Raw genomic sequence first — 72,089 nt, forward strand, 5'->3', positions numbered from 1 at the left:
TGCTTTCGTTAGGTGAGGAGACTAGGACCCGTGGACACAGCCTTAAAATTAGAGGGGATCAATTCAGAACAGAAATGCGGAGACATTTCTTCAGCCAGAGAGTAGTGAGCCTGTGGAATTCATTGCCGCAGAGTGCAGTGGAGGCCGGGACGCTAAATGTCTTCAAGGCAGAGATTGATAGATTCTTATTGTCTCGAGGAATTAAGGGCTATGGGGAGAATGCGGGTAAATGGAGTTGAAATGCCCATCAGCCATGATTGAATGGCAGAGTGGACTTGATGGGCCGAATGGCCTTACTTCCACTCCTATGTCTTACGGTCTTATGGTCTTATGGTCTATACAGATGCAACATGACCTCCCAACTCCTGTACTCAATACTCTGACCAATAAAGGAAAGCATACCAAAGCCTTCTTCACTATCCTATCTACCTGCGACTCCACTTTCAAGGAGCTTTGAACCTGCACTCCAAGGTCTCTTTGTTCAGCAACACTCCCTAGGACGTTACGATTAAGTCCTGCTAAGATTTGCTTTCCCAAAATGCAGCACCTCACATTTATCTAAATTATACTCCATTTGCCACTTCTCAGCCCATTAGCCCATCTGATCAAGATCCCATTGTAATCTAAGGTTACCTTCTTCGCTGTCCACTATACCTCCAATTTTGGTGTCACCTGCAAACTTACTAACAATAAGTCTTATGCTCACATCCAAATCATTTATATAATTGATGAAAAGTAGTGGACTCAGCACTGATCCTTGTGGCACTCCACTATTCTCTGCAGATATTTCCTTTTGAGATAATGATCCACTTAGCTTTTGACTGTCTCAATTAGCACTGCCTCAAATAGACTAGCAATTTACTCTCACGTGTATTTTTACAATAAGTGAAACGTTTCATAAGTAACCATACTAAGGTGCCTAAATTAATGAAATCATAAAGAAGAGAAAAATGTTAAAGTTCATCACAGTTCAATTAACAATTCATGAGTTTGGAGCTACGCTGGTAAAACTGGGCTAAAAGCACCACGCCAGGCTGAGACTGCCATGCCAAGACAAGACAAGACCTCCACGCTAGGTCAAGACCAGAAGCTGCCTCCAAAGCAAGGACGAGATTTCCATGCCATGATGAAACCTCCCTGCTGGGACTAGACCTTCACACTGGGCTGCTGGAGTATCTGGAAGCCACCACAGAAGACCTCCATAACTCGATAAGACCTCCACACCAGGACAAGAATGCCAATACAGGCTAAGAATGCCACTCCAAGAGAAGACCCTCCCACCAGGAGACCACCACACCGGGACACTGGCACGCCAGGCATCAGGCCTGTACCACAATTCCAGGCTGTTGGAACCACCTTGCCTGGTCTGGGCTGGGAGAAAACTCCTTCCAAAGCCATTAAAAGACAATAATGTACACACTACCATACTTAGGAGCAGTGCTTTCCAATTCATAACTACTCTAAGCATGAAAAAGGTTTCCCTTGTATTACTGTTTTCTTTTTGTCAATTATATCTGTCCCCTCTGATACACAATCTTTTCATTAAGGAGACCAGTTTCTCCCTCTGTTCTGGAGCCACAGCCAAGAACCCTCCTGAATTTGAATACTTCAATCAGCCAACTTCTCCAATCTGTCATCCTAACTGATGTTCCTCATATCCTGGAACCATTCACCTAATCTTTACTACATCACCTTTAATGAATAACCACATATTATGTGGATGGGTGAAATAGGTGCTTATAATTCACCCATGACATCCCCAATGATTTTATAGGTATTACGAAAATCAAACAGCAAGACATGTAAAAATGTGATTCTGATGTACAGTAGGTGGGACTTGAACCTGGCACTCCTAGCTCAGAGGTAGAGACATTACAACTTTTGGTAATGTTCTCGCTCAGAACTGTGCACACGAGCACTTTACGCACACTTTTTATCCAACCTGTCCAATGCCCAGTAGGACAAACCAAATAATACTTGGAAGTGAATGTGCTGGTCATATTGGTTATCCATTATAAAGTAGTCAAAAGTCTAGTGCTGGAAAAACAAGCAGATCAGGCAGCATCCGAGGAGGTGAATCAACGTTTTGGGCATAAGCCCTTCATCAGGAATGGGATTTGAACCTGGAATTCCTGGCTCAGATGTAGTGGCATTACCACTTCTGGCAGTGTTCTGGCTCACAGCTATTCCTGATTCCCATTCCTGACGAAGGGCTTATGCCTGAAACGTCAATTCTCCTGCTCCTCAGATGCTGCCTGAACTGCTGTGCTTTTCCAGCACTGCACTCTTGACTCTGATCTCTAGCATCTGCAGACCCTTTCTCCTAACCTATTATAAAGTACTCAAGGTGTGTGGGACCAGTATGTCTCAATAGCTGATTTTTTCCCCTTTTTTTGGAAAATATTAACAGAGGAGGGTAGTGAATCCTGGCCTCCCAGTTCTGCCATGCTATCACAATATTCTCATCTCAGCACCTTTAAAATGTAATTATGAACAGCATTTACGTCCACTTTGAATGCTCCAGCAAAGTGCTCTAGGCTTGTGTTCACTGGACATTGGTTTGGCCAGTTTTGGAATATTGCATGCAATTCTAGTCTCCTTCCTATTGGAAGGATTTTGTGAAACTTGAAAAGGTTCAGAGAAGGTTTACAAAGATGTTGCCAGTGTTGGAGGATTTGAACTATCGGGAGAGGCTGAATAGGCTGGGATTGTTTTCCCTGGAGCATCAAAGGCTGAGGGGTGACCCTATATAGGTTTACAAAATTATGAGAAGCATGGATGGAAAAAACAATGTCTTTTCCCTGGGGTGGGGAGTCCAGAACTAGAGGGCATAGGTTTATTTAAGGTGAAAGGGAAAAGATAAAATAAATTGTCCCTTAGGTCACATATCAAGCAGCGGGTGGTATGTGTATGCAATGAACTGCCAGAGGAAGTGGTGGATACTGGTACAATTGGTACATTTAAAAGGCATCTGGATGGATATATGAATAGGAAGAGTTTAGAGAGATATGAGCCAGGTGCTGGCAAATGGGACTAGATTAGGTTAAGATACTTGACGGTCATAAGACTCGTTAGACCAAACAGTCTGTTTCCGTGCTTTGGTTTTGTTGGCGGGAGTGCGCGTGCGCCGTTGGTGGATGGCCTGTCGGGAGCTGTAGTTTCAAGGTTAGCCGCTGACGTCGCGAGGTGTCCATTGTAGAACTACAATTCCCAGCCTGCTCCATCTCACTGAATATTGTTGGTGGGAGTGCGCGTGTGTCATTAGTGGATGGCCTGCCGGGAGCTGTAGTTTCTCAGGCCAGGCGCTGACGCTGTGAGGTGCCTGTTGTGGAACTACAATTCCCAGCCTGCCTCAGACAATAGGCCACTGTTATTTGACAGTGATGTGGTTTTGAAAAGGGGATGCTGCTCTCCCGGAGCCGCTCTGAAGTGAACAACTCACCGAGGCAGCAGCAGCAATGTACGCACTGGGTGCCGCGGCGAGGCCGGCGGTGGTGTCGGGCCGGAGCGCTCGGCGCCTGGCCGGGATGCGGCTGAGCTGGCGATTCGAGGACCGCGGAGCGGGTCTAGCCGGCGCCTGGGGCTCCGCCGCCGGCCTGATCACCGAAGGGGCGGCCTCGCTTCTCCGGGACAACTGCAGGAATGGCGACAGGGTCCTCACCATCGCGAACATGAACCCGCAGGTCCGGGCTACTGAGTACGCGGTGCGGGGACCCATCGTCATTAAAGCGGGAGAGATCGAGAAGGAGCTGCAACAGGTTGGTTGGTGGGCGGGCTGGCGGAGCAGTACTGAACCATGTACTGGACTTGACAGATTAACGCCGTTTAGGGCGAGGCCATTCGGCCCATTGGGCATTTGCTGGCTCTACCCAGTTAACTCCGACTTTGTTTTCACTGTCCCGCACAAGTGTGCCTCTTCAAATACAGTTCCCTTTTTAGAAGCATCTTCTCTCCCTGCCTGTTTATTTTCTCAGGCCTCAGTTTGTTTTTCATTCAGTGCCTCAGACTGAATACCTGCTAGTACCTCTTTAACTTTAGCTAACCAAGACTGACCAACTAATTGCACCCCCTTTTAGACCAAAGAAACAGAAGTTGCTCTAAAAGCTCAGGTCTGGCAACATCTCTGGAGATACATCAGACGTGTTGGGTTGAGTGACCCTCCATCAGAACATCGTCACTACTCCGTCTCTTCTAGACCAACATTGGCGCCAAGCATGTACATCCAAAGTTGCTCAGAAACTGAGTTGCACTCAGTCTTCAACAGACATCTTCTATAAACCCACCGACTCCTACAACTACCTGGACTATACCACCTTCCAACCTGCCTCCTGTAAAAATGCTATCCCTTATTCCCAATTCCTTTGCCTCTGCTGCACCTCCTCCAGGAGGACCAGTTCAACCACAGAACACACCAGATGGCCTCCTCCTTCAAAGACTGCAGATTTTCCTCAAATGTGGTCGATGATGCCCTCCAGCGCATCTCATCCACTTCCCACGCCTCTGCCCTCGAATCCCACCCTTCCAACCCCATCAAGAAGAGAACCCCTGCCCTCACCTTCCACCCCACCAACCTCTGTATACATCACATCATCCTCCGCCATTTCCGCCTCCTAAAACGGACCCCAACACCAGAGATTTATTTCCATCCCCACCCCTATCTGCTTTCCATAAAGACCATTCCCTCCACGATTCACTTGTCAGGTCTACGCCCCCTCCACCAACCCACTATTGCCTCCGGCCACCTTCCCCTGTCACCACAGAAATTGCAAAACCTGTACCCACACCTCTCCACTCACCTCCGTCCTATGCCCCAAAGGAGCCTTCCACATCCATCAGAGTTTTATCTGCACTTCCACACATGTCATTTACTGTATTCGTTGCTCCTGATGCTGTCTCCTGTACACTGGGGAGATAGGATGCCTACTTGCAGAGTGCTTCAGAGAACATCTCTGGGACATCTGCATCAACCAGCCCTACCGCCCTGTGGCCAAAAACATCAACTCCTCCCACTTTGCCAAGGACATGTGGGTCCTGGGCCTCCTCCATTGCCAAAACCCAACCACCCAATGCTTGGAGGAAGAACACCTCGTCTTTCACCTTGTGACCCTCCAACAACACAGTATCAATGTAGACTTCACCAGTTTCCTCACTTCCTTCCCCCTACCTTATCCCAGTTCCAACCTTCCAACTCGACACTGCCCTCATGACTTGACCATCTTCCTTCCATCCTATCTGCTCCATCCTCCTCTCTGACCTATCACCATTACCTTCACCTCCATCTATCTACCTATAGCATGTTCAACTACCTTACCCCACCCCCTCAGCTCAAAGGCCTCGTTCTTGATGAAGGGCCCTTGCCCGAAGCGTCGATTCTTCTCCTTGGATGCTGCCTGAGCTGCTGTGCTTTTCCACTCGACCCACGTTTGCTCCCTCAGCCTGCTCCACTAGGTTGTGATTGATTGGATTTGACTTTAACTCCATTGTTGCTGTGAGTCCTCCTCAGTCCTCGAGGTCCTTGACAATAAAACAAAACTAGGCAAAAGTGAGAACTGCAGATGCTGGAGATCAGAGTCCAGATTAGAGTGGTGCTGGAAAAGCACAGCAGGTCAGGCAGCATCCGAGGAGCAGGAAAATCAGCATTTCGGGCAAAAGCCCTTCATCAATAAAACAAAACTGTCTAATCCAATGTTGAATGAATTCAAAGACTCTGTTTCTGCTGTTTTGGGGAAAATGTCTATAAACCAATGATCCTTGAAAGGAATTTTTCCTCCTCTTCACCTTCACCGAGAGTCTCCTTTTGAAACTGACTTCTGCTTCTAGATCGCTCAATGCAGGCCCTGTGTTGGGGTAAATATCACACACTTTAAAATATTCTTTGTAAGTTCTTAAAATGATTACACACACATTAAATCTAGGAGAAAATGAGGACTGCAGTTGCAGGAGATCAGAGTCAAGAGTGTGGTGCTGGAAAAGCACAGTAGGTCAGGCAGCATCCGAGGAGCAGGAGAAGTGACATTTCGGACATAAGCCCTTCATCAGGTCAATTTTCCTGCTCCTCAGCTGCTGCCTGACCTGCTGTGCTTTTCCAGCACCACACTCGCGATGCAAATTAAACCTAGCATTGAATAGAACAGTCAAAGTTTAAACGTTAGAACCAGCTGTGACTTAGTGGTTAGTAATCTTACCTCAGAATCATAATATAAAATTCTACATTTACCATTTATCAGATCACAGACTGGAGGTTTATGTTGAATTTGTGAGCCTTGCTTTGTGGAATGTTATGTTCGATGAGAATTTTAACTCTGAAACTTTGTTCCTGTGGAATGATAGCAGATATTATGGTTTATTTAAACATTAAGACAACAGGTGTACTGAGTTTACCTAATCCTGTCATAAAATGTCTACATCTGTATTTTATGAATTCAGTTGTGAAATATCCACAGATATTTCTATTTTAGCTGTGATAAACAGAAATATTTTACTTCTGTTAAGTTGACCTTAACAATGATAAATAAGACCTTGAAGTGGGAGAGTGAGAGAGACCGTGGAGGAAAAATGCTGATGATCTTTTACCATGCATTGTAGACATTGAAATACATTAGCTGTTTACAAAATCTTCGACTTCAGCAAACTGATTTTCTTGTTCTGTGTTTATGGTTGTGACTAGATTGTAGAAGTTGTATTGGTGTACTAGGAAGTCTTAATCACAAGTTTCAGATGAATGAGCCCCTTAGCGAATCGTGAAACCAATGTTTCTTCATACCTCCCCAAATAGACCCTATCTAGGGGCAGGTCTTTAGGAGCTCCTGCCATTGTCCTTATTCTACAAGTACAATGTTTGTTCTACCTTTCTAATAAAAAATCTGCAAATTGGAGAGCAAATTGCCCATGCTACAAGACACCATTCACGTCAAAGCAAAAGAAAAATGTAATAGTGAAAAGGAATATGTTAGCAGAGGGATAGATATAGCTATGGAGTCATGACTGAGTATTCTGATGTTGTGTTGCCTCCCTATGACTTAAAGGGATCGTTCCTTCCCCTGCTCCCCCACAGTTGAATAAAGGTGGAATTGAAGAAGGCGGATTCATCTGTTGTCGTTATATGAACAACATGAGTAGGAATGAAGTTACCTTGCAAGATCTTGAGCTAAAATTGAAATTAAATAGCAAACCGTTATGGTAATAATCTCTGGATGCTTACCTGAGCCACAACTAAATTGATGACAGGTCAATTCGATAAAGTTAGATAAATGACGGTTCCATTGGATACAAGGGTTTAGATTACAGTACTTAGTGTGGAAACAGGCCCTTTGGCCCCCAACAAGTCCACACCGACCCGCCACCCACCCATACATTTACCCCTTCACCTAACACTACAGGCAATTTAGCATGGCCAATTCACCTGACCTGCACATCTTTGGACTGTGGGAGAAAACCGGAGGAAACTCACGCAGACACGGGGAGAATGTGCAAACTCCACACAGAGTCGCCTGAGGCAGGAATTGAACCCGGGTCTCTGACGCTGTGAGGCAGCAGTGCTAACCACTGTGTCACCGTACCGCTCACTCGGGTATTGATTCTTAGGGTACCTCTACTAGTAGGGGGTAAGGAACCAGCTTTTCCATTGTGACAAGCTTCATTTAACATGAACTGAGATCATTGGTCTGGTGCAATGAATAACCAGGGCATCAGGAGCTGAACTGATTTGGAGTGAGTAACAAGCTGTAGAACAGAATAGCAATTATGGATCAAAATTAGACTAACAAAAGTATACAGAGCTCAGTAAAGGAAATAGCTAGGGTGAAATCAGGAATTTTTTTAAAAACTTGGTGTTTCAAGGGATGCCATAATCATGGAAAACATGGTCTGCAAATAAACTGGGAAATCCGAATTTGCAGCAATAGTGTAAGATGACGAGTTTATGAAAAACATTCAAGTTGTTTTGAAAGAACCAACCAAGCAACAGGCTGTTTTGGATCTGGTGCTGTAGCATGTTAACCTTGATAACCAATTCATAATGGGAAGTCCAGGGAAGGAAGTTCATAATATGTTAGAATGAATAACTTTAGTTATGCCCAAAATTAATTTTTTTTTTAATGTGCAGTTAAACTATGTGCGGGGAGAGTTGCCAAAAAATAGGCTAGGAAATTTAAATAATATTGTTGTAGTTAGGCGATGATGGGCCCTTTAAGAATTCATAATTCAGAATAAGGATATGTTGCCGTAAGCAATAAAAATCACAGGAAACACGACCCGATAATGGTTTGCAAGAGAAACTAAAGTATTAGGTTAAAAGAAGAGGCTTAGCATGTCACTGGAAAACAGTGTTAGGTCATAGAATCTCAAATATAGGAACAAGTCCTTCAGCCCACCATATCCGTGTCGACGAACAAACATAATCTCATTTACCTGCACTCAGTCCATTGCCTATTATGCCCTGGCATTTTAAGTGTTGGTCCAGAAGCTTCTTAAATGTTGAAAATACCTGCCTGCACTGCCCTCTCAAGTTCCATATTTCTACAACCCTCTCGGTGAAAAATGTTTTCTTCAGTTCCCCCCCTAAACTGCCTAGTCCTCATCTTAAACTTTTGCTCTTAGACATATCTGCCATGGGGAAGAGACTTCCATGATCTACCCTATCTATGCCTTTCATAATTTTATATAGCTCAATCAGACTCCACCCCCCTCCCCAAAAAGCCTGTTCTGCAAATCCAATTTCTCCTCATAACTGAGATTTTATTGAAAATTGGGAGAGTTTTATAAAGTTTAGTAGAGGAGAAATTAGAATTTGATGTAGAAAGGGAAAATAGCAACAAGATTGGCTGTTAGGGGTGTAAATAGATTGTAAGAGTTTCCATAAGTAAAAAGAGATTAACTTGAGTAATTGTGGGTTATCTGGAAGCAGACATGGGAGACATTATGATGGGGAGTAAGGACTGAAAGATGCAGTAAGTATTTTGTATCCATCTACACCTTCAGAAGAGAAAAAAATTGCAGATGTGTGGAACTGTAGACCTTGTGGGAATTAAGAACTTAAAAGAATACGTACTGGTGAAGAAATAGTACTGGAGAAATTAATTGGAGTAAAAGCCAACAAATCTCTGATTCAATGGTCAAAACCCTAGGATTTTGTTTATTTCTTTGGCAGTTGGCTGCAAGAAGATTTGAGAACATCCCCTGTTGATTGGAAGATAGTATTTGGAACCCCAGTTTTAAAGGGAGGAGGGGGAAAGAGAAAACTGAGCACTATAGGCTAATTGTGCCTTGTGATATGAGTAATAGTGGAAATGCTCAAATCTATCATTTGGGATGTAATTTCAGGATATTTATGAAATATTAGAATAGAATCCCTACAGAGTAGAAACAGGTCCTTCAACCCACCAAGTCCATGCCAACCCTCTGAGGAGTAACCCTTCCAGACCCATTTCCCTACCTTTTTATCCTATATTTACCCATGACAAATGCACCCAACCTACACGTTCTTGAACACTATGGGCAATTTAGCATGGGCAATTCACCCAACCTGCATATCTTTGGATTGTGGGAGGAAACCGGAGCGCCTGGAGGAAATCCACGCAGACACTGGGAGAATGTGCACACTCCACACAGATGGTCACCCGAGGCTGAACTCGAACCTGGGTCCCTAGCGCTGTGAGGCAGCAGTTCTAACCGCTGAACCATGTTGTTAAGCCGAATCAAATGAATTAATGAAAGGCAGATTGTCTGATACATTTATTGCAGTTTTTGAGATTGTAACTATTGGGTGAATATGGGGGACGCACCTAGATTTTCAAACATCATTGATTAAATGACACAAGGTTTTTTATGCAGTATTCATGCCCATTGAATTGGAGAAATTTATTAACATAGATTGAGTAACATATAAAAGAAATTTGAAATAAATATGCCATTTCCAGGCCAGCAGAGAGTAGCTAGTGGAGTACCACAAGTGTCATTTTTTGGTCTTCTCAAATACAATTTGTTAGTCATTTAGATGTGGGCACAAAATGCAGTGGATCCAAGTTTATTGACATTGTACAGTTAGGTGGAAAAGTAAGCTATGAGCATAGTCTGCAAAAGGAGGTACACACATTAAGTGACTGAGCAAGAACATAGCATGGAATATAATGTGGAGAAATTTTGAAGCTTTTCAATTTGTTAGGAAAAAAATGTGAATCTGGGAAATTTTGATATTCTGAGAGATCTTGGAAATGCTTACTTGAAAATTCTGTTCTGCACATTGTGATTTTTAAAATTGTGCTGTTGTTTTCAATTTTCTGCCGAGCCACAAACAAATTATTTATTACCAAACTTGTACCGTTCTGACAACCATGGGCCATAATTGTGTAGCTTCATGAGCATCTTGGATCTGGGTGTCTTTGGTTCAAAGATAACATGCAGATACAGTAATCAGAATTAGAAAATTAGTATAGCAAGTATTGGTGGAAGAATGAGGTGATGGTAACCAGGTGGAGGAGGGATGGGTGTCTCGAGGCCAGAGTTGAGTTAGTGGAGGAAGGCTGGCCAGGGAGGAGTTGGTAGTGGAAGGAGGGGGATAGGTAGTCAAAGGGAGGGGAACCCTCCAGAATCTCTGATTTACACAGAGACTCTAGGATGCTTCCAAGCATACAGGAATTGTCCAACAGAATCCTACATTTCCTTCAGAATATGCTACAATGGAGATTCCACATGTGCAACTCCTACCCGCATTACAATAATGTTTGTCTGGCCAGCAGAAAATCCAGGCCCAGGAGTTCCGTCTTTTCTACAGCTATCTGAATGGGTCCAAATGAAAACATCTTGACTGGAAGAGAGTACTTACACTGGACAATGTATTGTGCTTTTTACAGTCATTTGTTTTTCTATTGCAGAGATAAAATCATTCTGGATTTTTTAGATCCAGCATGTGTTCGATTTATAAATATTTAACTTGATAACCACAGCCCTCTCCAAATAGCGCTGTGAAGACCTTTCATTTTTTCCAACATTCACAGGATGTGGGCTAGGCTAGCATCCATTGCCCATCCCTAATTATCCAATTGTGTTAACATAGTTTATATTGTAATATTGTGTTGTGAGAACAAATGTTTTTCATTTTAAGGTGCTTTCCTTCAAAAATCAGTTCATTTGAAATAAGATATCATCAATTAATGAAGCTTTTTAAAAAATCATCTAGTGTAGCGTGTGAATAATAAATGTGCATAATTGAGAAATGGTATTCTGAAAGATTGAGCCAGTTTAGTGATATTTAAATGCATGCCAAATTCAAGTCTTCCAAGGACAAGACCATCCCCAGAGCCACACCACAAGAAGGCAAATGATCTTGGAGCTGCAATTTCTTTAATTTCCAGCTTCATGATATCATCCCATGTCCAGCACTTCTCAGCTGTTGTTACTCCAGTTTCCCTTTCGTATTCTTCCAAAGGTGACTCTGCCAAAATAACATCAAACTTGCATTTTAGGTCTGCAATATCAAATGTTTCTAGCTCGGGTAGTAAATAGATGGGGGGAGTATTGGGATCTTTCAGGAATTGCTAGAATCAGGGAGGGTCCCAGAGGACTGCAAAATCACTCACATGACTCCCCTCTTTAGGTAAGGCAAAAGACGGATAATTGCAGACTGATTAGCCTAACCTTGGCCTTGGGTAAGATCTTGGAATCCATTGTGAAGGATGAGATTTCTGAATATTTGAAAGTGTATGGTAAAATGAGGCAAAATCAGCATGGTTTCATCAAAGGGAGATAAAGCCTTACAAATCTGCGAGAATTATTGGAGGAAGTAATGAGCAGGTTAGACCAAGGAGAGCTAATGGATATTAGCTACCTGAACTTCAAGAAGGCCTTTGACAAAGTGCTGCACAAGAGGCTACTGAGTAAGATAAGGGGCCATTGTGTCAGAGGCAAGATGCTAGCATTGATTGAAGCTTGGCTGTCTGACAGAGACTGGGGATGAAAGGGTCCTTGTCAGAATGGCAGCTGGTAACCAGTGGTGTTCTGCAAGGCTCCGTGTTGGGACCACAACTTTTCACTTTATACATTAACGATCTAGATGAAGGAACTGAGAGTTTTCTGGCTAAGTTTGCAGACAAATACAAAGATAGGTAAAGGGACAAATAGCATTGAGGAGGTGGGAAAGCTGTAGAAGGACAGGTTAGGAGAGTGGGCAAAGAAGTGACAGATGGAGTACAACATTGGGAAAGTGTCAGGTCATGCACTTTGGTAGGAAGAATTGAGGCATGCACTATTTTCTAAATAGGGAGAAAATGCAGAAGTCTGAAGTGCAAATGTACTTGGGATTTCTAGTCCAGGATTCTGTTAAGGTAAACTTGCAGGTTGAGTCATTTGTTAGGAAGGCAAATGCAATGATGGCATTTATTTTGAGAGGGCTTGAATATAAAAGCAGGGATGTATTTCTGAGGCTGTATAAGGCTCTGGACAGACACACAAATATCATGTGCAGTTTTGGACCCCATATCTTAAGAAGGATGTACTGGCCCTGGAGCGTGTTCAGAGAAGATGCACGAGAATCGTCCCAGAAATGAAAAGCTTAACATGCAGGGAACATTTTGAGGACTCTGGGTTTATACTCGATGGCATTTAGAAGGATGAGGGGGGATCTAATTGAAATGTACAGAATATTGAATCGCCTGGACAGAGTGAATGTTGGGAAGATGTTTCCATTGGTATGAGAGACTAGGACTTGAGGGCACAGTCTTGGAGTAAAGGGAAGACCTTTTTGAAACGAAGGTCAGGAGAAACGTCTTCAGCCAGAGACTGGTGAATCTGTGGAATTTATTGTCCTAGAAGGCTATGAAGGCCGGGTCACTGAATATATTTAGGCTGAATGGCCTAATTTCTGCTCCTATGTCTTATGGTCTTAGTCATATTTTGATGAGGCCCACTTTGCAATGTAGATTTGTTTTTGTTGTTAACAAGGCTTTTGAAGTTTCAATAAGGGTTTCCATTGTAAGATTGTCATACTGTGTATATATCGTTTCAAACCCTTGAAGGGAGGGGTGGGGGGGGGGGGGGGAGGTGCAGGGTGGGTTGGTAGAGATCATGTATCTTCAGAAGTGTTTGGATCATATTGAATAGAATGCGATTGAGTAATTTTTTCATTGGATTTCCAATCAGTCGAAAATTCTTGAATCAGCCAGTCTCAGTTGTGTAGTGAACACTTAAAAGGTTCAGTAATACTATGTTTTAGCATATCCTATATCTATATTTTTTTTCCACCATTCCCAGAGTGTCAGTTTGTATCACACAATGATTAAGTTTTCTGAATCCCCTGGCAGTTGTTTTGAAAGTCTCATTTTACAGTTAATTCTAACCATGATTGCTTAGAATGTCTAAAATGGATTCAAAGACAGTTTATGATCTGGTTTAAAAGACTGAAACACTTGACCTATGCTAGCTAAAAACAAATTGGTAGCTCCCTGAGAAAGCGCTGTCTTTAGAGACATGTTGAAAATCTGTTTAGGTACACTGCTTCTTGTTCACATTGTATGACAGTGCATTCAAGAGTAAATTTCCTGGAGAAATTTGCCAAATAAATCAATTTTGGTTTTTTATTTAAAGATACTTGTCATAGATACTAATTGATGCTCGATGCTGCCTTAATTCTTTAGGTTTTCTGTTCACTCCTCATCAGAGTTCAGTTTCCTTTCTACTGTTTTCCTCAGTCAAGCTGCTTATTGCTCTGCCATTGCCTAATATTGGTTGCTGTTCCTGATGCCCATCAGCTGCCAGTTTCTTAGTCTGGTAACAGCCCATCCTGAACTAACCAAGCTCCTCTTTAGGAATTATGGGATGGCCGTATTGGTCTTCAGCTTTGCTCTATCAAATGCATGTGTTTGAACTCTGATTTTGGCTAGAGAAGCCCAAATAACTTCTGGCCAGTCTGTACATTTTGACACTTGCCCATTTCTTTCCAATCCCTTCCTCCCATCACCAAACAGTACTGGACCACTGAATTATTGCATTAGGCATCAAGCCTCTGCAGTTAGTAACTCTCAGTCTTTCACAGTGCTGCAGATGTCAATTTTTCTGATCAGAAAATGGTTTCTGTCTCCCGTCCTGGACACCTTCCCCTAAATTCTGCTATTTTGCTGTTTCTGCTCTAATGCAGTCTTTCATTTACATGGTCTTACTCTTCTGTTTCCTTCCATTATCTAATTTAGTTTTCTTCTTTTTCACTGCTTTGTCCCTATGTATTTTGTCATGCCATTTCAGCTACAAATCCCTCATGGACTTTTCCACCATTTTCCTCTGATGTAGTTACGACTTGCTGCTCTCTCTGCAGATCAAAGCACACCCTGGCTTTCCGAGCAACTATCTCCTTTTGTTGGATAAAGGTATCATTAATCTCCTTTCCATTCCTTGTTTCATGCTTTCCTTCCTTACCTAAAACATGGGAGCTTGAGCATGTAGGTGTGGGAGTTGGAAATAATCAACATCCTCTTGTTCACTTGTCTAAGTTTAACTCTGTGGCATATTTCTAATATTAGTTTCCCTGGATCTTGCATTGTAGCCTCCAGGGTACTGCAAGTTTTTATCCCTGGTACCTTTTTTTTTGTAGCATTTTGTACTGCATTTCACAACTGCTTTATACATTCAATCCCTACTTCACCACCTGAAACGTATCAATGCCATACTCTGTGAAGTTTTGATTCAGTCAGCTTTCTTTTTTATCCCCCACCATCCCAGACTTTCCTCACTCATTGGTGGAATTTGCAGTTGGCCTTGTCTCGTGCTGTGCAATTCCTTGTATAAACATCCCCCTCTCTCTTCACTCCGCCCGCCCCCCCCTGCCCAGCCTTGCTGATTGCCTGTGCAAATGTTTTTAAAAATCTTTCTCCTTAGTAACCTCAGCCAACTCTCTTTATGTTCTCTATTGCTTGGCTCGGTCACTCTTTCTTGAAGCATGAGAGACATTATATTATGTTAAAGACACTATACTAATACAAATTCATGTAAAAAGAATGCCTCTATCTTTCAAAACGATCTGAAATCGCTTGCTTTTCAGAATATAGAATTCACATTTAAACCCAGTTTTATACTTTTGCCTTCAAAGTCATTGACAATGAAGATTTTTGATTCTTTTCCTGGTTGGTTATGACCTGCCATAAGTGACACAAATTAGTAGCTCGTTTCAAGTAAGATAATTGTGATTTTTGAAAAGAATGTCAATTTGAAAACATTGTCAAATGAAAACCTATAATTAAATCTTTGGTTTTGTATAGCCCTTTCACTTACTTCCAAATCATTGATATTATTTACGTTTTTAATATTGAATTGTTAAAATGAACTGAGATGCAAGTGGCTGTTCTGAACAGAGTTCTTTTTTTTCGTGATTGGTAGCTTGTGCTTTTTTTAATAGTAACTTAAACCCTGCTTGGTTCCCCTGGTATCCAATATAATACAAAATCCAAAGCGTAGTCTGTAACCTTTTGACGAAGAGAGATTAAAGGAAGGAACAGTTTAGGAAGAAAACAGCAGAGCTTGTGGCATGGCTGCCATTGTTGAGACAAATGGAACGTAGAATGTGCAAGAGACCACACTGGGAGCATGGAAAAAGTGAGGCCTGCAGATGCTGGAGATCAGAGTTGAAAAGCACAGCCGGTCAGGCAGCATCTGAGGAGCCAGAGAATCAACATTTCGAGCATGAGCTGTTCATCAGGAATGTGTGAGGAGAGGGGGGGGGGGATGGTGGCAAGGGAGCTGACTGATTTAAATGGGAGGGGCTGGGGGAAGGTAGCTGGAAATGCGATAGGTAGATGGAACTGAGGGGTGATGGTGATAGGTCAGAATGGTGTGTGAAGCAGATAGCTGAGAAAGAAGATGGACAGTTCACAAGGTAGGACAGTTCAAGAGTCCCTCGAGACAGTTTTCCCCCCCCTCCCCCAACCTCCATCCAAGGCCCCAAAAGATTGTTCATTGTCCGGCAGAGATTTTCCTGCACCTCCAAACACCTCATCTAATGTGTCTGTTGCTCTTTGTGGTCCCCTGTACATTGGGGAGGCAGGACGCCAACTTGCGGGACATTTCAGAGAACATCTCTGGCACACAGTCACCAATTAACCCCACTGCCCCGTGGCTGAGCAGTTCAACTTCCCCTCCCACTTCACCAAGGACATGCAAGTCCTGGGCCACCTCTCCCACCAAATCCTAACCACAGAACATCAATGTCGAATTCACACATTTCCTCATCTCCCTTCCCCTCCCCTCCCCACATTATCCCAGATCTAATCCGCCAACTCTGCACCGCCCTCTTGAACTGTCCTACCTGTTCATTTTCCTTCCCACCTGTCCACTCCACACTCCATTCTGATCACCATCACTCCATGGAGGAGTTGTAGAGATGAGGACAGTCAAGTCCATGTAGGTATTTGGGGTTAAAAGAGAACTTCAGAGTTAAGATACAAGTAAAATGAAATGAACCTCTATGAGAACAGGCTACAACTTGGTACTGGTTAGTGTACAGGCAGCAGAGCTTTGGATGGGCTCAGATTTGGGAGGCATAAGGTGGAATATCTGTCAGCAGCCCATTGGAATAGCAAAAGTGTGAATTATGGTTGAGGATACTTTTCAAAAGTTGGATTAACATCTTTGGCCTCCTTTTCCAGGGTGCTTTGGAGGTACAGTAAATATGAAAGATATTTCAGGCTGTTTTTTGGATACTGTGCCATTGAACAGTATAAGGTGACAGATGTGCTGTTGATGCAATACTTCTGTTACATATTTCCTTTCAGTTCTTTATAGTGTTAGTTTTTATGAGTTTGCATGAAGTGCAGTGTATTATAATTTATTTTATTTTAATTTATTTTCTAATCGTGGGTGACACAGTGGTTAGTACTGCCACCTCACAGTGCCAGGGACCTGGGTTCAATTCCTGCCTCAGGCGACTGATTGTGTGGAGTTTGGAGGTTCTCCCAGTGTCTGCGTGGGTTTCCTCCGGGTGCTCCAGTTTCCTCCCACAGTCCAAAAATGTGCAGGTTAGGTGAATTGGCCATGCTAAATTGCCCGTAGTGTGAGTTGAAGGAGTAAATGTCGGGGAATAGGTCTGAGTGGGTTGTGCTTCGGCAGGTCGGTGTGGACTTGTTGGGCCGAAGGGCCTGTTTCCACACTGTAAGTAATCTAATCTAATCTCCGTTGTTAATGGCAACACTTTTGGTAACCCACTGAATCACAGAGTGGTGAGCCTATGGAGTTTACACAGAAGGCTGGAGCAAAGTCATTGAATGAATATATTTAAAAAAGGAATTATTTTCTAGTTGCTGAAGGTGTGAAGGAGTATGAGAAGAGTATGGCATTGATGCAGAGGATCAGCCATGATCATGTTGAATGGTGTAATAGGCTCAAATAGGCCTAATCAGCCATACATTATAGTAGCCACTGTGCTGGCTGACCAAACACCAAATTGTACTAATCTCATTTACCCTCATTTGATCCATAGCATACTATGCCCTGCATTTTAAGTGCTCATCCAAATGCTGCTTAAATGTTGCGAGAGTACCTGCCGCCTCCACCCTCTCAGGTAGTGCGTTCTATATTTCTGCAACCTTTGTGGTTTAAAAACGTTTTTTTCCTCAATCACCTCTAAACCACATACTCCTCACCTGAAGTTTACATCCTTTGGTCTTTAGACATTTCTGTCATAGGGTAGGTAGTGGGAATATCTTCCCTGTCTATGCCTGTCATAATTTTGTCTACCTCATACAGATCTTCCTGTACCACCTCAACTCTAGGGTAAACCCAGCCTATCTAGTCTCTCCTCATAACTGAGATTTTTCATTTCAGGCAACATCCTTGTGAATCTCCTCTGATCTTACTCCTGCACTTGTCTTCTGTGTTTCTGAGTTTTATAACACTTGTGCTGTAACCATTACATGGAACTGTTAACCTTAGCTATCTCCTGGTCCAGAATACGTGAAAGCAAATAGTTACATTACACTTAATTGATATTGTTCTGTGCCCCTTGTACATAGGGAGTCCAGAAGCCTTTCACGGAAATAATCAGAGCTAACATTGGAGATGCTCATGCGATGGGACAGCAGCCAATTACATTTCTGAGACAGGTATGTGTACGTGTGAGGGTAAAATAAGTATTATAGTGCTTTCTGAAAGGTTTTCATTTTAAATTCATTTTCTATATGACAAAAACAGGTTTCTCTCAGCCAGGTCCGAATTAGCATTGAAAGTTTCCTGTTTCCAGAATGTGTTTGGATTTCCTTTGTTGTTGCAAATTTGTGTTATTAATCTGGAATGCTTTCTCTTAAATCTGTGGGATGGTGGAGAGGTGAGTGGTTCATCTCTGTTCACGTACTGTTTCTTAGCATAACTATACAACTTCAATAGCCACCTAAAATGTCTTTTTTAATTCTATGTGGAATTTATTTCTGGGTTTTGTACAATATTTCAATGGCTGATCACACGTACAGTATTTATCAGCCAAGCTGAAACCTTGAACACTGGCATCGTTGAGATGAAAGTGGAGCCAGGAACTCCTGGTTGTAGCAGGCTCAGAACCAGGAACAAAGCAGCAGTGGCAGCGGAGCCGGGGACTCTGGGTTGCAGGACGATTGTAGATTCATCAAGGTACCTAGTATTGGTGAGATAGACCTGGGGCAAAGATCTAGGACCTAAAGAGTGGTGACTGCAACGTTGGTGGGTCTGGCGCAGACAGGAGCGAGACAGTGGAGGTGGTGATCTGGCTCAGGACCCATAGTGGAGCTGGTAGAACAAACATTGACTCTCTTTTGGTTGTATCTTTTTTTATTATTAAATTATTTAAAATAGTGCTGGATTGTGGCGACAGTTGAAGCTTTTCACTGTATTTTATTGTATTATTCACTGTAAAATGTAAGTGACAATAAATTGTTCAGTTCAGAAGCAGGTGTAACAAGTAGAATGAGCAATTGAAAGTTTAAAGTGTCAGAAAAATACATATGTGACACTTTCCAAGTCAGAATCTGATGAATTAAAGTCCCATTTCTCCTGTTTATTTTTTAAAAAATGTCTTTATGACCTTTTGTTTTGAGCTCTTTTTGTAACAACTACGCATTTGAAAAGGACCTTTTTTTGTTTGCAACAAATATGAAATATGAAGCATTTCCTGATAATTGTTTACAAAATGCAATGAACGTTTGTAGTTGAGATGTTCAATAAAGTTATGGCTGCAGAAGGTTGCTTATTAATGTTGTTGGCAGAAGAAAAAATATTAGAATGAAATCTGTTTAAATGCTTAATTGGATTGTATTTCTTTCCCAATTTAGGTTGCTGCTCTTTGTACTTATCCAGAACTGCTTGAGAGTCAGCACTTCCCTGCTGATGCAAAGGAGAGAGCCCATCGTATCCTGCTGTACTGTGGGGGTCAAAGTCTAGGTATCTTTGTTGCATCTTCCTTTGTACTTTTGCATTGATATTTAGGATAGTACTGTTCAGCAAAACTGATGCTATAAAAGTGAGTGATAAGTGTAAGATTCTATGGAAGGCGACTAGTGAATCTTCCATGTAAGATTATAACTTAGAATTGTTTCCAAGTTTTCATGTTCCAGTAATGAGGAATAGTGGACATTGTTTCCTCTTCCTCCTCCAATGAAATCATGGTATATGCATAATTGGTTTATTTTGCTGGGACCGGTTCGGTTTTTCCAGAATAGTTTTGTCTGCCTGCTGATCTTAATCAGAATTACCTATTGGGCACACCTTGATGTTATTGGAGTAGTTGCTGATTCAAGACCAAAATAGAATATTTGAAAGTTGAAATAACTTGGGTGGAAAGGCAATTGACCAATGACCTGCAGATAATTTGGAAGGGAAGGTGTGTGTGTGTGTGTTGCCCTCACACAATAGAATGACTTGTGAAGACAGGATAGTTTGCTGTGAGGAATGAAAGAATTGTGATGAGCTTAACACTAATGATAAGCTTTACTCATCATTGTAAAGAGGGGACAGTAAAGATCCAAATAGAAAACATTCTTAAATTTTGACCAGTTGTGATCATCCTTTCAGAGCCCAGTACTCGCTGTTCTATCTACAGCATTTAGTCAACCTTTGAAAAAGCATAGGGAATTAGCCAGCTGGCACAATACCTAGACCAAGCTGCCAATAGAAATTGAAAATATATCAGATGTCAGCTTGTGCCTCATCTGTATTAGTAACTACACCAGAGAGGTTGAGTAATACACATAGCCAAAAGTCCAGCACTTCTGGAAAGTTTGTAATTTTAATGAAATGTTAAACTGCAATATTTATCATCTATATATATAAATATATTTTTTTTTGTCAGGTTCCTACAGTGCAAGCCAGGGTCTAGATTGTATACGTCAAGATGTTGCTAAGTACATAGAGACAAGGGATGGAGGAGTTCCTGCAGAATCTGATAATATTTACATTACCACAGGAGCAAGTGATGGAATAACTGTACGTAAAGTCGTGGCTCATTTGGTTAAAAACTTGACTGGTTGCCACTGTTGAATTGTGGCATGAAATATGTTTGGAATTGCTCTATATTTGAATAGCTTTAATGCTTATCATTCTGAATTACCTGCCTCTCCATTTTTTTATTTTATAGACCATTATGAAACTTCTGGTGGCTGGAGAAGGGCGAATGCGGACTGGAGTGATGATTCCAATCCCACAGTATCCCCTATACTCAGCAGTCATCTCTGAGCTAGGAGCCATCCAAATCAACTACTACCTGGATGAAGAAAATGGCTGGGCTCTTGATAAAAATGAACTGAAAAGAAACCTGAATGCAGCTAGGGAATATTGCAATCCCAAGGTTCTTTGTATTATTAACCCAGGAAACCCAACGGGTACTTTAACTATTTCAAAAATAGACATTTGTGTACTCTTGAAAAGCTAGTCTTTAGCAAATGTTAGGCACTCATTGAATTGTTGTAATGGTAAAGAAAATATTTAAAAGTCCATTTTAGCAAAGGAATTAATATTGTTACAGGTATAAGTAAGGCACACTTCATTTCAGTAATGCAACTTTTCATTTATCGTGGTAATGTGACTCAGTTGCAGCACTCCTGCCTCTTGTGTCTGGATGCACATAATCTTCACTGGCACTTCAGTGCAGTACTGAGAGAATGCTGCACTGTTGACCTATTCAGGTGACACTAAACCAAGTCCCATTTTATTCTTTCAAATTGATGTCAAGAATCCCATGGCCTTATTTAAGGGAAATATACTGAGTTCTTTGATGCCCTGGCTAATGTTCCTCCTTCAATCAATCATATTATCTATCCATAGATTATTATTTGTCTTTGTGTGCCATTTACCTGTATAATTGGACATTACAAAATGTACTACATTATCTCCGGGAATTATTGGATTGCCCTGAGATGTCAGAGGTGCCACGGTAATGCAGTTTTTAACAAAGTCAATCCCAGACGTTATAGTTGTTTATCTTGTACCAAGGCATATGGATTTACCAGTGATTATTATTTTATTACCATCTATAGCCCACTCAAAATGAAATTGTATTATTGCAAATTCATTCTGAATTCTGCCATAATGTGAGGTACCCTGGATGCATAAATATTTTTCTTGGGTGAAGCACCTTTTGGGGTTGAAAGTAACCATGGGAATAAGGGATTGGGTCAAATATGTAAAATCACAAAATAGTTTTCAACCCACTGTCTATATCTTTTTTTTTGTGGCAGTGGTTTTCAAGCTATATTTAAATTGCCCATAGTGTTAGGTGCATTAGTCAGGGGTAAATATAGGTTAGGGGAACGGGTCTGGGTGGGTTACCCCCCTCCAGGGTCACTCTGGACTTATTGGGCCAAATGGCCCATTTCCATCCTGTAGGGAATCTAATCTAACAATCGATAAATAAGACCAGAATAGTCAGCCATAAAATGCTAATACATTTTTATGTGCTCCTTGTGAGTTAGAGAGAGTCTACCAATTGTGCTGATTGTGGTTGTCCTCATTGCTGTGTTTCATTCTGTCTCCTCCCCACGATTAATGTTCCATCTTTCCCTCCTTCCTCCTAAATTGGAGATGGCTACCGTCGTTCCTATTCAATAGCTAGCCTCTTAATCTGGTTAATTGCCAGGCAGAAAATAGTGGGGAGTAGAAAATATGGAAGAGAAAAGGTAAGAGGTCCTGCTGTTTAGATTTTGTAGGACCTACATTGCTGCCCTTCTACTCTTCCCCCCCCCCCCCGCCACCGCCAACAAAATATCAGTACCCTTGACTTTGTGCAAAACTCCATCTAGTGACTAATTTGAGAATTACAGTAATGCACTCGATGTAAGTAAGGAATTAAATGATGGCTGTCTCCTGATACCTGAAGGTTCACATTATAGAGTCATAGAAATGTACAGCACGGAAACAGACCCTTTGGTCCAACTCATTCATGCCGACCAGAATTCCCAACCCAATCTAGTCCCACCTGCCAGCACCTGGCCCATTGCACATATATAAAGTATTCCGCAATCACACTTTGAAATGCACTGCTGTTTACAAACACAATTGTGCCAAATAAGTATAATAAATGAGTGAATGGGATGCAATGTTGTCACTAGCTATACTGGCAAGAGTGCTGCACATGTGTTTTGCACATGAGTGCTGAGACCATTTTGGGAGTATTAGAAAACCTTCTCTTAAATAATCAGATACTGGTGCAGCACCCCTGTCTTAGTGTTTAAACTTTTGTAAGAAGTGATGGGTCAAGCTGCCTGAAAGAGGAAAGCAATTCTGAAATGGAATTGCACAAAATTAGTTTTAATATAAGTAGCTTTTTGTTTTAATCACAGGCCAAGTACAAAGCAGAAAAGGTATTGAGGATGTAATTCGTTTTGCTTATGAGGAAAAACTCTTTGTTCTGGCTGATGAGGTAAGACAAACTTTGTTAGCTTACTTTTGTTTTCACATTGTTTGATAGTTAAAACCTTGTGATTTTGGGAGAGTGTCGTATTCCCAGTCATGGATTGTTTAGCCTCCGAAAATAAAGTAGGCTTGGATGTTTATTTTCTCTATCCTAGGTATACCAGGAAAACGTGTATTCTGAGGACTGTAAATTTTACTCATTCAAGAAGGTGTTGTATGAGATGGGTCCGGAGTACTTCAATACAGTGGAATTGGTCTCATTTCATTCTACATCCAAAGGATACACAGGAGAGTAGGTATTTCTGTTCTGCTCAATGTAATCTTACTTGTGTGCAGTTTTTGTTTAAATTTGTAAACTTCACTTCAGGAGTTTTAAATGATACTGCATTTATTAGTTAATTCTTTTGTAGGGATAAATTTTAATCTGGTCAGAGTAGCCAGTAAAGAAGGCACAGTCTTAAAATTAGACCCATGTTATTTAGATGTGAAATCAGGAAACACTTACTCACAAAAGGTAGTGAAAATCTGGAATTCCTTTAGCTAAAGGACTATAGATGTTGAGTCAAATTGAATTTTGCTCAAATTTCATGTTTATTATAAGATCATCAAAAATTGGCTATTTGGCCCCTCAAGCCTGCCCTGCCATTCAATAAGATCATGACTGACCTATCCATGTCTCCTTTCTCTTGCTGTCATCTTTATAGCTCTCAACTTCACTATTTCAAAAATGTTTCAGCTCTCTAGTTTCAACAAGAGTCTGGGGTAGATAATTCTGGACATTCGCTACTCTCAAAAAAAAAAAAAAAAAATCCTTTGTATCTCTGTCCCCTAATTTGAGACTCCCCAACTCGTGGAAACAACATCTAATCTGGAAAGCCTACTCCGAATCTAGAATGTTTCAATAAGATTAGCTCCTCTAATTCTTCTTAATTATTTTTATTTACTCATGAGTGTAGCTTGCTGAGCAGCATTTATTGCCTATCCCTAGGCTGCCTGTCAAAAAGTAGTGGTAAGCTGCTGCCTTGAACCAATGCAGTCTATGTGCTGCAGCTTGACCCACAATGCCCTGAGGGAAAGAACTCCAGGATTTTGACCCAGTTACAGTGCAGGAACGGCAACACGTTTCCAGTTCAGGATGGTGAGTGGCTTGGAGGGGAACTTGCAGGTGGTGGTCTACCCATGTATAGAACATAGAACATAGAAGAATACAGCGCAGTACAGGCCCTTCGGCCCTCGATGTTGCGCCGATCAAAGCCCACCTAACCTACACTAACCCACTATCCTCCATATACCTATCCAATGCCCGCTTAAATACCCATAAAGAGGGAGAGTCCACTACTGCTACTGGCAGGGCATTCCATGAACTTACGACTCGCTGAGTGAAGAACCTACCCCTAACATCAGTCCTATATCTACCCCCCCCTTAATTTAAAGCTATGCCCCCTTGTAATAGCTGACTCCATACGTGGAAAAAGGTTCTCACTGTCAACCCTATCTAACCTCCTAATCATCTTGTACACCTCTATCAAATCACCCCTAAACCTCCTTTTCTCCAATGAAAACAACCCCAAGTGCCTCAGCCTTTCCTCATAGGATCTTCCTACCATACCAGGCAACATCCTGGTAAACTTCCTCTGCACCCGTTCCAGTGCCTCCACATCCTTCCTATAGTATGGCGACCAAAACTGCACACAATATTCCAGATGCGGCCGCACCAGAGTCTTATACAACTGCAGCATGATCTCAGGACTCCGGAACTCAATTCCTCTACCAATAAAAGCCAGTACGCCATATGCCTTCTTCACTGCACTATTTACCTGGGTGGCAACTTTCAGAGATCTGTGTACATGGACACCAAGATCCCTCTGCTCTTCCACACTACCAAGTAGTCTACCATTAGCCCAGTAATCCATCTTTTTATTACTCTTACCAAAGTGAATCACTTCACACTTAGCTACATTGAACTCCATTTGCCACCTTTCTGCCCAGCTCTGCAGCTTCTCTATATCCCGCTGTAACCTGCCATATCCTTCCTCACTGTCTACAACTCCTCCGACTTTCGTATCATCCGCAAACTTGCTCACCCAACCTTCTAACCCTTCCTCCAGGTCATTTATAAAAATGACAAACAGCAATGGTCCCAAAACAGATCCTTGCGGAACACCGCTAGTGACGGCACTCCAAGATGAACCTTTGCCATCAACTACTACCCTCTGTCTTCTTCCAGAGAGCCAATTCCTAATCCAAACCTCCAACTCACCCTCAATGCCATATCTCTGTATTTTCTGCAGTAGCCTACCATGGGGGACCTTATCAAATGCCTTACTAAAATCCATATATACCACATCTGCCGCTTTCCCCTCATCTACCTCCTTAGTCACCTTCTCAAAGAATTCAATAAGGTTTTTGAGGCACGACCTGCCCTTCACAAAACCATGCTGACTATCCTTGATCACATCATTCTTATCCAGATGTGCATAAATCCTATCCCTTACAATTCTCTCTAAGACTTTGCCCACAACAGAAGTGAGACTCACTGGCCTATAGTTACTAGGATTATCCCTACTCCCCTTCTTGAACAAGGGAACCACGTTTGCTAGCCTCCAGTCCTCTGGCACTACTCCTGTCGACAAAGAGGACACAAAAATCAAGGCCAATGGCTCTGCAATCTCCTCCCTTGCTTCCCAGAGAATCCTAGGATAAATGCCATCAGGCCCAGGGGACTTATCTATTTTCACCCTTGCCAGAATTTCCAACACCTCTTCTCTACATATCTCAAAGCCATCCATTCTACATATTCGTGCCTCAGTATTCATATCGACAACAATGTCCTGTTCCTGAGTGAATACTGACGAAAAGTATTCATTCAGCGCCTCCCCAATCTCTTCAGCCTCCACACGCAACTTCCCATTACTATCCTTGATTGGACCTATTCCTTCCCTAGTCATTCTTTTATTCCTAACATACCTATAGAAAGCCTTAGGGTTTTCCCTAATCCTACCCACTAAGGACCTTTCATGTCCCCTCCTTGCTGCTCTTAGCTCTCTCTTCAGGTCCTTCCGGGCTATCTTATAACTCTCAATCGCCCCTATTGAACCTTCACGCCTCATCTTTACAAAGGCCGCCCTCTTCCATTTAACAAGGGATTCCAACTCCTTATTAAACCACGGCTCCCTCACACGACCCTTTCCTCCCTGCCTGATAGGTACGTACTTATCAAGGACACTCAATAGTTGCTCCTTGAACAAGTTCCACATATCAATTACGCTCTTGCCTTGGAATCTACTTTTCCAATCCACACATCCTAAATCATGCCTCAACGCATCATAATTTCCCTGCCCCCAGCTATAACTCTTGCCCTGTAGTACACACTTATCCCTCTCCATCACTAGAGTAAAAATCACCAAATTGTGGTCACTGTCCCCAAAGTGCTCACCTACCTCTAGTTCTAATACCTGGCCTGGTTCGTTACCCAGAACCAAATCCAGTATGGCCTCACCTCTTGTTGGCTTATCTACATATTGTGTCAGGAAACTCTCCTGCACACATTGCACAAACACTGACCCATCTAACGAACTTGAGCTATAGCTTTCCCAATCAATATCAGGAAAGTTAAAGTCTCCCATAACAATCACCCTATTACTGTCACTCTTCTCCTGAATCATCTTCGCAATCCTTTCTTCAACGATTCTAGGACTATTAGGAGGCCTGTAAAAGACTCCTAACAGGGTGACCTCACCTCTCCTATTCCTAACCTCAACCCAAACTACCTCAGATGGCAAATCTTCGTCCATCTTCCTTTCCACCGCTGTATCTCCTGCCCTTGTCCTTCTTTTTATGGAAGTGTCTGTGGGTTTGGAAGGTGCTATCTAAGGATCTTTGGTGAATTTCTGTCGTGCATCTTATAGATTATACACACAGCTGCTGTTGAGTATCCATGATGGAGAGAGTGGATGCGTTGTTAATCAAGCAGGCTACTTTGTCCTGGATCATGTCAAGTTTCTTGAGTGTTATTGGAGCTGCACTCATCAAGGCAATGGGGAGAATATTGTCACACTCCTGATTTGTGCCTTGTACATGGTTGACAGACTTTGGAGTCATGAGGTGAATTACTCGCTGCAGTATTCCTAGCCTTTGACCTGACCTTGTAGCCACTGTGTTCTGTGGTGAATCCAGTTGAGTTCCTGTTCAATGATATTGGATTTTGATAATGGGGGACTCGGTGATGGTAATACCACTGAATACCAAGTAGCAGTAGATAGACTGTCTCCTGTTGGAGACGGTCATTGTCTGGCATTTTTGTGGTGCGAATGTTATTCAGCACTTGTCATCCCAAGCCTGGATATTGTCCAGATCTTGTTGCATTTGAATGTGGGTTTGTTTCAATATCTGAGGAGTGCTGGAATGGTGCTGAATGTTGTATAGTCATTGGCTAGCAACCTCAGTTCTGAGGGAGGGAGGGTCTTGGATGAAGGAGTTGAACATGTTTGAGACAAGGACACCACCCTAAAGAACTCCTGCAGAGATATCCTCGAACTACCATTTTCCTATGCATCAGGTGTGACTGCAACCAGCGGAGAGTTTGTCCGCTGATTCCCATTGAATCTAGTTCTGCTCTGGTTCCTTGATACCACACTCAGTCAATGCAGCCTTGATGTCAAAGGTTGACTCACTCACCTCACATCTGGATTTCAGCTCTGTTGTCAGTGTTTGAACCAAGGCTGTAATGAAGTCAGGAGCTAAGTGATCTTGGCAAACCCCAACTGAACATCAGTGAGCCAGTTAATGAATGAAATCCCATTAATAGCTAAAAGTCTATCTTGTTGAGCCATACTTGGTAAGTCAATCCCTTCATCCCAGGAATCAGCCTAGTGAATTTCTTGATTTGCCTTCAGTGCCTTAATATCCTTATTTAAATATGGTGACCAACTGTACACCGTACTCTGGCTCCTGATTAATGCACTGTAATGTTGTAACAAGTCTTCCCTGTTTTTGAACTCAAGTAGCAATAAAGTTCAACATTATTTTTGCTATCTAATTACTTGCTGCACCTGAATGTTAATGTTTTGTCTTTCATGCACAAGAACACCCTGATGCCTCTCAACATTTTGATTCTTACTATTAGCTGTCTGCTTTCTGACTCTCTGCCTTCCTCCTTGAACAAGTAGTACATTAGCAGTTTTCCAATATGTTGGAACACTCCTGGAATTTAATGAGTTCTGGAATATTTTGATCAATATCTGCATTATCTCTTGAGCCACAGTCTTTAACTCCTTGGATGCTGACCATCCGGTCCTGTTCATTTATCAAATAATTTGACCCTTGTGATAGAAACTGTTGCACGATCTTTCTTCCCATTGGCACCTTAGTTATCCATTATATTTGGTGTTTGTAGTATTTTCTACTGTGAAGACTGATGCAGATAATTAAACTTATTGGTTCCCTGTTCCCCTTTTCAATTCTTCCATCACATCATCTCCGTCACTTTGAACTACTCCTTTTCTTTTTTTTTAATATACTGTGGATGTTCTTGCTGTTTGATTTCATAATTCTTGTCAATTTAGTTTCATCATCAACTTTCTCCCTCTTTATTAGCTACTGATTCACACAGCTATTTCCTTTTGATAAAAAAAAATCAATCCTCAACTAGCATTAGTTTTCTTCACTTTGTCTGGGCTTTTGAATTGGATATTCTCCTTGGCAACCTTTTGTTAGCACAGATGTTTCATCCTTCTTGCTGAGTCATTTTCGACTAGAATGATTTATTTGCTGTGCGTTTTGAAATATCTACTTTGATATCTGCGTCTGCTACTGCTTGTATGCTGATTTTACCCTTTGTCTATTCTCCTAGCTAATTTTAGACAATTGTGTCTTCATACCTCTATAATTGTCTTTATTTAATTTAAAGGCACTGATTTGAGACCTGAGTGGCTCTGCCTGAATTGAATTTGAAATTTTATTATGTAAGCATTTATCAACTTTTTGGTCAGTTGCTGCTGTTCTTTGGTTGTACATGTTAAGCATCAATTTCATAAATGCTGTTTGGTCTCTTTCACTTTACCATTATTATTTTAACACCTTGAATTAATATGCTTTTGCACTTCCTTCCTCTTTGACATGCAATAATTTCCATTTGACCATATTAACTTCCTTCCATTTTTCTGCAAATATAATATTTCTAGTTCCTTTGTAATCTGTCCACACTGAGCTGTTTTAATTTAGGAATCTTTATGCGAATTAAATCAAATTAATAATTTGATCTAAACTCTCTGTTCTGCTCCCAGTATTAGGGCCTTAGAGCACCGGACATGGTATTCTCCCTCATTGACATGACTGCTGCGAAGAGTTCCTCTTGTTTGCAACCCTTTAGCTAATTTCTTATCCATCACTAAATTTTATTCTGGATTTTTGACCTTAACCACACTTCAGGCAAAACATGACTTGTGTGCCTATATTTATGGAATCTTGTACCTTTTGTGCTTTGTATTCACACATAATTGGGATTAATCAAAATTTATCCCTTGCATTGTTTTTTTTTTAACTATTTAAACTCTACAAGTCAACCTTGATCTCTTATCAGTTCAAGAGTGTGGTGCTGGAAAAGCACAGCTGGTTAGGCAGTATCCAAGGAGCAGGAGAGTCGATGTTTTGAGCAGAAGCTCTTCACCACACTTTTCAACTTTCATCTCCAGAATCTACAGTCCTCACTTTCTTAAAGTTGATCTCTTTTCATTACAGTAATCCCACATTGGCCAGGATATTTTGCTCATTTCCTCTTTATGAATATGAAGAGAAAAATACTTCAACTATTTGTGGTAACCTTGCTCAGTTTTTAGCTAATTTGGCTTTCTTATCATTTGTTTTGAAAGTTTATGAAGGGCATTTACCCAAAATGTCGATTTTGCTGCTCCTTGGATGCTGCCTGAAATGCTGTGCTCTTCCAGCACCACTAATCCAAAATCTGGTTTCCAGCATCTGCAGTCATTGTTTTTACCTATAGATTTGCAAAGGCAAAGCAAAACCATTATAAAATCTATCATTATTGATTTGGGTATTACAAAATTTTTTCCATTTTTTGTATTTTTAAAACTATCCATTTAGCCGCTACTGTGTTATGGCATGAGCCCAAAGAGTTTGTCTTAATCATTCTATCATTTCATTGAATGTAACTTATGTATGATCCTTCATATTGCGGCTGATATTTTTGTATAATTGAACACACAATATTTGCAGTTACTATGCTGAGGAGCACTACAATTTCTGCTGACATGGATGAATGTCAATGAATTGTTAACAAATACCACATTGGAAGAAAAACACTCATAGTACTGAAGTGAATAAGTCATGAAACAAATGTGTGTTCTGTTAACCAACCCTGAAAACTGAAATAACTGCTTAATTTGAAGTCCCTAATCACAATAATTCTTCTATATCTGTATGTCCTTTTTTTAATCTGTTCATTGTGAAATTTGTATTCCATATGCTGACTTTATAATCTACTTTTAGTGTCAGTTTGGATTTCTTAGTTTAAGTTTTTCAAATCGAAAATAACATCTTTGGAGTAAATAATAGATTCTTCTCATGAACATGTTGACTTGTTTTGTGTGGTTCCAGTGGGACTCGTTAATCTCTGTAGGCTATTTGGATATGGAGAGCATAACAGCACAACATAATCTGATCATGCCTTCACCTGACTTCCATGTGGTTGTTGTCAGGTGAACCCAACTTAAAAATGCATGAGCATAAACCCCATCCTCATGTAGAAATTATCTTTCTCTTCAGGTTCAACAGTTGCCTTAAAATGTTCAACTTATTCGACAGTAATGTAGCAGATTATCCTGAAGATTTCAAATCCTGTATTTCACAAGTGATTCATGTAGTCTGTAACAATATAGTTTTGACTCAGTTATTTGTGCTGTTTCTGTATGATTATTGGAAAATTGCACAGCTAAAACTAACAGTCAGAAGATATAACTTAATTGTCTCATATTTTAGGTGTGGATTCAGAGGTGGCTATATGGAAGTTATTAACATGGACCCTGAGGTTAAGGCTCAGCTTGAGAAGCTATTATCAGTTCGACTGTGCTCCCCTGTCCCAGGACAAGTTGCCATGGATGTTGTGGTAAATCCGCCAAAGCCTGGAGAAGAATCTTATAAGCTGTTTACATTGGTTAGTCAGTTTTATGGTTCCAGTTGAATTGATGGTGTTGTTTCTCCATCACAAATGATTTAGTCTTATTGTTGTGCATTTTACTCCATCTGCTTATATTACTGCTTCAATGTTATGTTATGTGTGTTTTAACTATGAGGATTTGCCAACAATTTCACTAACATTAGTAATTTTTCTGGAATAAGGAATTATTTATCTGTGCTACTTTCACATCTGACAGTATGTGAAGTGCATGTAAACAAAGTTGTCATCAGTACTGAGGACCTGCACAATTAACTACAGTCTTGCCAATGTTTCTAAATACACTGTCTGCTTCCACACTCTAAACTCCAAAATACTACATATTGAATGCTTCTAGCCGTCTTCCCTCTTGTCCCCTAAAATGCTCTGGAAAGTACTGGTTATTCAGTCACTGAACTTCCCAGTCCAATAATGAAGTTGATTCAGCCAACAGTAACAGTTTCAATATAAGCAACACATGATTAACTGATTCCCAGCTACAATAAGAAAGAAAACATCTTGAGGTTTATAATCTGAAACTTCACTATCATATAACACATATAAAATGTCTTTTAATGGGAATTGCAGACAGTTTTAGCTACTTATCTCCTTTGCGTACATCTGCATCTAAAGTTTTTTCAGTCCTTACTGTAAATATTGGCCAACATATTAGATTTAGGACTAATTTAAATGTTCTGTATTTGTAGGCGTGTTTGATGTACAGGCACAAGATATTATGTTGTCTCCATTGATGTATAAATGTGCTACATTGTTATTTTTAATAAGGTGTGTTTGTTTAACATGCAGGAAAAGATGAAGGTATTGCATGACCTCGCTGAGAAAGCTAAGTTAACAGAGGATGTCTTGAATACAATTCCTGGAATGCACTGTAACCCTCTGCAAGGTGCTCTATATGCATTTCCAAGAATATTCATTCCTTCCAAAGCAATCAAAGAAGCTGAGGTTTGTAATTCCAGAACTGAAAGCATACATAATCTGGTTCTATATTTTGCAGATCATAATGACTATTTAAGTTTTATATAATTTTGGAAAGGGACTTCACCTTTTCTTTTCCTATTTGGCAATCATTTCTTTGACTGTGATTTTGGAGATTTGTGGCTCAGGTTGTAAGTTTGCTCACTGAGCTGGTAGATTTGTTCTTGGACATTTCATCACCTTGCTAGGTAACATGCGATAAAGTGCTGGTGTTCTGTCCCACTTGCTATTTATTTGTCTTGGTCTGTTGTGGTGGGTGCCGTCACTTCTGGTTCTTTTTCTGAGAGGTTGGTAAATAGGGTCCAAATTGATGTGTTTGTTAACAGAGTTCCGGTTTGAATGCCAGGCCTCTAGGAATTTCTGTGCATGTCTTTGTTTAATGTGTCCCAGGATGGATGGATGTCCCAGTTGAACTGGTGTCCCTGTTTGTTTGTGTGGAGATACCAGTGATAGTTGGTCATGTCTTTTAGTGGCTAGTTGGTGCCCATGTCCTGGTGGCTACCTTCCTGCCCGTCAGTCCAATGTAATGTTTGTTGCAGTCCTTGCAGAATACTTTGTATATGCCGTTTTGTTTTGCTCATTGTTGGTATGGGGTCCTTTTAAATTCATCAGGAGCTGTTTCAGTGTGGTGGTAGGTTCGTGAGCTACCATGGTGCCTCGGGGCCAGAGTAGTCTGGTTGTCATCTCTGAGATGTCTTTAACGTATGGCATTATGTCTGCCATACATTATGTAGGATGACCAGACTACTCTGGCTCCTAGGCACCATGGTAGTCCATGAACCTACCACCACACTGAAACAGCTCCTGATGAATTTAAAGGACCCCATACCACCAATGAGCAAAACAAACGTCATATACAAAATATCCTGCAAGGACTGCAACAAACTTTACATTGGACTGATGGGCAGGAAACTAATCACAAGGGTACATGAGCACCAACTAGCCACCAAAAGACATGACCAACTATCACTGGTATCCACACACACAGACTAAGAAGGTCACCAGTCCAACTGGGTCAATACATCCAACCAGGACAGGCTAAACAAAGACACACCCGGGAATTCCAAGAGGCCTGGCATTCAAACCGGAATTCTGTTAACAAACACGTCAATTTGGACCCCATTTACTAACCTCTCAGAAAAAGAATCAGAAGTGATATCACCCACCACAACAGATCAAGACAGATAATAGCAAGTGGGACAGAACACCAGCACTTCATCAGAGGGTCACTGATGATGTTACCTAGTCTAGTGGTGAAACATCTGAGAACAAATCTACCAGCTCAGTGAGCAAACCTTTACAACTTGATTTTTTTTTTCATCTGTTCATCTTTCTTTAACCATCTGTCAGATCTGAATTTGGTGGATGTATGACCTACAAGTTCATAGCACTGCTATAACTTCCTTTTGTCCAAACAGAGATGCATCTTTCACTCCATGCCTTCCCCATTGATCTTGCCGAGCATTAGAATGAAATAGTGTGTCTTCCAAGCTTGTTCCTACTTCTGCTCTTTATGCACTATCCCTAGGAACATAGTTTTGCCCTGCTGGTTTTAAGAGGTTGTTGATGCTTGAACTTAGCACAAACATTATTTGCTTGCTCCCTCACCAATCCAGAGTTCCCTGGCTTTTCCTTACAGCCTTTCTTAAATAATAGTAACCCCTTAAGCCAGTCTTCTGGCATCTCACCTGTGATTATCAGTGATACAAATATCTCCGCAATGGGCCCAGTAATCTCTTCCCTAGCTTCCCACGAAGTTGTAGTAGAGATGGCAGTGTTTAGTTGGACATTTCAATATGGTGACATCTAATGCAATTTGTTTTTAAAGAAATGAAAGAATATTTTGTGTATAGGGTTCAGAAGTTATGCATTTTGCAAATGAAAGTGGTTATGTTCCAGTTAAAGTACACCAGTTTGTATTATATGAATTGTTATTTCTTGCCTTTTGATTATGATTAGAATTCCTCCTGTGCACATTTGCAACTTGCATTAGTTGTAAATCGATCCAGATTTTGCATATCTGAATAGTAGCTAGGCCACTATGTATAGGTTCACTCACCGATTCTTGCGAGCAGAGGCCTATTCAGACAAGTGGTGCATGTGTGCTCGGAATTTACAAATGTATAATCCTTCTAGTCTACTGACTACCATGATCTAACAGAAATAACAAAATAGACTGGGGTCTGGATACACAAGACACAGACGCTGCTACGTTTTGTCACTGGTTCCATTGAGCATTCAGGGTAGAATCTTCCCTTCCCCTTCAGATGGATATACATTGGAGGTCAAATGGGAAAGGTAGCCTCTTTTAGAACAGGAGTTCTCAGTCTGCTGTCTGGAGTAAAACTGGCGAGCCTATACACACAACAAATACACGTACTGGTAGATGAGCTCCACCAGTTTTGTGAATTTAATCCCAAAGCTTTGAGTATAGTCTTCAATTTCCATATAATGGTGTCATCCCCTGCCCCATCCCCCGTTTGAAATACATTGTTGATCACACTTCATTCATCTATCATGTGTCATTCAGTCCTAGGCCTGGGTGCCCAACTGGTTTATTTTAATAGTTTTATCCACCTCTGAATTTAAACCTTGACAGGGTGGAGTCCTTAATGGTCACCCTAGCATTTTTGCTAGAACAGCTTTACAGATTTTTGTCAAGTTTTCTGGGACTGATTTTTGGAGCTGTATTCTTGGGAGGCAATGTTTTGCCATCAATAATTTATTTTGAAATAGATAAAATAAGTTTTGCCATTAACTTTAATTGTGTGATCACTTGTTTTTATTTTTTTAAAAAAGTGTAGGCAAAATTGGTACGATAACTGCGTTTTGGTAGGCTTTCTGTGCATGAACTGTTCAGTGAAAGTTCTGGGATTTTTGTTGGACTGCATACTTGCTACAATCTTTCAATTAGCTGATAATTATAATGGTCTGAAGTCTGTTTTGACTGTCCTAATTGAAGTTAAGTTATTCTTGATTTAGACCCATGGGATGATACCAGATATGTTCTACTGTATGAAACTCCTGGAGGAGACTGGAATTTGTGTGATACCCGGTAGTGGATTTGGACAAAAAGAAGGAACATATCATTTCAGGTGAAGTCTATGCAATCATTGTTTCACAATATATCTGATGCTTTAAAAGCTGATAATTTATAGTTTCGGCTAATTGTATACTTAATTACCTGAACAATTTGAATTCCACTGGATATTTTTTTGAGTTTTTTTGAGGTTTTTGGTGGTGATGGCTCACTTCGATAATGAGATTTAGTAGAAAGCCAAAAAATGCCTTGATAACCAGCATTGAGAGATTTGAGGTGCTAATAGACCTATGGGTGAAGTAGAAAAGTCACTAAAAGTAGCAAAGCAAATTAATAAGGCAAAGCAAGCAAGGTAGAGGGTGGGAGGGGACATCATTTGTGAAGAAATAGGAAATCAATTATAACAAACTTTTGATTCAGCCATGCTTGGAGGACATTATCGAGATAATAGGTTAGGCAGGAAATCTCTTGATGGAGGGATCAAAGAGCCGGGGACACCGATCTGTGCCTAGTTCTGCTAAAAATTAAATTGAGATGAATGTTACAAGAATCTAATGAATACATTTATCAGGAAAGGCTAAAGAGACTGAGATAATTTTCTTTCAACACTACAACTGTAAAGTGTGATAGAGGTCTTTATGATTGTGAAAGTCTTTTGAGAAGGACATGCAAAGGGTAAGTATGTACACTTTGGGAACATTTAAAACTAGTGACTACAAACGTGGCTGTCTGCATTTGCCAGCAGTTGGCCTAAGCAGTTTTCTGAATCACCCTAGTGAAGGACAAAACACTCCCAACAGTTTGTCTGCAAAATGTATTCTGATACCCATTGCCGTATTGCAATTCTGCATTGTCTGCAAATGTAATTTAATCAGGCATTGTCCACACTGTGTCCTGCTTGACTCAGTACAGTGCTGTCACCTGATTTTACAGAACAGATGTTTATTATACTCACTGACTAAGAGATTGCAAAACCCCAACACACTGCCAACTTCAGAAAGGTACAAGATGATGTATAGGTTTAAGCGTAATGAGAATTTAAAAATTGTAGTTTTGATGGACTATAAGGCAATGTAGATAAATGAGTAGAGACAGATGATATGTAGTTTGTATGCCTGAAACCAGACTTCAAAACAACAGCTCTACTCTCTTGGAATCATAGTGTCGTAGGGATCTACAGCACAGAAAAATGCTCCTTGGCCCCTAGTGTCTACATCAGTCAAAAATAACCACTGGATTATTCAAATCCCATTTTCCAGCATTATATGCCTTGGGTATTGCAAGTGTACATCTAAATATTTAAATGTTTTGAGCATTTTTGCCTCGACTGCCCTTAATAGGCAGTGAGTTCCATATTTTCCATCACCATGTTGGAGAAAATGTCTTTCTTCTCATTTCCCCCTAAACTTTAGCTCAAATCTTTGTCCCCGATCTTTGATTCCTCCATTTACGGGAAAAGTTTCTTCCTGCCAACTCAATCTATTCCCCTCATTCGTCTCAATCATGTCCTCTCCAAATTTCTTCCGCTGTAAGGAAAACAACATCCAATCATTCTCTCCAGCCCAGGCACCGTCCTGGGAAATATCCTCTAATCCCTCTTCAGTGTGGTAGGGAGTTTGACATTCACTTTAATAATTACCCAGGAATTGAAGTAGGTTTCTAATCCTTCAACTTTTCCTGGATGACTGGTCACTTAACTGAATTAGAACCCTCCAAATTATTCAACTTTAGTGTATTTTCTGAGGATTCCAGCCACAGGGAGTTATGCCGTCAGAATGTTCAATTTCCCAGGTAATTCCCGTGGAGCTATTTTTGTCTGGATCTGCATGTTCCAAACAGGTGACTCCAGTTTACACTGTTACAACTCCTCTCTGGCCAATGTTTGACATTGCTGATGTTTAGAATTATGCCTTTTCGATCATCTGGAGTTAGGTATAAAAATTGGGCATTGGAGAACCACTGCACATTCCCTTCCAGTTTGGAAAATAACTTCACAACTGTTTACTTTGGTCCCTTAGCCAATTTTATACCCATGCAGCCCTTCACTTTCATGTGCTTTAGTTCTGTTAATTGTGTTATGCAGTATTTTATCTCCCTTTTTTTTAAAAAACTCATACATTCACTGCATTATCTTCTTCAATCCTCTTAATTACTTTAGAGAATGCAAGCAATTTAACCAAAAATGACTTGTTTTTTGTACATCCGTGTTGCCACTCAATTATTGGCCCATACTTTTCCACATGCCAATTAATATTGTCTCAGAGTATTGACTCTACAAATTTCCCCTCTACCAAATTAGACTTGTTAACCTGTAGTTTCCATGTTTATTCCTCTATTTAAACACTGAAAAATAATTTATACTGAATGACTCCATCCTTTTCCCTTTCTTGAGATTTGTTTTTAAGTAATTATCTAAAATAGTAGAGATGAAGTAGAAAGTTGAGGAATCATGAATTGATAAAAATTTGCCAACTTTTATTTTATCAAAACTCTGCACTGGTATTTGTAATGTTGTTTTTTTCCTCCAGAATGACCATTCTCCTTCCTGTTGAGAAGCTAAAAGTGCTGTTGCAGAATGTGAAGAATTTCCATACTAAGTTTCTTCGGAAATACGCATGAGCACAGTTGATTTTTTTTTCCACCAGAGGAAACTCCATCAAAATGTTCAGTTTACTGTTTCTTAATTTTATTAGACTGTCAAATTAATGTTTACTGAAATGAAATGGCATAACAATTGGCCTACAAATCTCACTTGTTACAGCTATTTGCCAGTTTGGTATTGTGATACCAACTTGTGCTGTACTTTTTGATAGTACTTTTGTTTACATTGGAAGTAGTTGTTGGAAAGATTGGTTTTGTTGCACTTCAAGAAGTTTTTTATAGTTTAACAAAAAAATACATTTCTAGCAACAAACAATATGATATCAAATATTTTTCTAGGTTCAAGCCTCTAATTGCCAGAAATATGCTGTGATCAAAAGCTGACATTTGGGGTTGTGCCTTTTTGCCTTGTTGCCCACGTATTGTGAGTGGCAGTGCATTATCTGGACTAGTGAACAGCTTTTTACACTTGTACGTAGCAAGACCATATCTTCAATCAAGGTAGAGTTTTGGTGTGTATGCAGATGGATTTTCAGCAGGCTAAGAGCTGCTGCCTGAATTGACTCAAATGCTAACTTCTAACATGGCCAAGTGAATGGATTTTACAATAATTCAAAACATCTGGCAGTGAGATTTTTTTCTGAACAATAGAGATGTAATGTTTACATTTTTACTTTGTAGTTTGGGAAGACAAATGTTACAACTGTCTTTGTAAATGATATGATTCTGAATTTGTTTTCTATTCAGGGGCTTCCAAGTAGATAAATTCAGAAATCCGAAAACGAATTGGCTTGTGCCAGGAGAGGGGGCAAAAAATAACTGCAGTCTGCAAGACTTTGTTCTGGAAAAGGGATTTTTTTATGTGTCTCAAAAATGTTTAGAGCTTATCCATATTAATGTCAATGAACAAGAAATATCTCTGCCAATAAATTGCTTTTTATTGCTCTTTAAAGTCTAATTGTCTTTCAAAAGAAAGCTCAATTACATAACTGAATGAGTTATGCTCTGCCAACATCCCTTTCTGTCTCTTCTTCCCTCCCCAATTGAATTTGTAGTCTTTTCTAGTCATGTGACAACTATAACCACTGTGGGAGGGGCTAATTTCAGTAGATCTCTTGGTGAAACTAAGTGCTCAAGCCTCCATTTGACTCAAAATGCTGAGTAACCTCACCGGTGTTTAGTCAGGCACTGATGGATGAACATATGCTTTTCAGTGAAGATTCATTTAATGTTTGCAATGGTTCCCTAAATCATCAATGGACAAATGTGTTTCAGTTACAAAGGCAGATCTTGCAGGGCAGTAAAGTCTCAGAATGAGCATAAACCTTTTGAGCCAGCTGACTGCAACAGGAATGCAACACTTGGATTTGATATATAGATAAACATGTCACAGAAATTCCAGGGATTTATACTTTATAAGTAGGTTTAACTATTGGATTCATTCTCTAATTTCACATAACATTTCTCACATGATTTGAAAACCACAATTCATATTGCACCTTTTAACATAAACATCCCAGTATATTTCACAGAAGCATTAGAAAACCAGACATGACGTTGATATATTTTGTCAGATAACCAACGATCTTGTCAAAATGCTGGGTTTTAAGGAATATTTTAAGAGGAAAACAAGGTAAAGGGCAGCCCAGAGCTTGACTGTTAGGAATAGTAGGAGAGGTAGCCAGGTACTGCAAGAGTCTCCTGTGACTAACCTGCTGGATGTAGTATGTTATTCTCGATACTGTGGGACAGTGGGAGGGATGGTTGATGATGGGCTAGTCTGTCAGGAGAGTATAGGATCCACACCCAGCTTTCTGGTACTGTGACTATTTCTAATGAAGAGTATGTCAGGTTCCAAGTGATTGGCTTGTAATAGGGGACTCTCTAATCTGGGGCACAGACAGACACTTCTGCGGCTGACAGCAAGGCAACAGGATGATGTGTTGCCTTCCTCGTGCTGGAATCAAGAATATGAGGGTGCAGAATATTATGAAAGGGGAGAGTGACCAGCAGGAGGTCATTATGCACATTGGTACCAACACATAGAGGAAAGGGAGAGAGAATATGGCAAGGTGGACAAGATGTTTCAAAACTTTTGAGGGTAAATAATATCTGTACTACTGCAGGTGCCATGTGCTCGTGAGAGTCGGAGGATAGAGCAAGTGAATGTGTGGCTGAGGAGGTGGTGCAGTTGGGAAGGATTCATATTTTTGGATTATTCTGATTTCTTCGGGGTAGAAATGGCCTGTATAAGAGAGAGATGGGTTCCATCTGAATTGGAAGGGAGCCATTATCTTTGTGGGGAGATTTTCTAGAGTGGCTTTAAACTAATGGGTTGGGAGGGAGAGCCAAAGCGATAGTGAGAAAAGGCTGGAACTGGTACAGTAGATAATGGGAGCAAGTCTAACCCAAATCTAATAGTCGTGTCAGACAAAAGTTTGACTGAGAATGAGGTAAGACTGAAATTCCAATTACTTTCAATGCAAGAGGTCTGACTGGTAAGGCAGATGACCTCAGGGCATGGTTGGGAATATGGGACTGGGATATCATTGCTATTACAGAAACATAACTCAGGGAATGGACAGGACTAGTAGCTTGATGTTCCAGAGTATAGTTGTTATAGGAAGGATAAAAAGGAAGTCAAGGAGTGTGCTGTTTTGGTTAGGGAGAACACTACGACTGTACTTGGGGAGGATATTCTGGGCAATCGTCCAGTGAAATCATATGGCTGATTTTTTTTTTAAAAGTAAGAAAGGGATGATCACTTTGTTGGAATTGTGCTACAGGTCTCTCCAGTAATCAGCTGGAAATTGAGAAGCAAACATGTAAGGAGATCTCAAATATCTAAGAAAAATAGGGTTGTCAGTGTTGAGGGCTTGGATGAGAATAATTTAAGTGTATACAAGAAAGTTTTCTTATGCGTTGCATGGATGTACCTACTAGAGAAGGAGCAATATTTGATCTTCTGTTGGGAAATAAGGCGGGGCAAATGGTGGAGCAATTTGAGGCAAGTGATCATAATTCCACTGGTTTTAAAATAGTTATGGAAAGAGGTAGATAGTTAATGTTCTAAATGATAGTAATGCCAATTTTGAAGGTATTAGGAACTTCTAAAAGTTGATTGGCTGAGTCTATTTGCAGGTAGAAGAATGTTTGGGAAGCAGGAGGCCTTCAAGAATGAGATGGTGAGTGTGCAGAGACACTGTTCCTGTTGGTGCAAGGCTGGTAGGTGAAGAGAATACTGGATGACTGGAGCAATTAAGGGTCTGGTCAAGAAAAAGTAGGAAGCATACAATCAGGAAGGTACAGCAGAGATTAAGTGAATTCCTAGAAGTATAATGACAGTAGGAATATACAGGGAAATCAGGAGGGCAGAAAGGGGACATGAGATATCTTTGGCAAATAGAGTTAAGGAGAATCCAAGGAGATTATAAGCAAAAGAGTAAATAGGGAGAGAGTAGGGCCTGTTAAGGTTCACCATGGCTCCCTATGTGTGGAATCACAGATGATGAGTGAAGTACTAAAGGAATATATCATGTCCTTTTCCAGAGTAAATACTTACTTGGAAGCTTTGGGAAATAAATACTGAGGAATCTCTATTATCCGAATGAGATGTGCAGGCAGTATTTCGTTTTGGATAATTGATTATTTGGATAATCGATTTGACCTGAAATAAGGGAAGCCATACAGATCTAATGCTGTGCTCTACTGGAGGATTTGTTTAAATCTATAATTTTGATGAGTCTGCTATTTAAACAAACTAATCTTTGCAGGTTAAACTGAGAAGGGCTAAATCCTTACTGTCACATAAATATAGGAAATCCCAGCATTAAGCAAGGTCCCAAACAGCTTCTGCAATCCAAAGAGCATTTGTCAGTGTCGTGAAAGAAAGACAGAAGCACTGCCTTGCGCAAGTGTCTACTTTCTCTGCTTTCTTTTTTATGAACGGCCCGGTTTCTATACTTTAAGGAATCTAATCTAAAGTGATGGGAATAAAGCACGTATTTTTGCAAAGGACTGTTTAACTAACCCTTACACTTTTTTTAAAAAAAATCCAGTTGCTGTTGCTTGAGGTGTTTGTGTTTTTGTTTTTGCCAGCATTTTCATGTGTTTTTCAGTACAGGTAATCCGAAGTCACTTACCTCTTTGTAATGTTTTTATGGGACCTTGCGATCTTGTTCGGATGATCTGATATTCGGATAATCAAGGTTCCGCTGTAGTGATGGCTCAAAGACTTCAGATTACAGAAGAGGTGGTGCTGGAGATCTTAAAATGAATAAAGCTAAATAAATCCATGGGACCTGATCAGGTGTTTGCTAGAATTTTGTAGGAAACTATTGAAGAGATTGCTGAGCCCCTAGTTGAGGTATTTGCATCATCAGAAGCCCTCATCAGGTGCTGGAAGAATGGAGTTTGGCTAATGTGCTATTAATTAAGAAAAGCTCTAAGGAAATGCCTTAGAATTATAGGCCAGTGAGCTTTATGTCAACGATGAGAAAGTTGTTGGAGGGGACTCTGAGGGACAGGATTTACATACGCTTTGGAAAGGCAAGGACTTATTGGGGATAGTCAGCATAGCTTTGTGCATTGAAAATTATATGTTACTGACTTGATTGAGGTTTTGAAGAGGTAACAAAGACTGATGAAGGCAAAGCGATACACATCATCTGTATGGACTTCAGCTAAGTTTTCGACAAGTGTCCTCATGGTAGACTGGTTAGTTAGGTTAGATGCCGTGGGGAAAAAAAAAGCAAATTACTGCAGATGCTGGAATCTGAAACCAAAAGAGAAAATACTGGAAAATCTCAGCAGGTCTGGCAGCATCTGTAAGGAGAGAAGAGCTTTGACAAAAGGTCAGTTGGACTCAACGTCAGCTCTTTTCTCTCCTTACAGATGCTGCCAGACCTGCTGAGATTTTCCAGGATTTTCTCTTTTTTGGTTTCAGATCCTGTGGAATCTGGGGGAGCCAGCCCAATTGGATACAAAATTGGTTTGGAGAAAGAAGGCGGTGATGGAGGATTGTTTTTCAGACTGGAGGCCTGTGACCAATGGTGTGTCAAAAGAATCAATGCTGGGTCGATTTTATTTCTTTTTTTTTGTCATTATATAAATAATTTGGATGTGACTATAGGAGGTACGATTTGTAAATTTGCAAATGACACTAAACTAGGTGGTGTAGTGGCCAGTGAAGAAAATTATGTCCGAGTACAATGGGGCTTTGATCAGATGGGCCAAGAAGTGGCACATGGAATTTACTTTAGATAAATGTGAGGCAAGGCAAATCAGGAACATATACAGTGCAGCTTAGAAGGAACATTGGTGGGCAGTGCACATAAATGTTTCATTTAAATTATTGATGTGGATGATCGGGTTGTGTTTTACGAAATTTAAAAAAAAAACACCTGGTTCATGAATCCCCTTTGGGAACAGAATTAGCTGTCTTCCCCTGGTCTGGCTAAAAATGGACTCCAAACCACAGCGATGTACTTGAGTCTCTACTGCCCTCTAAAATGTTACAGCAAGCCACATACAGTTGCACGTAACTGCTAAAAAAAATTTTTTTCTGGAATGAGGCCAAATAGATCATCTGGCATCCACTTCAGCATTGAAAATGACAGTGGTACAAACAGTCCTGTCAATTCTGCAAAGACCCCTTGCGACCATCTGGAAGCTTGTCCCAAAATTGAGAGAACTGTCCCACATACTTGTCAACAAGTGACAGTCAAATACACTCAATAATACCTTATAGATAGGGTTCTAGACAGCACTATTACCATTCCTTGGTATGGCCTGCCAAATCAGCAGAGGCATCATTGTGGTATACAGGAGAGATTTGCCCTCAAAATCCTCAACGTTGATTCTGGTCCCTGTGAAACCTCACGGCAGCAGGTCTAACTAGGGCAAGGAAGACTCCTGCTGAGCACTATTATCTCAAATGCCCCCTCCCCCAGAAAAACTATGGAAGCAGTGAAAGTGACAAGGTCACAGAATGTAGTGTTGACGAGGTACTTCAATGTCAATTATCAAGAATAACACAGTAGTATGACTACTAAGTAAGCCGCAAAGGACATAGCAAGATCAAGTAGAACCAGCCTAGCAGCTGTCACTGATTTGTTGCCAATCAATCTGACTGTGACAGTATTAATAGGAATGACAACAGCACAGACATTGTGAATGTTTTAGCCATATTTTACACATCGATCTTCATTCAAAAGTGTTGAGGCACTTGCCTTGAGGTTCCAGCATCACATGCCAGCCTTTAATTTGATTCACTTGACATTAGAAAGAAATGCCTGAAGATCCTGGATGCTGCAAAAACGATGGACCCTGACAACATTCCAGCAATAGTACTGAAGACTAACTAAGCTGTTACAATGCAGTTACAGTGCAAGTGTCTCCCCAATAATTTAGGAAATTGCTCAGGTATGTCCTGTGCACAAAAAGCAGGACAAATCCAACCAGGCTAATTATCTTCCTATTGGTCTATTCACGATCTTCAGCAAAGTGGCAGTAGAGGCCATCAACAGTACAATCAAGCATCCTTTACAAGGAAACAATTTGCTCACTGATGCAAGGTTATAGCCTTGGTCCAAACGTTGACATTGAACCGAACTTAAAATGAGGAAAGAGTCACATATAAGGCAGCATATGACCTATTGTGGCATCAAGAAGCTCTATCAAAACTGGAGTCAATGGGACTGGGGAAGGGTGGCGGAGTCATTGCTACTAGTTACGGTCGTGTCTAAGACAAAGGAAGAGGGTTGTCATTGTTGGAGATCAATCCCATCAGCTCTGGACACCACTGCAGGAACTCTTCAGGGTATTTTCCAAATCAACTTAATCAGAGAGGTTTTTATACATGTCTGGAACAGGTCATACTTCAAAAGACCTCCTGGCTCAGAGGTATGGCCACTACCGCTAAGCCACAAGAGCTTTCATAGTTCCTCAGGGTGGTGTTTAAGATCTAATCATCTTTGGCTGCTTCAATGACCTTCCCTCCATCATATTGGTAAGGTGGAGAATAATTACACTAATAATTGCACAATGTTCAGTATCATTTTGTTAACTCCTCAAATATTGAAGCAGTTTGTGTCTTATGCCTCAAGACCTAGACAATATCTAGACTCTGGTTGCTCAAATGCAAGTAATATTCAAGCCACAAAAGTATCAAACAATGACCATCTCCAACCAAAAAGAATCTGACGATCACCCTTTGATATGGCACTATCATTGCTGAATCCCCTATCAACATTCTAGTTATTACCATTGACCAAAAGAACTGAACTAGACAAACCTTATACATACTGCGGTGCCAACAACAGGTCAGAGTCTAGGAATTCTATGGTGATAACTCATCGCTTGTCTCCCTAATACTGGTCCATCATCTTCAAGGCACAAATCAGGAGTGTGACCATAAGATATAGGAGCAGAATTAGGCCAGTCAGTCCATGGGGTCTGTTTCACCATTCAATTATAGCTGATATGTTTCTTAGACCCATTCTCCTGTCTTCTCCCCATAACCTTTGATGCCCCTACTCATCAAGAACCTATCTATCTCTGACTTAAAGGTACTCATTGACTTGGCCTCCAGAGCCTTCTGTGGCAATAGGTTCCACAATTTCACCACCCTCTGACTGAAGAAATTCCTCTTCATCTCAGTTCTAAAGGGTAGTCCCTTGGGTCCTAGTCTCTCCTACCAGCGGATGTATCATCTCTACATAAACTCTGTCCAGGCCTCTCATATTCTTTGGTTTGATGAGAACCCTGTCATCCTTCTAACATAATTGAGTACAGATCCAAAGCCCTCAACTGCTCTTATGACAAGTCCTTCATCCTTGCGATCATTCTTGTAAACCTTTTCTGGACCTCCTCCAAGACCAGTAAATCCTGGTCCAAAACTGCTCACAGTATTTTAAATCCAGCAGAATGCTGTCCATTTGACTGAATGTGTGCTGCTCCAACAACACTCAACAAACAACACCATACAAGATAGTGCAGTTTGCTTGATTGGCAAAATATCCAGCACCTTCAACATTCATTCCTTTCACCACTGATGCAGGTGGCAGCAGGGCATATCTTTTGCAAGATACGCTAATAGTAGTTCATCGAGGTTCCTTCCAAAGGATCTTTCAAACTCATGACCTCTAACAGCTAGAAGAAGAACAGCAGCAGCTGAATAAGAGCACATCCATCTGAACATCCCTCTCCAAGCCACTCACCAACTTAGTTTAGAACTATAATTTCCATTCCTTCACTTTTGCTTGGTCAAAATCCTGGAACTACTTTCTGAACAGCACTGTGGCTGTCCCAGTTCCCAAGAATTGCAGTGATTTAAGGCCACAGTTCACCACCAACTTTTCCAAGGCACTTAGGGATGAGCAATGAATGCTGTCCAATCAACAATGCTCATATCCTACAAATAAATATTTTAACATTCTGTCAATAAATTTGAAAACTACTCAAGTTGTACTGTCCAGAAAAATCAGGCCAAATTCAATAAGCAAATTATTGATTCAGTCTACTCTCTATTATAAACAAACTGATGGAATGATGGAAGTGGTATTAGAGAAACCAAAAAGATTAAAGGCTAATAAATCCTCAAGGCCCAATCATTTAAATCCCATAGTATTTGAGGAAGTGGTCCAGGAAATAATGGATGCATTGGTGGTCATCTTTCAAGATTCTATCAACTCTGGAACAGTTTCTTTGGATTGGAGGATAGTTAATGTAACACAACTAACCAAAAAGTGTAGAGAGAAAACAAAGAATCACAGATCAGTTGGCCTGACATCAGCAGTAAGAAAGATGCTCTCGGAGAGGGAAGAAGTCCATTATAAAAGATTTAATGGCAGAGTATTTGGAAAACACTGAGAGGGTTGGACACAGTCAGCATTAACTTATGAAAGGGAAATCATATTTGACAAATCTAGTAGAATTTTGAGGATGAAATGAGTAGTGTTAATAAGGGAGAATCTGCATATTTGGTTTATTTAGACTTCTCAGAAAGTGTTCAGTAAGGTCCCGCCTAAGAGATTAGTATGTAAAACTAAAGTGTAAGGGATTGAGGCTAATGTACTGACATGGATAGGCAACTGGCCAGCAGATAGAAAACAGTAGGAATAAATGGGCCATTTTCTCATTGGCAGCCAGTGACCAGTAGGGGATGAGTGTTTAGACCCAGCTAGTCACTATGTATATTAATGATTTAGATGAAGGAAATAAGTGCAATTTCTGCACATTTGCAGGCAATGCAAAGCCAGGTGAGGGAGTGAACTGTGGGGATGCAGCAGAGATGTTTCAGATTGATTTGACGTTGAGTGAGCAGGCAAATGCATCACAGATGAAGTATATTGTGGATAACTGATTTGGAGTTGCCGGTGTTGTACAACACCAGTTTATAGTTCAATAGGTTTTTTTGGAAGCACTAGTTTTTGGAGTGTTGCTCCTTCATCAGGTGGTTGTGGAGTACAAGGTCATAAGACACAGAATTTATAGCAGAAGTTTACAGTGTGATGTTACTGAAATTATATCTTGAAAAATACCTGGATTGTTTGTTAAGTCTCTCATCTTTTAGAATGAACATGTTGGTTTCAGTTCTTTCATATGTAAATTGCAGGATTTTTAAAAAAGTTACATTCTCAAGTGAATGTTAACAATTGGTGTCATGTCGGCTCAGATAATGCGTTTAAGTGTAAGCTGCCCTGTGTGAGACTCTGTGCCACAATATTCAGACTGATTCTAATCTAAAAAACGGATTTACAGAACCTTACATGGCTTCATGCAGTTTTTGAGCAAAATAAAATGCAATTCTGCAAGTACACACAGGTTTATGGGGTGAATTTGTGTGTGTGTGTGTGTCTGTGTGTGTGTGTATGTGTCTCGGGGGGGAGGTTTATGGGTGTCTGTGAGAGAGTGTGAATATGTGTGTGAGTGTGAGTGTAAAGGGGTATAAGTCTGTGAGAGGATGATTGTTTGTGGGAGTGTATGTCGCATGAGAGAGGGGTTGCATAAGTGTATGGGTCTGTTGGAGTGTGGATGTGTGTGTGTAGGAGTTTGTATGTGTCTGAGTCTGTGTGTGTCTGTCTGTGTGTATAGTGCAGTGCGATCACCTGTAGTGTAACATGAACCCAAGGTCCTGGTTGAGGCTATCCCTATGGTTACCGAACTTGGCTATCAGCCTCTGCTCAGCCACTTTTTGTTGTTTCCTGTCCCGAAGTCCGCCTTGGAGGATGGTCACCCAAAGGTCCGACGTCGAATGTCCTGGAGAAGTGTTCTCCGACTGGGAGGGCACACCCCTGTCTGTTGATTGTTGTGCGGTGTCCATTCATCCATTGCCGTAGTCTCTGCTCGGTCTCGCCAATGTACCATGCCTCAGGGCATCCTTGCCCGCAGCATATGAGATAGACAATGTTGGCTGAGTCACATGAGTACCTGCCACGTACATGGTGGGACGTGTCCCCATGTGTAATGGTGGTATCTGTGTCAACACTCTGGCACGTTTTGCAGCATCTAGCATGACAAGGTTGTATGGTGTTGTTCTGAAAGCCGGGCAGTCTGTTTGAGGTTTGGTGCTTGTTTAAAGGCGAGAGGTGGAGGTGTGGGGAAGGCCATGGCAAGGTGCTCATCCTCATTGATAATGTGTCGCAGGCTGAGAAGAACACGACATCATTTTTCGGCTGCTGGGAAGTACTGGACAATGAAGAGTAGCCTGTCGGTTGCAGCTTGTATCTGTCTCCTGAGGAGGTCATTGTGGTTTCTCGCTGTGGCACATTGGAACTGGTGGTCAATGAGTTGAGCATTGTACCTCATTCTTATGAGGGCATCCTTGAGTACTTCCAGGTGCCTGTCACATTCCTCCTCATCTGAATAGATCTTGTGTATGCGTAAGGCTTGTCCATAGAGGATGGCTGTTTTAATATGTTTCGGGTTGAAGTTGGAGAAGTGTAGCATCATGAGGTTATCTGTGGGTTTGCGGTAGAGTGAGGTGCTGAGATGCCAATCCTTGATTGAGATGCATGTGTCCAAGAATGAGACAGATAGTAGAGAGTAGTCTATGGTGAGTTTGATGGTGGGATGAAACACATTGATATCACTGTGTAGTTGTTTGTTACTCTTCGCCATGGGTCCAGAGGAAGAATATGTATCTGGTGTATAGTGTTGGTTGGAGATCCTGCATAGAGAAGAAGTCTTGTTTGAAGCTGTGCATGAAAATGTTGGTATACTGGGGGACAAATTTGGTCCCATTGGCTGATCTATGTGTCTGGATGAAGAACTGGTTATCAAAGGTGAAAATGTTGTGGTCGAGGATAAAGCAGATGAGTTGTAGGATGGTCCTTGTAGATTGGTAGTTGTTGGTGTTGAGTACTGAGGCCGTTGCCGCAATGCCGTAATTGTGGGGGATGCTGGTGTAGATGCTGGTCTATTGTGACAAGGAATGTTCCCAGTTCGACTGGTCCATGGGTGCTGGGGTCCCCTGTACAATGGGTTTCAAGATGCCTTTGACATAGCCAGAGAGGTTCTCACACAGGGTCCAATTACCTGATACATTGGGACGTCCGGTGTGTGGCTTTTTGTATCTTTGGAAGGCAGTAGAAGTCGCCTATGTGAGAAGTACATGGGATGAGGGTATGTAGAGAACTCTTGAAGTTCTGACCAATGTGTTTAGTTCATGAGGGTGCTCTTTGGTTGGATTGGCCGGTAGTTGCCTGTAGTGTTCCTGTTTGTTCAATTGTCGGTACACTTCCTCACAGTAATCTGTTCTATTCTGAATGACGAAGGTTCCTCCTTTATCTGTTGGTTTGATGACAATGTTGTGATTGGTTTTGAGAGCATGGATGGCATTGTGTTGTGATCAGGTGATGTTCTGCTCTACCTTTGGGTAGGGCTGATGAATCTGGCATTTATAGATTTCCTGACGGTTTGATCTTTATAGTCATCTTTTGCTGGATTCTGAATTTATCCCGCTCATAAAGTCATACAGCACGGTCCAAGTTGACTCCTTTTTTGGTCGCTCCTCTATAGATCCCTTTGATGACTATTCCAGTTTCTTCGTGAGCTCACTGGGATCACAGCTGGCATCTTGAAAGAATTCCCAGAATCTCATTCGTCTGATGAATTCCTCCAAGTCTGCTGCAAGAACTATGGGGTCCATTTTGGTGGGGCAGAAATTGAGACCCCTGCTAAGAACTTCAATCTCTTCCAGTTGAAGGGTATGGTCCGATAAGTTGGCAATTGACTTCCCTGCAGTGATAACGTTTTCCACTGTGGTGCCAGGGTGGGCTTGGCTACTGCTGGTGATGATGCCAAGTTTCTTGTTCTTGGTGTGCATGTATGGAGGGTTCCCACTTTAGTAGCAAAAACAGGTAGGTAGATTATTTTCTGATTCGTGATAGATTGGAAAGGTATAATAAGACCTGGGTGCCCTTGTACACCAGTTGCTGAAAGCAAGAGGACAGAATAGCAGGCGGTGAAGACTGTAAATGCTATGTTGGCCTCCATAGCAAATTGATTTCAGCACAGGTACGGGAATGACCTGATGCAATTATACAGGGCTTTGGTAAGACCACACCTGGAGGACTAAATGTAGTTTCAGTCTCCTTATGTGAGGAAGGACATTCTAGCTATGGAGGGAGTGCAGGATTAGTCAGGATTATATTCAATAGAGTTAAGGAATGGGAGGGTAGTAGAATCTCAGAAACCTATAAAACTCTACCAGGACGAGGCAAAGTAAACACTAGAAGAATGTTACTAACAGCCAGGGAGTCCAGAACCAGGGGGTCACAGTGCAAGGATATGAGATAGGCCATTTAACACTAAAATGAGGAGAAATTTCATCATCAGAGTGGTAAGAGTCATAACGTCATAGTTGCACAGCACAGAAACAGACCTTTCAGTACAACTCATCCATGCCGACCACTTAACTTTTCGGTTTCACTGCAACTCATTAGCAGTATGCTTTAAAGTACTGGTACACAGCTTGCGTAAAAGTGAAAGAACACTACAGCTGGATAATGTAACAGCTATTTCCACAGTCAACAAGCACTCCAGTCATCAGCATGGTTTAAAAATAAAATGTCCCGAGGCATGGGGCATGACTGTACAAATAACTGTCACGTTTACAGGTTTGTGGTCGAAACATTGAACAATAGCCATTTTCATATTTATTATGTGCTGCATTTATGGTCTACTTTCATACAAACAATAAATTGCATTTTCAAAAAGCTAGGAAGCAAATAACTTGCTTTAGTTTCAGAACTTAGAAGTATCATTGACCTGCAATCAAGAATTTAAGCAAATAAAATATGGAAGCAATTATATACAACAATAATTGTGAAAAAGTCCAATTCAGAATTGGGAACAAGAGTAGTTGGCACAATACCAAGCAACAAGGACCAGAAATATATGCTTTGAATGATTGTGAAATACCATGGTAATGGTTCCATAAAACAATTCAGAAGTTGGTATACCTGCTTTAGTTACAAAGAGCCTTTGTTTGATATCAGAGTATTCAAGTGAACAACAGTTCAGTGAAGATCTCTGCCAGGCCATTCAGATACTCTTTGACACAGGTGACCACAAATAGTTCTTCACTCACTTGCAATGATCATGAGGAGTGAAGAGAGAAAATAGGGGAGCAGAGGGGAGGGGAGCGGAGGGGAGGGGAGCGGAGGGGAGGGGAGCGGAGGGGAGGGGAGCGGAGGGGAGGGGAGCAGAGGGGAGGGGAGCAGAGGGGTCAGAGCAAAGTGAAAGCAAGAAGAGAGGAACACACAATGGTATGATAGGGATGAGAAGATAACAGTCAGCTGCCCAGTTTTGCATGATACAAGTGAGGAAACTACAACCCAAGTTCTTTCACCATATTCAGAGTTCACTTTGCACTTACAAGTAATTCCTGATGTGCATGAAAAACGTTTATTATGACAAGAATTTCTATTAACAGCTGAATTTACACTCAGTTTATGTACATCCATCTTTCGAAATATGACTTTGTTAAGGTAACATGTAGGTTAACCATTCCAAACTGTTCTTGCCTATTTAATAATGGAAAGTTAATTGGCATTCTGCAGTGACCTTGTGGCTTCAGTAATAGCATTAAGGATTTCATTCTGTGTAGAACAGGGAAAAAAAAAGTGTTGTTAAACAGAAGTCACTGATTAACAACAAGTGTGCCTCTAGCAACACTATTTTAGCCATGTGAACTAATTTTAGTAGAAAACACCATATGCATAATAGAGATAAAGTACTTGAAATGCAAAACATCCACCACTATTCAAGGTTTGACATTCTGATATGATTTGATCAGACACAGCACATCTCAGTGCAGCTTTTAGTTTGCTGTCCAGTAGTTGCAGATAGCATTTGATGGGAGTGATTGTTGAGAATATTATTTCAACTAGACCCACCAAATCTAATTCAGCTATCCAGAGTACAACTTTACTATAATGTGTTTGATTAGAGCAGTTAATTCTTGGTTGAACATGTTTTCTTCTGCTGTCTTAGAGAATGTTTCAGATTGGTGAATTTAGCATTGGCCATTTTTCCACGCTGAAATTTGAGTTTTCACTCATATTGCACACCATTCCCACAAATACTCAAGCTGTAACCAAAGACAGAAACAACACATAGCGAAAACATTCATACTGCTATGCTTTTTGACCTTGTTTCCGACCTTCAATTATGAAGAAAACAAAGAGGAGGCACAGGCCTAGTGGTGTATCACTAGACTATTAATTCAGAAACTCGTCTAAAGTTCTGGGGACCTGGTTCAAACCCAGCCATGGGAGATGGTGGAACTTGAATTCAGTAAAGAATCTGAAATGAAAGGGTCTAAAGCTGACCATGAAACCATTGTCAATTGTTGGAAAAACCCATCGAGTTTATTAAAGTCCTTTAGGGAAGGAAATTGCAATCCTTACCTGGCGTAGCATGTTGTGTGTGGAATCTAACGACATTGGGGAAACGCTTAATTAATACTTGTCATCAACATTCACATTGGAGAAGAGCAATGTTAATGAGAATACAGAGTTACAGGCTACTGGATTAGATGGGCTTGAGGTTGACAAAGAGGAGGTTCTAGCAATTTTGAAAGATCTAAAAATAGTTAAGACCCGAGGGCTGGATGGGATTTATCCTCGGATTCTCTGGGAAGCCAGGGAGGAGATTGCAGAGTCTTTGGCTTTGATCTTTATGTCATCATTGTCGACAGGAGTAGTGCCAGAAGACTGGAGGATAGCAAATGTTGTTTCCTTGTTAAAGAAGGGGAGTCGGGACAACCCTGGTAATTATAGGCTGGTGAGCCTTATTTCGGTTGTGGGTAAGGTGTTGGAAAAGATTATAAGAGAGAGGATTTATAATCCTCTGGGAAGGAATAATTTGATTAGGGACTGTCAACACGATTTTGTGAAGAGTAGGCCGTGCCTAATTAATCTTATTGAGTTCTTCAAGAAGGTGACAATACAGGTGGATGAAGATAAAGAGGTTGATGTGGTGTATATGGATTTTGGTAAGACGTTTGATAAGGTCCCACATGGTAGGCTATTGCACAAAACACAGAGTTTTGGGATTGAAGGTGATTTAGCAGTTTGAATCAGAAATTGGCAGGCTGAAAGAAGACAGAGGGTGGTGTTTGATGGGAAATGTTCATCCTGGAGCTCAATTACCACAAGGATCTGTTTTGGGTCCACAGCTATTTGTCATTTTTATAAATGATCTCGATGCAGGCATAGAAGGATGGGTTAGTAAATTTGCAGATGACACTAAGGTAGGTATAGTTGTGGATAATGCCGAAAGATGTTGTGGTTAACAGAGGGATTTAGATAAGATGTAGAGCTGGGCTGAAAAGTGGCAAATGGACTTTAATGTGGAAAAATGTGAGGTACTTCACTTCGAGAACCAACAGGGATGCAGAGTACTGGGCTAATACTAAAATTCTTGGTAGTGTAGATGAACAGAGATCTCAATGTTCAGGTGCATAAATTCCTGGAAATTGCCACTCAGGTTGAAAGGATTGTTAAAAAGGTGTGTTGGCATTTATTGGTCGGAGGATTGAGTTTTGGAGCCATGAGGTCATGCTTCAGCTGTACAAGACACTGGTAAGGTCGCACCTGGAGTATTGCATACAGTTCTGGTCACTGCATTAGAGAAAGGATGTGGAACCTTTGGAAAGGGTTCAGAAGAGATTTACTAGGATGTTGCCTGGTTTGGAAGGAAGGTGTCACAAGAAAAGGCTGAGGGAACTGAGGCTGTTTTCATTGAAGAGAAGGTTGAAAGGTGACTTAATCAAGACGTGTAAGATAATCAGAGGGTTAGATGGGGTGGACAGTGAGAGTCTTTTTCCTCAGATGGCGATGGCTAGCACAGGGGACATAGCTTTAAATTAAGGGGTGATAGATTTAGGACAGATATCAGGGGTAGTTTCTTTAGTCAGAGAATAGTAGCGGCATGGATGGCCTGTCTGCTACAGTTGTAGACTCGCCGACGTTAAGGGCATTTAAATGGGCTTAAGATATATGTATGGATAATAATGGAACAGTGTAGGTTGGATGGGCATCAGATTAATTTCACAGGTTGGCACAACATTCAGGGCCAAAGGGCCAGTAGTGCACTGTAATGTTCTATGTTCTATATATATGTGACTCCAGACCCAAGCAATGTAGTTGACTCTTAACTACACTCTGGGTAGTTAGGGATGGGTAATAAATATTGGCCTAGCCAAAGATATCCACATCTCATGAGTAAATTTAAAAATTACCATATTGAAAATGCCATTGAAAAAAAGTGCAAACACAACATAACTAAACGGGTTATTAAAATAAACTATTGCTTATTTAGCAACAACAAGAACTTCAATACTCACAGTACCCACTGATTGCAAAAGATCTCAAGCAATGGGCTGAGATCAGAGTGGGCACAGGTATAACTATGGAAGGGAGTCAGATATGGAGAACTTGATTGCCAGCTTGGATCTCGAAATGGCCACTTTGATCAGATGCAGGAGCTGAACCTTCCCTTTCCTTTGCAGACCAGGTGATCAATGATCTGGAGCAAAGGTTTGAAATAACACCAATAAAAGGTAGAAGAGGACTGGAACCCTCAATACTTTACATTTGCTAAAACCACAGCCTCATCCAGACCTCAAAGAATGCAGGTACAGGAGCAAGTTACTGCAGATACTGAAATCTGAATTTAAAACAAAAATTGCTGGAGATCACAGCAGGTCAGCATCCATAGAGATAATCACAGAATCCCTTATGGAAACGGGCCATTTAGCTCAACAAAAGTAACCCACCCAGACCCATTTATTCTACATTTACTCCTGACTAATGCAACTAACCTACACATCCCTGAACACTATGGGCAGTTTAGCATGGTCAATTCACCTAACCTGCACATGTTTGGATTGTGGGAGGATGTGCAAACTCCACACACAGTCTAGATGACTCTTCGTCAGAGCTAAAGTGAACGTTACAGTCTTAGAGTCCACATAAAGCTAGGGGGACAAAACTTGGCATTGCTCCAGCTAATAGCCTCCACATTAGATTTCTATTGGAACAAGGCAGGACACTTCTTTACAAGTCATGTACTCATTTTTAAAATGTACTAATAGGGGCTGTTGTAAAAGTGATGATGTCACTAGGAAGCCCAGGTTCAAGTCTCATCTACTCCTGATTTATATAAACATATTTGACCAAGTTGATTAAAAATATTTATAATTTTCAGATTACAGGCAGGAAAAGGTTGAAAGTATGTTTATTGAAATCACGTGGCTAACAACAGAGCCTGTTAGTCATTACTTCGCATTAACTAATCAAGCTTCCACATCTGCATACCAATTAGTTGCTTGTTGCTGGTGATTATTCTAGATTAGATTACTTACAGTTTGGAAACAGGCCTTTCGGCCCAACAAGTCCACACCGACCCGTCGAAGCGCAACCCACCCAGACCCATTCCCCTACATTTCACCCCATTCACCTAACACTATGGGCAATTTAGCATGGCCAATTCACCTAACCTGCACACTTTTGGAGTGTGGGAGGAAACCGGAGCACCCAGAGGAAACCCACGCAGACACGGGGAGAACGTGCAAACTCCACACAGTCAGTCGCCTGAGGCGGGAATTGAACCTGGGTCTCTGGTGCTGTGAGGCAACAGTGCTAACAACTGTGCCACAGTGCCATACTACAATGTGACTATATATGGTCCCAACATCATAGTTACCAGAGATGAACATGTGTCGAGCAGCAGCAAGATTTCCACAATGTGTACTTCCTAGCAATGCCCATTTATAATTGATAGTGGTGCTAGATTTCGAGAACACAAATGCATCTGTGACTACTTCTGCTCTAACATCTTCTATCCTTAAATCATTTGGAACCAACTGCCTGTGCAATCGCATGCTCCCTTCTCGTTATTTGAGTGGATTAAGTGAAAATACAATTCTGCCGCACATTATAAATAGAACGCGCGTTAAACGAAGAGTTTTTTAAAAAGTATTTAAGTGACATTCATGTACTGATTATGGCGTTAGGGTATAGTAGGGAGTTGAAAGCCCCACAGTGGGATCGTGAAGAGTCGGTGCAAATTATCCTGGCGCAGGAGAAAAGCAATGAGAGGATCCAGTTATTTATGAAGTATTTTGATACGAGACGTGAGCCTAATCTCCAAGCGGAATATCAATAATGATTCATTTAAATAACTATAAATCCTGGAAATACGCAGGTTCGATCATATCTGTTGAGGGGGAAATGTTTAAGAACTCATCCTTCATTGAAGTTTTCTATAAACCTGTTGTTGGAGTTTCTTTTTTAGTCCATACTATACGTCTGTAACATTTTTCATTTTGGGGTGATATGCACTGATTTCAGCAAATATCTCTTTCTGAGGTTTTGTTTTATTCCTGACAGTTTTCCTACTTTTAAAAGCAAGAGGGTGTGGGTCGTCCCAACTTAATCCGTTAATTTTCTGGAGATGCTAACTGAAGATCGAAAAGGGAGGCTTTTTGGCTTACCTTTATCCATCATTTCTGGTTTCTATAGTAGTTCTGTTAAAGTCTGGATAGGTTAATCTCTTTGTAAAATAAGTGAAAATTCTAACACTGCTGTTGAACTTTTTGTGGTCTTCTGGTAAAGTGGTTTGTGTTTTTCTAAATAGTGTACTCGTGGATACTAGTGTTCCAAGAATATTAGGTTTCATAACTGTAGAAAGAAAATCTCTGCTAATAAACTATTTTAATTTTTTTCAGCAAATAACAAAATAAGGGAAATAGAACAATCATCTGAAAAATTAATGGGTATGTTTGATAGTGTCTGTTTACTTGTTAAAGTTGTCAGTGGCAATAAAACAAATGAAGCTGAAGTATGTCCTTGATAATTCTTGACTCTCTTGTCTTTTTATACCGTTGACCTACTTACCCGAATCTGTTCACAGCTGACCTTCTACCTCTATGACCTTTCCTGTGTTGTCCCCTTTTATGTTTAATTGTATTCAAAAGTAGGCCTTTGTCTTGATCCATCGCTGATGAAGGGCTTATACCTGAAATGTCGATTCTCTTGTCCCTTGGATGCTGCCTGACTGGCTGTGCTTTTTCAGCACCACACTCTTGACATCGTCTTGAATATAGTGTGTTTCCAGTTCTGAATTTTAAGACTTATGATTTCTCCTTCTCTTGGTACTCCAATAGTTTGCATTTCTAACCTGAGATTTCAGACTTCATCACTGGGATAAATGTCTGCTCCCTTAAATCACATGAGAGTTTGTGCTTAATGATCACTCTCTCCATCTGCATACTAGAAAATGTCTATTCTACTCAATATCTCAGGTCAAGTCTCTTGTGGCAGGCATTCATACATAAACCTTCTGTTGTACTCTTGAGTTAGCTATTAAATGATAAGAAGACCTAAACTGTGTGCAGAACGTGAAGGCCCAAGTTAATTGTACTAACTACTTTAGGTTCCAATTACTTGTTAATAGTTAATGCACCATAACCTTCTTGTGGAATGCACTACAAGGAAATGATGCTCAGTCAAGCCAATTGAAAATGCTTTTGTCCTACTTAAATTGCCTCTATTCCTTTTATAATATTGGCACATCCCTCTGTTCCTTCCTCCATGGTGTTCAAGTGCTTTTCCAGTCTCTTGAATGACTTGCAGCAGGTATCACAGTCCTGACCATTCAAATTCCTCGTCTAGAATCACACTTGTGACTATTTTTGAGTCTGGTCCTTGAGATGACAACTTCCACAGTTGTCAAACTTTTTCTTTTTGTTTTTCTGATTAGTTTCTCTGTTACTACTTTTTCTTTGTAATTTTCTTTAGGAACATGTTTCCACTCCCACCCATGCCCGCCCCCCCCCACCAAAAAGCTGTTTGCCAAGTTTAACCTGTGTTGGTGGTATCATCCTTCTAGTGAATTTGTTATCTGACCTTTAGAGACCAGAAATGCAAGGAATAAATTTCAAAGAAGGGAAGAAAATTGGCAATTTTTTTAAAGCCACTTCCCAAATCAATTATGGTTGCCAGGGCATAAAAGTATGGAATTACAGAATATGATCTAACACATGGGTATCATAAAATCTCTTGCTGCTACGTATGAAACCAAAGATGAATTATTTAACTGTCGATGAATTATTCAGTCACCAATCAACATAACAACAAATGGGCTGAAATGTTTAGTGTACATCCAAAGCGCTAATTTGAAAAACTTTAATTCTGGAATGTCATGTAAATAAATTTCGATCTGTTTAATAGTACCATTTATGGAACACTTTATGTAACACTTTCATATCACTTCACAATCTTTCTACATGCCTTTTGTAATTACAGGAGGAAGTGATCAAGTTGCAACTGCTGCTGTAATGGTGAGCAATTTATTTTCATGAATTTGCTGTCCAGAACTTTTAAAATTTGGATCTCCAAAACATTATATTCTCACTTTAAAGTGGTGATGTTACAATCCATGTAGTTGAACAAATTTACTGTTTTAGTTCTGAGTACCTGTAAACATTTGCTAACTAGTTTGTAAATTCACTTTTAATTTTCTACTAATGTAAAGAACCAAGGTGAATTGCCTCCCTGTTTGTTTGTTGTGGTGGTGGTTAATGGACGTTTTCTATTCATTAAAACTAAGTACTTTAAGGTGTTGGAAACCTGAATAGGAAATAAAGGAACATTTGTTCAAATTAGCATGTGGAATGTTATGAGGTTAGTATTTCGGGTTGCTCAAATTACCTTTTTAAAGCAGCTAGGTTGGGAGAGGAAAGTCTAGGTAGACTGCAAAAGATAATGTGACAAGTGGTGCAAGGCAAAATTTAAAAATCTAGTTTATTACTGTAGAAGTTCTATCTAAGTGAGAAGCATGGAAAATTTGGCCAAGTGGAGTAGGATAGGTGCTTTCCCATTCTGTTTTCCCTTATCTGTTTATCCGCTATCTCTGGATGAGCTGACCAAGGCCCTCGGAGCCCTTTGAAAAGAATAAAACTCCCAGAAGTGACGGCTTACTGGTTCAGCTCTATTCTGCTCTACGGGACTTGAAAACACCCCCAGTGCAACCCACACCCTGATGGCTACTTTTGTGTGTAGCTGCATATGTCAGTATGCTTCTGGCAGGTACTATGAGTGAATCCATGTGGAAAAACATCATCACTCCCCTCTACAAGCAGAAGGGGAAGAGGAAGGAAATTAGAAATTGGCGACTAATTTCGCTGCTAAATGTAGATGACAAAATCTTGTCAGAGGTCGTCGCCAACTAGGTCAGGTCTGCTCTGGGGTCGGTGATTTACCCTGACCAAACGTGTGCTGTACCGGGCAGGAAGATCGCTGAGAGTCTCGTACTCCTCAGGGATACGATCGCCGACGTGCAGAACAGGAGGGTGGACACCTGCCTCATCAGCCTAGACCAGGAGAAAGCCTTTATCAGGATATTAAACACGTGCATGAGAGATGTTCTCTCCAAAATGGGCTTTGGGGAGGGAATCTGCAATTGGATCAGACTGCTCTACACCAACATTGTCAGTGCAGTCTCAATCAATGGGTGGGTATCAGACAGCTTCCCAGTCAGATTTGGAGTAAGGCAGGGCTGCCTTCTCTCTCCTGGCATGTTTGTGTGCTGCATAGAGCCATTTGCTGAGTCCATTAGGAAGGATGTGAGCCTGAGAGGGATGACTAGTCCTGGAGTGGGGGCCTACAGGTAAAGGCTTCCCTGTACATGGATGAAGTCACTGTTTTCTGCTCTGATCCGCTGTCCATGCACAGACTCATGTGCATTTGCAACCAGTTCAAGTGGGCCTCAGGGGCCAAAGTTAACCCAGGCAAGAGCAAGGCCATGCTCTTTTGGAACTGGGCATACCAATCCTCTATCCCCGTCACCATCAAGACTGACCACCTGAAGGTGCTGGGTATTTGGTTCGGTGGGGCTGGAGCATGCGCCAAGTCTTGGGAGGAGAGTATCAGGAAAATGAGACAGAAACTGGGCAGATGGGAGAAACAGTCGCTCTCCATCGTGGGTAAAAACCTGGTAATCAGGTGTGAAGTACTCCCAGTATTGTTATATGTGGCACAGGCCTGGCCTATTTCCATAACCTGTGCTGCCGCAGTCACCCGGGCCATCTTCCACTTCATGTGGAGATCAAAGATGGACTGGGTCCGAAGGGACACCACGTACAAAGATCTGGGCAACGGGGGAGAAAACACCCCCAGTTCAACCCACACCCTGATGGCTACTTTTGTGTGTAGCTGCATCAAGCTATGCGTGGATCCCTGGTATGCAAACACTAAGTGTACTACCTACTGAGGTTCTACCTGTCCCCGGTACTGTGAAGGATGGGTCTGGTCTCGCTGCCGCGGAACGCTCCGAGTAGTTGGACCGAGTAGTTCTGTATCACCTGTCCTCTGTGGAGAAATTTATGAAGAAAAACACCTTTGACCACAAGTCCATCAGGAAGTGGTCAACACATAGTGTCCTTGAGACCCTTCAGGAAAAGGAGAGAGCGGGTCCTGTTGGGCAGTTCCCTGGGCAGACTGTCAAAGGCAGAACGTCTCATTGCCAGCACTTTCAAACAAGCACCAAGACAAGGCTTGGCTGGTGATAAGGCCCCTGCCTGTGAGATCCTTTATGCATGCCGGGACACTCTGCACCACCGCACGCTGCCCTCAAAACAGCTGTGGAGGGGATGAGACTGTCACACACCCCCTTCTGGAATGTACCTATGCAAAGGAAGTCTGGAGGGGAATGCAGTGGTGTTTGTCGAGGTTCGACCCAAGCAGCGCTGTGACGCGGGACTCCGTGCTCTACGGTCTGTTCCCTGGGACGCACACTAAGATGAACATCAACTGTGCCTGGAGGATCATCAGCTCGATGAAAGATCCTCTTTGGTCTGTCCAAAATCTGTTGGTCTTCCAGCGAAAGAGTTGACCTCGACTGAATGTTGCAGACTGGCACAGTCCAAGGTCCAGGACGACGTGCTGAGGGATGCGCTGAAGGTTAGGGTAGCAGCCACCAAGGCGTTGCATTAGAGCTAGTCTCACTATTAGAAACTTGGCTGTTTGTGCTACGTTCCCATGAGAATCCATCAACCCCTACATTTTCCAAAACAGCATATTTGTTTGAAATGGGGATAGCCACAGAAGACCCCTGCACTTACTACCTGCCTCTCTGCCTTTCCTGGAGTTAATCCATCTATGTGACTGTATCTGCGACTTTCCCCCTTCCTATAACTGCCATCCATCATATCCCCTTGCCCTTGTAAATTCCTCATTGCCTTTAACTGCCTCTCCAACCGATCCATTCGATCTGATAGGATTTGCAACCAATGACATTTATTGCAGATATAATCCTCAGTAACCCGTAAACTCTCCCTAAACTCCCACATCTGACAAGAAGAGCATATCACTCTACTCAGGGCCACTTTTGCTTCTTTCAATCTACAGACCCAGAAAATAGCTCTCTTATTCCTCTACAAAACACTCCTCCAGGTTAAATTAATTCTTATGGCTTATATTCTAAGTTTATTCAAGAGACATATCTCAATAAAATATATAATCAAGAAAGAAACCTACTCTACTCACTACTGTAGACTGACTGTAAGGCCATGCAGAAGAAAAAGTAAAGGTCACTACTCTTAAGGCAAGAAAGAAAAAAGAAAAGTTTAAATATGTGAAGGTAGTATTAATTCTGGGTGATTATATGGATGATCTTTTTCCTTTAGAATGCATTTTTCCTTTAGAAAATAATCCATTGAGTTCCAATGATAGATTGGAACTCATAGAATCCTAACGCAAAGCAAAGTTGCCTACAGCAAAACTTTGCACTATTCCAAAAGTAAGCTAAATGGTTTTGGTTTTGGTTTATATCTTGGCTCTATTGATAAATGTACTATCAGTGAGTGTGTTGCAATGTAAAGTGAACATCATTCTGAAGAATCTGGTGGATTGCATACATGTAATATATGTAACTTGCACTAGATACCTCAAACTGAGCCAAAGTTGAAATCAGCTTCCTTCAACTGTGAAGAAGAAATTCTCTTCACAAGGTAACGTTTTTTAAAAAAACTATATAAATGTGATAGCATTTCAACAGTAATTTTTTTTGCTTTTTTAAAAAAATTCAATGCATACCCAAGTGGTCTGATACTGAACATGAAGATTACTTCATATCAAAAAATTACATCAAAATTGTCGAATGGTTTTAAAAAGTAAATGGCATTTTTGGAAGCTAAGAATGTGTAGTAGCTAAAGCTGCTTATGAAAGGATGACACTGATTTTCTATGTTGGGTTGGCCAAAACTCTTAATGATGCTTGGCTGTCTTTCATAAACTTCAATGAAATTGCAAAAACAATACCCTTCACATTGAGTTTTACTGGAGTCCTATCTGCATAGTAGACCTCTGCACTCTTCTAACCTTGATGTTGAGGGTATATGTCACTTTCATCTGTATGCTGCCTTTATTATTTTGATAAATCCAAAATGGCCATGTGTTTTCTGATTTTGGAGTATCCTGGGTATTTTGAATGCAAGATTTGGAAGTGCATTGAGATGTAGCAGAGAATTCTGTTCATACACATTGACTTCTTTTAGTACTTCACTGAAGTGAGTTAATCTGTAATCCTAGTTTCAAGTGGAGGAACGGGGAGGAGAAAGATAGGAAATGATCAAGACCCCATTAAGATGAGATCATCTTTGCATTGAACCTCAGGACAACGAGAGAGACATTTAAATAGATGTTCAATTCATGTCAGTTTTTACTGTGGAGAAAGAAATGGAGGGTAGAGAAATAACTGTTTAAAATATCAATACTTCACATTACAGAAGAGGTTGTGCTGGAAGTCTTAGAAAATATAAGAGGTGGATAAATCCCCAGGACCTGATCTAGTGTTTCCCACGATGTTGTGGGAAGTTAAGAAGGACATTGTAGGGCCCCCTGCAGAAATATTTGTATTATCTTTAACTATGGGTGAGATGCCAGATCACTGGAGAATGGCTAATTGTGCCTTTTTCCTTGCATCTCCTCTTAAGGGGAAAAGCATGGGAACTATAGACCTGTAACACTGACTTCAGGGGTGGTTAAGTTGGCAAGTCTGAAAGCTTTGCAATTAAGTGCATTTGGAGAGGCAAGGACTGACTAGGGATAATCAGCATAGCTTTGTGTGCAGGAAATCATGTCTCTCAAGTTGATTGAGATTTTTTTTGAGGAAGGAGCCAAGAAGACTTGAGGACAGAGTGGTAGATATTGTTTACTTGGAATTTAGTAAAGCCTTTGACAAGGTTCCATATGGTAGACTAATTAGTAAATTGGAATTCGGGGTGAGCCTGCCAATTGGATACAAAATTGGCTTAATAGCAGGAGGGGGTGGTGGAGGGTTGTTTCTTCAACTGGAGGCCAGTGATTAGTGATGGTCCACAGGGATCAATCCTGGATCTGTGTGTCATTTACATAAATGATTTAGATGAGAATAAAGGAGGCATGGTTACTAAGTTTGATTTCAAAACTGGTATCGTGACTGGTGACAAAGGTTATCTAAGATTACAAAGAGATCTTGATCAATTGGATCAATGGGCTGAGGAGTGACAGGAGTTTAATTTAGATAAATGTGAGGTATTGCCTTTTGGTAAAACGAACAAAGGCAGGACTTGTACAAATTAAAAGTAGGGCCTTGGGTAGTGTTGTAGAACAGAGGCAGAGGGGTTCAGGTACATATTCTTTAATGTTTGTCATATAAGGCGGTTAAAGTGTTTGGTGCATATGCCTTCATTGCTCAGACCTTTTTGAGTATAGGAGTTGAAGTCAGTTGCTGAGGTTGTACCAAGTGTTGGTGAAGCCTCATTTGGAGTACTGCCTAGTTCTGGCTGGTCTGTTAAAGGAAGGATATAAAGTTAGAGAGGATTCAGAAGAGTTATCAGGATGTTGCTGAGAATGGAGAGCTTCACTTCTAAAAAATATACTGGATAGAAAGGCTCTTTTCATTGGAGCTCAGAGGTTTATAAAATCATGAGGGGCATAAAGTGAATAGCAGGTGTCTTTTCCCTAGTGAATGATTCCAAAGCTAGAGGGCATATTTTTAAGGTGAGAGCTTTTAAAAAGAGGGTTTTCTTTAGTGTGGAGTGAACTGTGGAGGAGGTGGTGGATTTAGGTACTGTCAAATGTCTAAGATATTTTGATAAGTACATAAACGTTTGGAGGGATATGGGCCAAGTGCAGGTGGATGAAACCAGTTGAGTTTGACATTGTCCACATGGACTGGTTGGACTGAAGGCTGTGTTTGTGCTGTATGACCTACCCTAATCTTCCCAACCATGTAATTCAACTGCTCATCATTTTTTCTTTTTGTGCCTCTTCATTTTAGAATGCCTTCTTTTCACTAATTTTATTATAGGACACTTGGCTATGAAAGTTTGTATTTGGCGACATTAGTCCATGTGTACCATAATGTGGAGACTATCAAGTTTTCTCTAATGTACTTTAGATATGCAAAGTACCAAACCTGAGTTATTTTGGGTTATTCCACTAAACTACTACTTGTTTTATTTGATCTAGGTGAAAAATTCAGAAATTTTCATATCCTTCAGCCTCTGTGGATAAGTTACTGCCATTTATTAAGATACCTCTGGCTGATGAACAGGTAAACAAATGAAGACAAATTCTAATGCAGGATGCATTGGTTTTAAACATGGAGATTTTAAAGATCACCAATTTATAAAACATTTGCATCATAAGCAGATGTAAACTTGATTTTATGATAACACTCAATGGCTATAAGATCATATTCGTTAACCTCACTTTTACTGCTAATTCACTTACTTTGTTCAAAATCTGCATTTTAAGAGCTACTTAATTTTGCTTTTTTAAAATACTGCTTCATTGATCCTATTTGCTGTTTTTCTGTTTGCACACTCTGGTAGTCCCAGCTATTCAAGTCACCATTGGTCCCAGCAGAGTTTACTGAAGTCCCCCTCTCGAACTGCTTCCTCTGCCCATGAATAGAATGCCATTCTTCCCAAGCTAAGCTTTTGAGACATGCACTCAAACTCTGTTTTACTTATCCTAAGTCAGTGTTCCTGTGGCTCAAGTCGTAATCTAGATTATGTTGGTATTATTGTCTCTGACCACAACTAGTCTCATTTCTGCATTTTTCTTTTTTCTGTTCTTGAAAATAGCTTGAGACCTAAACACAACAGCCTTATTTTAAAGATTAGAAACAGTCTCACCATTGACCGCTTTTCCCAGCAGCCATGTCAGGTTATGGTTTGACTCCACTTCTGGTCCCATTGCAGGAAGGTCCTTGCTTATGATAAGGTGCCCAAATAATTTTCCCCACCCCTGTGCCAAATGCCCAGATATTCACTTGGCCATTCTCTCTCCATTCTTACTGTGTGTATTAACATATCTCCATAGAATCTTTCAATGAATGGAAAGTGACCAGTCCCAATACAGCTACCTGAGACAAACACTGACTGTACCCCCTCCAATCTACTGGGATGGGACCTCTACTATCTCTTTATCCCATGTATCTAAATCAATAAACACATTCTTTTTGCATGTTTGTCAAGGTACATATTTGGTGATCTGCAATTGCATCTAGTTACTGAAACTATTTGTAAAATGCCTCTTCAAATCAAAGATTTGCTATCTGACCTAACATTTTATTGTTTGAGGCAATCAGTGCAGTTGGTGATGAAGTAAATAATATAAATGTACAGTCGCTTGATCCACATGCTCTTCAGTGTATTCGGTTGCTAATGGTAAGTTTCTTCACCTTTCTTTTTGGTCAGAGCTGTCTAGTTGGAGTCCATTATCTAGCTAAATGTAAAGTTTGGTGTTCAGCATTTTCAAGCAAGGAAGGCAACAAGTGACTCTCAGAATCTGAATGTCATTTTCATCAATCATTAATGGAGATTTTGAATATTTCAAATTGCCAAAGGATGAGCTAGAAGTTAACATGAGCGCACAATGGACCAAAGATAATCATCTGGTCTTCAGCCTGAGCTATTTCATCACTGAATCTAATGAGTGTACTCCATCATGCAGAAGCTGCAATCTCCACAAGGCAAAAGTGAAACTATAGAAAATGAGTTGTGGTAGTGTTCCTTGCAAGCAGTCACATTAGTGCAAATGAGGGGTTTATTGGAGACTGTGTTCAGCCTCCTTGTCCGCAATTATATCTGCATTGGCTTTACCCAGGGACTCATCCGGTTGATCTTTGAGCACTTGTTGCAGATCTGCACGTCCTGCATAATAACCAAAAGATTTGATTCCTGAATGCGACGACTCTTGACAATTAATCAAGTAAAATACTAGCATAACCACTATATGTCCTCCTCCTTATCCAATCATAAGAAGGGAAATTTAATAATTTTTATCCTCCAACAGACATGACTGACTGCCTTGTGCAAAAAAGCCAAAAATAGTGCAAAACATGCCAACATTCTATGGAGAATTCATGTTTTTAAGTTTTTAGTATTTGTGTACATTAAAGAATTCAGAGTTGTGTTTTAGTCCAAGTATGAAATTGTTGAATCTTTCAGAAAGTCTATTTTCAATTAAAACAGGCTTTAAGTGTCAGTTTGAAACGATAGTGCCCTTCATTGGGAGAGAAAGAAGTTGTACAAAGAGTTTTGTAACCCCTAGGATCTTTGCAGTGGTTCATGTTGCTTGGAGTCAAAGATCTGTCCTAGAGATGTCATAACTTATCTCAACAGGTTGGCCCAAAGTAGTTGAATTACCTCTAAGTGGTCAAAGATCATCAAGAATTTGATTCTATAGAGTTTTTTTGCTCTGAACTTATTTTCTTTAGTGGCAGAAATGGACAGTTTTACCTCTTGAGCAAAAAAAAAATCATTAGTGATCTTTGTTTCAAATTGCATACTTCCATCTAATCCAAGATGTTGGTTCCCTTGCCTTAGTAAAATCTTGCCTCTGTCTTATGCAATAGCCTTCCTTCCACAGTTCTCTATAGTAGATTTTCAAAGTAAAGACCGTTCCCTCCGTGACTACCTGGTCAGGTCCACACCCGCCTACGACCCACCCTCCCATTCGGGCACTTTCCCCTGCCACCGCAGGAACTGTAAAACCTGTGCCCACACCTCCTCCCTCACCTCTATCCAAGGCCCTAAAGGAGCCTTCCACATCCATCAAAGTTTCACCTGCACATCCACCAATATCATTTATTGTATCCGTTGCTCCCGATGCGGTCTCCTCTACACTGGGGAGACTGGGCGCCTCCTAGCAGACCGCTTTAGGGAACATCTCCGAGACACCCGTACCAATCAACCAAACCGCCCCATGGCCCAACATTTCAACTCCCCCTCCCACTCTGCCGAGGACGTGGAGGTCCTGGGCCTCCTTCACCGCCGCTCCCTCACCACCAGACGCCTGGAGGAAGAACGCCTCATCTTCCACCTCGGAACACTTCAACCCCAGGGCATCAATGTGGACTTCAACAGCTTCCTCATTTCCCCTTCCCCCACCTCATCCTAGTTTCAAACTTCCAGCTCAGTTACTGTCTCCTTGACTTGTCCGACCTGCCTATCTTCTTTTCCACCTATCCACTCCACCCTCTCCTCCTTGACCTATCACCTTCATCTCCTCCCCCACTCACCCATTGTACTCTATGCTACTCTCTCCCCACCCCCACCCTCCTCTAGCTTATCTCTCCATGCTTCAGGCTCACTGCCTTTATTCCTGATGAAGGGCTTTTGCCCGAAACGTTGATTTCGCTGCTCGTTGGATGCTGCCTGAACTGCTGTGCTCTTCCAGCACCACTAATCCAGTGTTTGATTTTCAGCATCTGCAGTCATTGTTTTTACCTTTCAAAGTATCTCAACCTACTGATTTTTCATTTGTCCTAAAAGGTGACCCGTTACATTTCAGTGCCCTGCCCTAATTCTAGACTCAGTCACATGAAGAAACACTTCAATATCCACTTTAACACTGTTCAGCTTCTATACTTTGATTAGCAATCCATTGCTCTTTACTGCAGTGCTGAACAGACTGGTATGTCCATTCTCTGCTGTACAATGACCACCTCTTATCAGGAAGCAACAGTGTGTTGCACTATTTACAAATGACCCTTGTGAATAAAAAATAAACCTGTGTCTGACACGTAGCCAAATGCTTCCAACCTTCTGAGGTATTTGAAGTTGATTTTGCCATTAAATGTAGCTGTGGTTCAAAGTAGAATAAAAAATGAAGAGAAAATGAAAGGACTGCAAAAAGTGCTCAACTTTTTTTTAGAATCCTTTTGATTCTGTGTCAATGGATGCATACAGATTCCATTCACCAATAGAAAAATGGTAACTCAAGTGAATCTCTTTGGGCAGGTTATTTCTGACTCAATGTTTCTGGATAATACTATGGTGGACTTGTGTGCAGATAAAAGATTAAGACATTAGTGATTTTTTTTTTCTCCTGTTTTATCTGTGCTGGTCACTACCCCTTTTAAGGTAGTAAAGTTGGTTTTTATTGTAGAGAACAACTTGCAAAGTGTTTTTAGTATCAATAAATCTTGGTTATGTGATGTCAAAAGTTGTTTATATGCTTTAAGCAGAAAGTAAATAAGCAGCACTTTCACCAACCCCTGCAGCCTTTTCTTTTCACTCCTGTCTCCTTTCTGCTTTCTTTCCCCTTTTCCCACAACCCCCCCCACCCCAAAACAAACACCAGATATTTCATTTCCCTTTCTCAATGTCGCCCTCTCACTCCCTCCCCCCAAAAAACTTGAATGATTGAAGGAAAATCTGATTTATCCAAAGTTTGATCATACAAGTTATGGATATAGAGCTAGCAGGTTTACCACATCAATTTGGAACTGTCAACTGAGTGGCAGCATATGGAGTTTGAATTCTTGTGCCATTACTGTAAGGAGAAGAGATGCAATGTCCTATTGGTGGGAGGAACCAAGTGAGGGTATTCCCTCAGATAGAACCCTACCATGGACTAAAGGAAGAATGTAATTTCACAATTATAGTTCAGCTGACTTGTGCATAGTTTATAATTTTGATTAGTGCTCAACTTTACTGATTTTACATTTCTGAACTTTACCCCAACCATTTGTATATTAGCATGGTCAAACATCTGATGTGGGGTTGTGGAGGGAGGTAGTATAAACAAACCCAGAATGCTGAAACTACAAATGCTGGATAAGATTTCAGAAATAAGAATTGGAGGGCATGATCTTTGGTTTTTAAAGAACTAGTGTGGCATCTCTAAAAGATACAAGTAACAAGGTTGTTGAATGGGTGTTGAGTCTCCAAGTTCTAAGAAAACATTAACATGATCAAATGTGAGCTGTTATGATCCCAGCTGATGCTATTACTGGACAAGTTAAATCCCAAACCCAGATCTTGATGATCATGATTTGCTTTTAATAAAGTGGCCTTTAACTGAAGCATAAGCACACAATGCTGCAGATTTTGTAATAATGATCACACCAGTTTAAACAAGAAATTGTAACGATATACCTAGCCATCTGTTTACAATGCACATTTAAAGATTTAAAAACTCTCAGCAAAAGTATAATTCCAAAACATGAAATATAAAAAAAAACTTTGCATCTTGCGCTAAAATACCATTTGTACAATACTCAAACAAGCATCCCTATGTCTTAACCTTTTAGGTTTAAGTCACTTGTGACTTCAACTTTTAGACTGGGCCTGTAGATAATTTCTTTATTGAGCTATTTTGCACCTGATTTTTTAATGTACTGAGCTGTAAGTGCTGACCCCTTGCAGAGGTTACTTAGGACCCATGCTCACCTTGTGACTTTAACAGAACCATAGGTTAATGTACAAAAAGGTTATGCAACCCATCATGTCTACACTGACTAAATAAACTAGCTACTCATTCTAATCCCACTTCTTGTGCTATAGCAGGATTAGTGTTCTTCTGGTGCTGTTACAGGTTCTTCTTAAATGAATTGAGGGTTTCCACCTTAACCTCTGGACAGTGAAATCCAGATGACCATCTCTGGTTTTTAAAAAAAACTTTTCTCCTGCAACCTCTAATCCTTCTACTAATAAACTTCAAGCTGTCTGCTGGCAATTGACCTCCCTGTTCAGGAACACTGGTTTTGCCTGTCCAATCTATCCAAGCCCCCTCATTATTTTACACTTAATTAAGTCATTCCTTAGCCACCTCTGTTCTGCATGAAACATCTCCAACATATCTAGTTTTTTTTTTCTGCTGCTATTTTCAAGACTCTCCTCTTGAGCAATTTTGTTCTTTCTATAATGTGATGATCAGAACTGTAACCAGAACTCACTCTAGTGATGTTACCAATGTCTAGTGTTAACTCCTGGCTTTTTGTATTGTGTACGAAGAAAGGTCCCTTGAGACTCCTCTGCCATTGAATAAAATAATCTGTTTGTCTTTTGAATACCATATTGGGGGGGTTATGTTGACTTAATGGTATTATCTTTGAACTAATACAGAGACAAAGGTAATATTCTGGTGATCCAGGGTCATGACAGATGGTGGAATTTGAATTCAATAAAATGGAATTAAGAGTCTAATGACAATGAAACCATTGTCAGTTTTTAGAAAAGCCCATTTGGTTCACTAATTTCCTTTAGAAAGGAAATCAACTATCTATACCAGATCTGGTCTACATTTGACTGCCAACCAACAGCAACATGATTGATTCTGAACTGTTCTCTGGGCAATTAGGCATAGGAAATAAATGCTGGTCTATCCAGTGATGCCTTCATCTAGAGAGAAAATTTAAAAATCTCATTTCCCTCAATAACTTTTGATTCCGTTGCCTAACAAGACTCTACCCATCTGTCTTTTAAAAAGAAACCCATTGCTTTGCCTCCAGCTCACCAAATGAAGGAAAGCATTCTATATGCCTTATTCACCACCTTAACTACCTATCCTATCAATTTCAGGGACCTGTGGACATGTAACCCAAAGTCTGTCAATTTCTTCTACACCTCTCAATATCATCCTGTTTTATTATTATTCCCATGCTTTGATTGCCTTCCCCAAATACATAATCTCAACACAGATGCTGAAAACCACTTCTTCGTCCCTCACTGAATCCTTTCAAACTTACCAAACTCCCACTTCACACACTGTACAACCAAAGCACTACTCAGCACAGACAAGGCAGTGTTGAGGGTGACCTGTTTATGCTTCTTGAAAAAACAGTGGTTCAACCATGAAAAAACCAGTTTAAGTAGCTGTTACTTAAGTAACTTCACTCACAGTTTGTATCCTCCTGATCTAAGGCTGCAATAAAATTTATTTTTTCTTAGAATAATGTTTAATTACTAAATTAAAAAAAAAAGGTATTTAGTTTAAAAAATGTCCCTGTGACTCTCATTCATCCGTTCTGTGTTTATACAGAGAAAACTTCAATTTTTCAATATCCTCAAAATTGATTAAAGCTCTTGTTGGACCACAATTAGAACATTGTGTACAATTCTGGTCATCACTATTCAAAAAGGATGTGAAAGACTTTGAGATGATGCAGAAGAGATTTATAAGCAGGGTACAAGGGATGAGGATAGTAGCTACATGGTTATATTGGAGACGCTGGTGTTCTCTCCAGAACAATGGAGATGAGGAGAGGTTTGATATGAGTGTACAATGTTGAATGAGAGGTTTAAATAGAGAGACAATGATACAATAATCATGCTAATGATACAAACACTAAGACAAAGGTTTAAAATTTTGGACAACAGATACAGGTGGGAATGTGAAGTAATTTTTTTCTCTCACATAGTAAGTGATGACCTTGAATTTACTACCCAGTAAGATGCCTAGTCTTCCAAGAGGAAGAAGGAAGCTTACTTAAGGTTGAGGAGGCAAGGATCAGACAGGACTCTAAAGGATTACAAGGTAGCCAGGAAGGAACTGAAGAATGGACTGAGAAGAGCTAGAAGGGGGCATGAACAAGGTTTCGCAGGTAGGATTAAGGTAGACCCCAAGGCATTTTCCACTTGTG

General features: G+C 40.8%; 1 protein-coding gene across 1 annotated transcript; it reads left to right on the forward strand.

Moving 5' to 3' along the window:
- The first annotated feature begins 3,348 nt into the window (after positions 1–3,348).
- On the forward strand, positions 3,349–38,607 carry gpt2 (glutamic pyruvate transaminase (alanine aminotransferase) 2). The gene is made up of 11 exons (XM_072596230.1): positions 3,349–3,758; positions 17,988–18,077; positions 19,275–19,383; positions 20,291–20,424; positions 20,576–20,819; positions 22,776–22,855; positions 23,004–23,140; positions 30,844–31,018; positions 31,826–31,981; positions 34,997–35,109; positions 37,583–38,607. Exons 1-11 carry the CDS (start codon positions 3,459–3,461, stop codon positions 37,671–37,673), a joined length of 1,629 nt encoding a protein of 542 aa, XP_072452331.1. The 5' UTR covers positions 3,349–3,458; the 3' UTR covers positions 37,674–38,607.
- Positions 38,608–72,089: the final 33,482 nt, after the last annotated feature.

Source organism: Chiloscyllium punctatum, chromosome 26 (genome assembly GCF_047496795.1).
Source record: "Chiloscyllium punctatum isolate Juve2018m chromosome 26, sChiPun1.3, whole genome shotgun sequence".
In the NCBI taxonomy this organism is placed as follows: domain Eukaryota; kingdom Metazoa; phylum Chordata; class Chondrichthyes; order Orectolobiformes; family Hemiscylliidae; genus Chiloscyllium; species Chiloscyllium punctatum.

Coding starts and splice junctions, on each gene's coding strand:
- gpt2 (XM_072596230.1), top strand. CDS start 3,459: ATGTACGCACTGGGTGCCGCGGCGAGGCCGGCGGTGGTGTCGGGCCGG. Junction 18,078..19,274: donor CAATTACATTTCTGAGACAG/GTATGTGTACGT, acceptor TTCCCAATTTAG/GTTGCTGCTCTTTGTACTTA. Junction 22,856..23,003: donor TCTTTGTTCTGGCTGATGAG/GTAAGACAAACT, acceptor TCTCTATCCTAG/GTATACCAGGAAAACGTGTA.